Source organism: Diadema antillarum, unplaced genomic scaffold, assembly GCF_040938485.1.
Source record: "Diadema antillarum isolate AM-2024a unplaced genomic scaffold, OU_Dant_1.0 scf00000071, whole genome shotgun sequence".
In the NCBI taxonomy this organism is placed as follows: Eukaryota; Metazoa; Echinodermata; class Echinoidea; order Diadematoida; family Diadematidae; genus Diadema; species Diadema antillarum.
In genome coordinates this window covers 521,168-593,256 of record NW_027270960.1, presented here as the reverse complement: position 1 = coordinate 593,256, position 72,089 = coordinate 521,168, and the positions used below count along the sequence as shown (strand labels likewise).

The 72,089-nt window shown below is 37.2% G+C and overlaps 1 protein-coding gene across 1 annotated transcript; it reads left to right on the top strand.

Annotated features, from left to right (window-relative positions):
- Positions 1–13,500: 13,500 nt before the first annotated feature.
- On the top strand, positions 13,501–70,256 carry LOC139716960 (alsin-like). Its single transcript, XM_071628485.1, has 27 exons — positions 13,501–14,443; positions 18,337–18,913; positions 30,591–30,759; positions 33,069–33,181; positions 33,655–33,823; positions 34,128–34,299; positions 35,930–36,185; positions 36,445–36,604; positions 37,950–38,081; positions 40,354–40,482; positions 41,950–42,003; positions 48,271–48,341; positions 49,327–49,498; positions 50,204–50,310; positions 51,482–51,547; positions 53,059–53,157; positions 53,605–53,875; positions 55,010–55,087; positions 56,198–56,319; positions 57,128–57,298; positions 58,291–58,396; positions 59,288–59,445; positions 60,880–61,041; positions 61,869–62,048; positions 64,709–64,754; positions 65,380–65,588; positions 67,878–70,256. The coding sequence occupies exons 1-27, from the start codon at positions 13,501–13,503 to the stop codon at positions 68,017–68,019; spliced, it is 5,034 nt and encodes a 1,677-aa protein (XP_071484586.1). The 3' UTR covers positions 68,020–70,256.
- The last annotated feature ends 1,833 nt before the right edge of the window (positions 70,257–72,089 follow it).

Genomic DNA, 72,089 nt, shown 5'->3' with positions numbered 1-72,089 from the left:
TCATTAAAAAAAAGGTCTACAAAGAGCTAGCTATGTATGTGCAACTAAAGAAAACATCCTGCATCTTAAATGATCTTGACGGATCTGAAGTCGCCGCATGCATGACAAGCTAGTGTGATAGTGGTAGGAGTCCTAGGTACTTCAGTAGTACTCGTACGTACAGTACGAGGACATAGCCTGTGAAACCAAGCCAGGCTCGTGCATATTTTTAAACATACGCAGATATGGCCATTTTTACAATCAGTGGTGTAAAACACAGTGTTGGCACTAATTGGTGTATAACTTTCTTATACACTGACAGATATGCATTATTTTTTCTCATAAACTTACCACCCACAGTGTCTACCTTGGGTACCTTAATGAACTTTCCTCTCTTTTTCTTTCAGATGTGGCAGGCACTTACATGCTTGAAATCCAACACTTTTGGTGTACTCACTCTGACATAGTATTTTTGTCAGAGCTAGCATATTAAATTGTTTATTCCTTTTCATTATTTTTGTTGCTGTTGTGATAGACAGGTATCCAACATTAAGAACTATTATGTTTACCAGGTTCTGCTTTGTCTTCTTTAAATACTGAAATTGTCCAAACTTTATGTTTCGGAGGTGACATTTTCCGTTAACAATTAACCCCTCTTTTGAGTTAGCTCTTGTACACAATTATGAAATTCAACTTTGCTAATTTCCATCAAAACAGAATAGTAATCAATCTGACTTAACTTTGATCCAAAGATTATTTAATTCAAATAACTTACCATTTTTTGGTGAGCGCTTATAAATTTATGTAACTTTTCCGTTAACATTTCTGTCACCTCCGAGACAACAGATTTATGTATTTGATTTTTTTATTCTTGACATCAGTTATACATTACATTTGCAAAAATGTAACATATCCCCTCACATTATCTCTGAAGGAAGGTAGTAGAAATATAGCCTGTTGTTTTCATTTCGGAGCAATTTACAATTTTCCGTTAACACTTGTCACCTCCGAAACAATTGTCACCTCCGAAACAACAAGCATATTATATTTGATAATTTCTCGAAGACAAAGCAATTTTGTTTGATTCTGTCCAATTGACAGGAATCTCTTTTGGATGACAATAGTAATATGGCAACAGGAAGTGAGAATTTTGTAGAGATTAATAAAAGATCCAATAAAAACTAAAAATTACTGTTTCGGAGGTGACAAAACACTGTTAACAAGATTTTTTGTTCATTTCTGTTGAAGAGAAACCATATCATGTACACCAATGATTTTATTTATTTTAGTAACATAAGTCTCAAAGTGGAGAAATCAACTAACACACTCTCACTCTTTTTTTTATTACTAGACTGTACGTTTTAGGGCAAATTTACATTTTTTCACTTTTTTTTAACAATGAGAATGCACAAAATACACCCATCTGTTGTATATATAATATTGTAATCAAGATCAATTCTCCTGCTTTAGTTAAGTAAACATATAGATGCTTTCATCTTAGAAGCTTGATTTCCAACAAGCAATTTAGTTGTGAAGATTTACCAATCACAGCTTTCCATGTAGGTTGCTTTTTCTTGTGTTTCGGAGGTGACATTGTTTGTTAACACCATATTGTTATGTGATAGTGAAAGGCAAGACTTCAGTTCCTTTTCACTATCTATTAACATTTTCTAATACATTTAATATCTACAAAATCATCACAACAGAAGTGACTTTTGTATACATAGCTCACCAGAATTCCCTTGATACCAAAGTGATACATGTGGCAGTTCATGCATGCCCTAGTCCACAATCTTAAAAAAAAAAAATGTAAAAAAAAAAAAAATCATCAAATAATCAAACTCCACAAAAAGGCCACATGCCTATAGCTGGTGCACAACTTGTTCTTGAATTCTTAGTTGTTGTTTTTCCATGTACAATGTGGTAATCATAAACAAAGTTATGTGATTTTTTTTTAAATATGACAATAATTATTACATTTTCCAAGTTGAACCAACTGTTTATGACATTGTATTTTCTAAGATTATTGAAGTTATGTGACAACTAAAGTGAACAGAGGAACAAGTCCCCAGGACTGGAAAGGGAAAGATCCAAAAACAAGATTTGTAGTTCTATTTCAGTATAATTCTGATGAGGTGTTTACCTTGTTTTGTTATTATTTTTTATCTTACAATTTGGCTTTCAGTACTGGAATTTCAAGGAAAAGAAAATGGTTTCTTAAAGGACAAGTCCACTTTCATATACATGTGGATTGAGTGAATGCAACAACATTAGTAGAAAACATCATTGAAAGTTTGGGGGAAATTGGACAATCCATTCAAAAGTTATGGGTTTTTTAAGTATCTGCGCAATCACTGCTGGATGAGACGACTACGACAGTGTATGATGTCACATGCATACAACGATATAAGGAAAATATAAGTGAATTTCACAAAACTTTACTTTTTGAAAAAAGTGCACATTTCTTCAACTTGCTACTGATGTATTTTAGGGCAATATTATTCACCCTGCCTTCCAAAAGAGAGAAGTCATGTGTTCTTTTGTTATGCAAGAAAAGTGAAAATACAGTATGTTGAATTTTCTTGATACTTTCTCGATATCCTTGTACGGTTTAAGATTGTACACATGTGACATCACAAGCTATACCTGGAAGTCTTCTCATTCAGCTTTGACTGAGCAGAAACTTAAAAAATCCATAACTCTGGAACTGATTGCCTTACTTTCCTCAAACTCTCACTGATGTTTTTTACTAATATTGCTGTATTTACTCAACCCTCATGTCTATTGAGGTGAACTTGTCCTTTTCCAGTTTCGGTCCCTTATAGGTTTATTTGAGACCAGTTTGTGTCCGGGACCTTCTGTGAAGTTGATGGGGATAATTACTGAACAAAAACAAATTTTCCCCTCAAGTTCACAGAAAAGCATTATGCTGCTCTCTTCAGCTGGGAAACACAAACTATTCTCTTAACCCAATTGTAAAAACCTGTTAAAGATTAGTATGAATTACAATCTCAAACAAAATATGAGCTGGTATCCATTATCATGAAAGAGAATAACCAAACAAAATAACAAGAAAGAACTGAAAGAAAGAGCTTATATTTGAAAATTAAAGCCATGAGGAAAGACATGAATGTTCACTAAATAGTTAACACCTGAGAAGTTGGGTTGTCTCTGTGTTGTGTCACCTCAAAAACAATAAAATGGTTTTTCTCATCTCATACTTTTTACTCTCAAAAGTGACTGTTAAGTATGCATGATTTGCAGGTAATTTTCAATCAATTCAGAATGATACGTAAAATATATTTTAGTAATGTCAACAGTTTAAATGAATCTGGTGTATAGAAAATTTATCCCAGATGAACCAAACACCTTTCACCAGTATTATAACATTTGTATGGTGGCTATCAAGGATGATGAAGAATTTATGAACATCCTTGAATTAATTTGTATTTATAAAACTATGTGCAAACAAAAACGTACACAAGTCAAATAAGAATTTTTGCTTTTGGTATTCATACCATACGTCTGCCAAAAAATTACAGTGGTACCCTCCGCAACGATAACTTTAAAGATAGCGAATCAATCTAAAATACAATTTGAGGGATTGAAACTATAACTCATTGCCCACACCTTACAGAAAACCCCATTCAATTTGCATCAGAGGTCAAAGAGAATTGAGGATTTTTGTAGTAGAGCATGTGAGGAATCCCTTCCCTCCAAGTTCTGCATGTGTTTACACATTACCTAAATATGCAGTTCCAAAAGCATCCAAGTGCTGAACTTGGAAGAATAAGACTCCTGACATCCTTTATAACAATCCACATCTCTTTGAGATCACTTAACCAAATTGACTGGGGCTTTCTGCAAAATAGAGCTAAGATGTTATAATTTAAGACCCCAAAGTAGAATTTAGCTGATTTAATCATATTGGGTGCTATCAATGCAAAAGTCTAACTGTAATTTTTTTTTGGGGGGGACATACTATATGAATACGTGAACACAATGTTAACATTGAATGTCACCTCCGAAACAAAGTTATTCTTCCCTGGTGTTGTGGAATAAAATGTTCTGAGAGCAAAGAAACATGACTAAAATGATCTTACACCCTCATTTCAATTCAAGGTAGAAAATGGAATGCCATGTTTCTTCAGGTTACAATATCTAGCTTATGTCCGTCATATTCTTACTGTAAATGAATATTTTAACACAATGTTAACATTGAATGTCACCTCCGAAACGAAGTGATTCTTCCCTGGTATTGTGGAATAAAATGTTCTGAAAGCAAAGAAACATTACTAAAATGATCTCACACCCTCATCTCAAGTTAAGGTAGAAAATGGAATGCCATGTTTCTTCAGATTACAATATTTAGCTTACATCCTTCGTCCAAATGGAAGGCAAACTACCGGTACCCATGCTAATCAATGAAGTGTAAAAAAACACTTGTTCTGTGTGGTTTATCTGCTTGAAACAGGAGTTAATTTCTTGTTTTCGAGTTACAATTATTAAAAACATTGATAAAAAGAAGAAGTTTTTGTGTTATTGTCACTTATTCTCAAAAAAAGTGAGTGTTAATATTAATGTCACCTCCGAAACATTCTTATATGTTAACTGTCACCTCCGAAACATCCATGTGTGAAAAATTCAAGTTTTAAAGAAATGATCAGAATTTCATTTAACCTACATAGGAAGGTAGCCCTTCTTAAAGACTTGTTATAGTAAGAGTTTGACCTGGCCTGCCCTCCAATAAATAGTTAAAATCTTAAAAATTACATGTCAATTGGTATTTTTAGCAAAAATTTATAAATCTCATGTATTTTTTTTTTAATTCACTTCATATTCAACCCCCAAATAGTTTTGATTCACAAACTATATATTGTTGTTAACCATATAAACTTTGCATGGTGAAGTTTGACTACAGAGTTTTGTCAACATGGTGCAATTCATGAAAGCAAAATTTTGCTTAAATTTACTTCAGGTGCCAGGGTTTTCCTTAAATTACACCAATAACCCTTCAGCTTTAAGGTCTGAAATGTTATTTTTTCAAAAATTTGAATACTTTCCAACAGGAATCAAACAGAATAATGAAAAAATATTTTGTTTGAAATTTTGACCCTCCGAGTACAAAAGTTACACCACTGATCGTAAAAAAGGCCATATGCGAAGGCAACTTTTCCATTCATGACTTACATTGTAATGAGTATGTGCCGATGCTTTCCCAACAATGCCTTGTCTAGGCCCACAGGACAGTGGTTGGTTTGTTTTTAGATCATCTGTAACCCGCTTCAACAAAGGATCCGAAAGTTGGGGGAGGACGATTTCCTGAAAATGACATATGAAATTATTCCCTTACTATTCCACTTTAAAACATAATTGTAACATGACTCATAAAAGTACTCGGTTGCAGAGATATCAATGATTTTATTAGCACATGTCAAGTAGTTTAGGAAATCAGCGTTTCGAGAAAACCTCCTTCAAAGTTTTGCTTCTGACGCTATCATGATCAGGGGGAAGCAAGACAGTTTTCTCCTCGTGACAATGGAGGGTATGCTCCTAGCAACCTCCGCGATGTTCATTCAAGCTTAGCACCAGCGGTCTACGCACAACCATTCAGTATATGCCATGCACTGACCAATAAGATCACTCCCTCGTTGCTAGGGGCGGAGTCTATCTGCCGGTTAATTCCAAATCTTTGGACATGTTTCTGTTCCGTTGAAAGTCAGAAAATCATGGCCCAGAAAAATGCTAATTTCTTGCCTTTCCATAGATTATTTAGCTTCAAAATTTCAGCAGATGATAGACGATACCCTAGACTACAACATTATGCCAAAAACAATGATTGTTTTGACTGAGTTTTGATGATCTGACTTCAAACTTGGTTTTCTCAGCTCAGCTGTCAGCCACTTTAGGATCCTTTTGTTGTAGCGGGTCACATTTTAGCCTAGCACTATGATAGTACTTGCTCTAACACTACAGACTACACTATTAAGGAGAGGAGATCAAATGATAGGCATGGCGCAAGATTAAAGCAAAATGAGAAAGTAAGGAGAAAAGACAATGGGAATGGAGTAGAAGCTACAGTGTATTCTGAGAAAGTAAAGTATCTACATATAGAATGTACAGAAAATTAGCCTCTAGAGAGTATTTTCTTCAGGACTAATTGTGTGTGATGTGTAACACGATGTACATCATGTACATAATGTGTGTGCACATTGCATGTTGGACGGTTGATACAACCACCTGGTACATGCTGTATGCATGTGGCTGAATGGTAACAACAGAATGTGTGGCTGTATACGCCGAATATTTTGCGAGGTTTTTACTTTCGCGAATTTCGCGAGTCAGCTGCTATTTGCGAAATTAAAAACATGCGAAAATATTGACTCTAATGCCGATATGAAATGTAATATACATGTATGCATTTCTCAGTTCAGTACAGGACTCCATAATCACATATTTTACCACTCGTGAAATTGTTGGGAAGCCCTGATTCGCAAAAGTTTAGACTCGCGGAGAATGGCATATACAGTACTCTGCCAAAATGAAAATGTGCTAATGGGATTATTAATGGTGACCATATTTACCATTGAAGTGAAATTGGTGCTTATAAAATATCAATCTATTTTTTTTTTGTGACAATTTCTGAGTTACCATGAAATACAAGTAAGTGTGGCATTCACTAACTCTATTAAAGATGCACGTGTCTTTTATATTTGTATGTGTGTGTGTGTAGGACCACATGTGTATAATGACGTACCATATCAGTAATATGTTCATACATGTATTAGGATATTAATTAGGCCTACAGTGTACATACCATGTGTGGTTTGATACTGGCTGGTTAATTTCACACATATAGCAATTTGTGGCATAAATATAAATTGTGTGTTATAGGAAAATCAGTCCATCTTCAGTTATTTCATTTCCAGACCTGTCTATATTGTACATGTACATGGTTTTGCGAGACATGATGAGTCATAATGCCTACCGTATATGTTGTCCATGTTTAAGTTTAACATGTACAAATGTACACAGACATTTGTTTGTGGCATCATGCATCAGATGCCGTATGCCAGTCCTTGAGATTCACATAATTATGTTGATATGACAGTGAATTAGTATACAAATAGTGAATGGTCACGAGTGCGATGGTACAAGATTTCGCATGAGATGAAAGATAGAGGTGCTCTATTCAACGAGGCGAAGCCGAGTTGAATAGTGTGCCTCATCTTTCACCGAGTGCGAAATCTGGTTCCATTGCATGAGTAAAGACAATACACTATTTGTTTTATACAACACCTCAAACGTCAACAGATTTGGTACTCACAGATTCTTGACTTTAGCACAGAAATGGCAACCATTTTCTGTGAAAGACGAACGAGTAGCCCCACAGTCGCAGTCACCGTGTATAGTATGCGAAACTAAGTTGTTTACAAAAATGAGTGACAAAAGTACGTGCTTGTAAGCGCGCTTGTAATTATTGAGTGTGCGCAGCACATGTTTGTTAATTGTGACATCAGAGCCGTGCAATGGAACATTTTGCTCAAACAAAATTGCACAGCTGACAGCCAGAGCATGCAATGGAACTTTTCACTAAATGTCATGTGATGGGCAGTTGACCAATCGGATAGCTACATTTTAAATAGGTGTTGTATAAAATGAAATGTATAACACAGGTGTTAGTAGGAAAGAAGCATTGCCAAGAGAAAATTGTTTGTGTACATACGATGGAAAACATTGGAGTATATTTCTCTCTTGAAAAGGCTAATGCATGAAATTTGTTGATGAAAAAAAGAAGAAGAAGAAGAAAACAGACAAATTCATGCTTGGTGCAAGGATAGCCCTTCAGTCCTTTTGTGTACAATCATGCATTTTTCTAACATTTGGTGGATGGCAGGATGAAGTAGCTCTTCTCTTTTTCTTTTTTTCTTTCTTGAGGGATGGCCAATTTAGTGTACTGTTAGTTTTGTTACTATTTTAAAACTGCCTTCTTTTTTAGCTTTAAAAAGCACTCACTCATCTCAGTTGTGACGTTGAATGAGTCATGCCCAAAGGGCAGCAAATCCAACTCCCCATTTCAGCTGTAATTGAACAACGGTCTGACAGATTATTAAAGACTTCCTGAAGCCAGGCTGAGTTCATGCTTTCTAATTCTGTCACCTTATTCAAGCAGTTAATGACTGTAGCAAGTGACAGTAGTGTGCATGACATCAATACACCCAGTCAATGACATGGAGAACACCCACATTAATTATCTGTCAACTTCATAACATTCCTTTGTTCAAAAATTTGTTTTACTACCAGTATGTCATGTTGAGTTACAAAATGAAGTTTTCTGCAATGTACAGTGTACATTGTACAGTACATGGGGGTGTATTGAATAGCATGTATGTGGTCGAGGAAAAATATAATATACCTGGTACCGGTACTGTAAAAGTGGATATTTTCGCGCAAGTAATTTTTTGTGCTTGGCCGAGTAAGAAGAGTTTCGCGTGTTTTACATTCTTAGGAATCAAGACATCCCACACAGGAACATATGGCAAGCAGAAATATTTGCGTGCTTTTATTTTCACGCTAGTTTCTGGTTGTGTGAAATGCACAAAAATTTCGCCACTGTGAAAATTTCCATTTTTACAGTACACTATATTGAAGAAATTATGTATTCTTTTCAGAGGAGCTACAGTATATACAGCAGACACAGAAGTATAGTAAACAATCTATTAAATTACTATTAAAAAAAATTTTTTAAAGCTATTTCACATTTTGCACTAAACATCGATCTGATAAATTAAATGCTGAAGGCAGTCCATACTTTAAATCTTTTGTTTTAGAAGGCAATGGACGTAATATTTTGGGTATTCAATTCATTAAACATTTTTTAAGTTGAATTATCTATAGCATATTTGTACATGTATGTGTTGATATCAAGAGATTGTTAAAGCAAAGGGGTGACCATGGTGCTGCCTTGTAGTACTCTGAACTGTGGCCATGAGAGACATCACCACTGATGTACTATACAATCATGTACAGTGTACGTCTCATGCACGTGGAGTGATACAAATTGTATCCCTTCACATGGTCTCTTTTGTGTACTGTACTTGGTCACCTCAGAGCCAGGTATGTTGTGAGTTGACACAATTTTGTCACAACAATGTCAGCTTGAAAGAATTGTAGGCTCTATGGAATTTTTGATACATACAATTGTATTAAAAGTTCAACTCCCTTCTACCCACTTGCTATCTGCTGAAACATAACATGTAGTTCGCCTCATGGTAAAATTCCTTTTTATTTCAAGTCAAAGGGACTTTATTTTCTCATTGACTATATGAGTTTTGATTCTGCATTTAGAACATTAAATACCATCATGTACATGTGTACATGAATGCACTTGGGGGAAAATTGAATTTTTTTTTTTTTTTTTTTTGGGGGGGGGGGGGGGGGGGCATTGAGTGAGGTAATTTCTGGCTCATGGAACTTTGAGAGTTTGCTGTATTTGCTTTGATACATAAGTGTCAGGTTCCCCCTATTGCATATTGCACAACACATATGAATTCCTAAAACTACTGATTCCTGTGGAACATTATTACCAACAACTAATGAATTAGAGTGTCCTGGTGCAGAGCTGTAAAAAGGCAGTGGATAACTATCTAATGTACCAGTATTCCTGTACATTGACTCATCTTCATCTTGTAAGATCATCTCTGCTGAGAGCATCCAGTCCTTTTCATCTGAACCCCTGCCTCCCAAGAAGGAGATAAACTCAATTCAGGGCAATGCTGATATCTTTACCATTTTGCCCATGGAGTTATCCTGTTGACAACGCATCACATCATTATACAATGTTTAGCTGAAATGAACTGTTGTGCATCATTGTGTGGTGTGTGTATGGGGGGGGGGATATAAAATTTGCAACCTTTTTATTTATGTTGACAATGTATACAATGAAATATCAATAGCCTTTAATTTGCAGTGTCAGCATTTCGTACATTTTATGATATTTCACAGAATGGAGGCATAAAGCACTACTGGTACCGTGTATCTACAGTATGCTATCATACATGTACATTATGCGCTAGCAGAGTGATTATTGTTCACTTAGCCCTGAAGATCAATTATTTAGCCATAAACCATCCTACATTTACATTCATATTCTGAAAAAGAACAGACACTGTAATGCTTGTTTTACACAATACAAGTGACTTTTAATAGCAATGAGAAGATTATTTTTCCTAAGAAATGGGCCAGATGCAGATTCTTCAGGCACATGTGTGGGTATGTTTGTGTATTATTGTGTATGTTTCTATCTGTCTGTCTGTCTGCATGTCTATATGTCATTTTGTGAATCATGTATCAAAAGTAGTGTAAAATCAAAACATGACATTTTCAGAGCTTGTAACCATCAACCTGTTCACAAACTGAGCTTCAAGGAGTACTGAGAAACCTGAAGTCACGCAATATAATCTCAGCGTCAGTGTCCGAACAAGAAATATGGTGGAGCTCCCAATCTGTTCAGAGAAGATGCGAGACTCGTTATGTTTACGTCATAACTCATCTAGGCTAGATGTCGACACCCTGCTCTCACAGTACAATAGCCTGGTAGCTCTCTAGGCGTGTCTCACACATCTGGCTTCAATGCCATTCACACATTGCCCCCAACACACACACAGTGTATGGGGTATTTTCTACAAGGATCATACTGTATGCAGTTGTTGCACACAAGTGTATAGGTACACTGCATGTGAGACACCTTGTTGGTGTCTGTCTCACATGTATTGTACCTCAGAATTACAGTTTGTTTCTTTTTCTTTTTCGTGTGTAAGGTGTACAAGTGTTTTGATGTAGAACTACACTCTTGTAGTGTAATTATTCGTGTCAGGCATTTTAGCCAGACCATACAAAATGCATCATGCATCATCTTGTCTGCTTCCCACATGTACAAGCGTGTCTCATGGGTCATATCATTATGATAATGATACAATGGTACTGTCCGCTATAAGCTAATGTAGTGTCCAGTGTTTGAACAGGTATTGTCTGTTTTTAGGCTTCATGACAGTCACTTACAGCTGTCACTCCTGATTTGTTTGATTATGCAGGAAATTTCATAGAGTTTTGTGTAAAGGACTACTGTATCTGAATGGCTTTAGTAAACACCTCTACCCTGTACAACGTATAATTCAGTTTTCTGGACTGTGTATACAAAACTTTATTTTGTATTCAATGTGGCAATATGAGAAGTAAGTTGTCTAACCATGAACAATTATTCATAATGTATGACCTTTTAATAATGTGATTCCAGAATACTCTCCTTGTTTCTGTGATTCCTGCAATATTTTCCCAATTTCTCGTGACAATCCTACTCAGTGCCATCCATTTAAATGATACAGTCCAATAATGATTCCTTTACTAGATGACGTACAGATGTATCATATATATATGCCTGTTGAGTTTGCCTGAAACAATAATAAGCAACACAAAGATGTCGAGGGACTTATACTGTATCGTTTAACCCTTCAAGGACGTCCACCTCAAGATCCGATGAACACTGTGCAGATTGAAGTTGTGAAGGGTCCTGTGCTGTACTGTAAAAGTGGAAATTTTCGAGGATGGAAATTTACACACATTTCACATGACATGAAACTAGAGCAAAAATGTGAAGGAATACTTTTTGCTTGAAATATGTAATATTATATCTTTTTGATTCTGCAAAATTATTAAAAGCATACAAAATTCATTTTACGTGACTGAGCACGAAAATATTTCTGTAATGCAAGCAGCCACTTTTACACTACAGCATACTTGCCAACTCTACCGCTTTGGGCGGTAGACTACCGCTTTTTAGAGGTTTTAACCGGCTACTGATTTTCTCTTCTGATCTACCGATTTTGTAGCAAACCTATATTTTCCCTTCATTGTGCGTCGATTCCCTAAAATAACCTAGTAATTAGAATACTAATAACAATTTCAAGGAACTCATTCCTCAAAAACGCCGTAATCAGCCTTCTAATATGCACACATGACATGCACACTGCAGTGGCGCACTCGTCTCTATCAGATCTACATGCGTGCAAGACTTACTGTACACGTGTACGTGTAGCTAGAACCACACATAATAGTAATGTTTTGGTAGCTCACGTGTGTGTGGTGCGGCCGATGCGGCATATGGCGTGGCATGATCCCATGTATTTTCATATAAACTTGTGATAACAATATGTTTGATTACTTTTTCACATATGCTTAGCCTACAAAAATTATTTACCAATATGTCTGATTTTATTTTTATATGCATAGTCTACAAAATAGTTCATAGATTTACATGGATTATATGTTTTTTTTCATCAATACCAAGAACCCTTTAAAAAGGTTAAAAAGCATGCACCAAATCTCATATTTTGATATTGAAAAACAAAAAAAGTCCACATTGCGGGAGGGGGGACACCACCCTCCCACACCCTCCCCTCCCCCCCTTGCGCCCAAGCGCACTCGGGGTTGGTTGCTTCGCTCCCTCGCAAAATCTACCTCTTCAGGATTTCAAAATGTTGGCAAGTATGCTACAGTGTACAACTGTATATCATGATAAACACACTGATGACATGTGTATCAAAACACAGTTTAATTTTGCAAAATTGAAATTTCTGGACTTCAATTGTACCTTTTTGTTTTATATTCAAAACTTGACAGACACAATTCACACCATTTTGTCAAGTACAAGGCCTAGTCACGTTGTAAAAACTAAAATTCTGTACTTACTTCACTGAGTGAAAAAAAAAAGTGTGCTGTGAAACGTACAGAACCTGAGTTTACTTCCTTTCTCTCAGTCATGATTAATAAGGTCTTAATAGAATATTGCCCTCAGTGAACTCATAAAAAGTGTGGTTGGAAACCATTTTTGAGTCACTATGATAAAAAGCCCACAAAGCCATCAGCCATAATTGCAGCCTTCAAGGCACAGTTACAGTCTATGTCGTCATACGATGTCATCACGTTGGCACACCCCTACAATCCCATTTGTCAAGTTAAGTGCCCGTGTTGAGATGAGCAATACAGCATGATGACTGCCCACAGTACCCTCTGTCTGCTTAACTCTCTTTCAAACAGCATTGCATTCACTGATCAACCATTCTGCAGGGTGCATGAATTCAAGTTTGTGAAGGATGGTACTTCATAGCCCGTATTCATTGCTACCACAGGATAGCAAGTAAAATATTGAACTATTCATTTACACATTGTTTCAGCCAGACTAACTACAACTGCACAATTTCAGACTTCCTTTGTGTTGAAACCTGACCTACAGTTAGGTCTCCAAGAGGGTGGTGTACATGTACAGATCTTCAGTATTGTGCATGATTATGAATTCCATGTCTTTTTAATATTTGCAGGATTTTGCACCATGTACAATGTATGCATGTAGATTGTTCAGGGTACAGTTCATATCAAAGATTGAGCAAAATATCTTTTTGATTCTTTAGAGTTCCAATGTAATCAAGTCTCCTCAACATGTATCACTTTGTTTGATTTTACAGAATGAGTGACGAGAATGGGAAGCAAGAAAAGGAGCTGCATGGCCTGCCCTACATGTGGAAAGGCTTCCTTAGCAACACCATTCCCATTTGCCATGATGTGTTCAAGACCAAAAATGTTATCAAAATATCACTGGGCAGCAAACACTGTGCCTTCCTTACAGACCAAAGGTCTGTTTACACATTTGGCAGTGGAGAATATGGACAACTTGGACACAAGAAATTCACAGATGTGACGAAGCAACCTATCCTGGTGCAAGAACTTAAGAGTGAAAATGTTGCAGATGTCGTCTGCGGAAACAACCATACAGCAGTAGTATGCGAGGATGGGATAGTCTTTTGCTGGGGAGACTCCACGAACGGCCAGTGTGGGAATGGCTCTTCTGACAAGGTGAACGTGCCAACACAAGTCCACATCAGTGATGCTGACTGTGACCCAGTGATCACACAAGTGGCTTGCGGGGAGTCCCACACTCTAGCCCTGTCAGCTCAGGGAGAGGTCTGGGCATGGGGCACAGGGCCACAGCTTGGACTATCTACAGGAACTACACCAGTACTGTCACCAAAGAAGGTGGATGCCCTCATGGGACGTAAGGTGCTTCAGGTAGCGTGTGGTGGTACGATGAGTCTTGTCCTCATCCAAAGACTAAGATCAATGCGGTCACCAGGCAATAAGTCCAATGAGCCTGAAGAGGAAGGGTCCGGGTCCAGTCTGGCATGCCATGAGACAGTGTACACCATGCATGATGAGGGGGATACAGTCATTATCTCAGACACCAGCATGCTCCATCCTGATTCTGCTGACACCACATCTAGGAGTATCTCACCTGACAGCATTGACGTTGCTGCCATCCAAGCTCAGCAGGCAGAGTGGACAGCGGCTGCGGAAATTGCAGAAAAGAAGCGCCTTGAGAGAGGGTCAACATCATCACAAGGTAGTAGTGAAGGTATGCATGATCTACTAACCTACTAACCTTTCCCCTTAATACACCCTACCAACAGTTCCCAGAAATGTAAGAGTTTGCAGTGCAGTGAATAGCTTATCCATCTGAGGTAAAAATTGATGACAATTTTCGTGGTGAAATATTTAAGAAAAAAGAGTGTGTTTTTTATAGTAAAGCTCTACAGGGGATAATACCAAGACCATTTCACCAGCCATCTTGCTGCCCAGTGTGTGCACAGTTTGGCCTTGTTCTAGATCAGACATCATATTGAAAAATGCTTTCATATTGGGATTGTAAAGTGAGGCAAGGCTGGTGATTTGTTTTACTAATTTAAGCACTTGGTTTTATAGAATGGGCTTTGTTGTCTTGTTGCATAAGCATGATATGTCGTGACCACATTGCAATCATTGGCAGATTGGTTTGGTAGCCTATTAGAAAAATTATGTAATATGTTCAGAACCTCACTTACTGAAGATAACTTAGTGTAATATACAAATTTACTTTGTGGAATGGAACTTCACTATCCCAACACAGACAATGCATGGGTTCAGCTACATTCTTTGTTATACATTTCATTGCAACTGTAAATGTTCTGGTTACTTAAAAGGGCATTCCAGATGATTTTCATAATTTCACATCATGTAGTACATAAATTGACAGCTCCATATATGAATTTATGGAATTTGTTTTGGTCCTAGAGCAGAGAAACCAGTACTCTAAAAAATATTAAAGAAATTACACTGAACAATGTTGATGACATCGTAGCCTCACTTATTTCATAAATGTAGCAGTGTAAGTACTTTCCTTTGCAATACCGCTTGCTTAACCCGTTGAGGACGAGTCGCGAGTATACTCGGGCAGGTGTCTATGGGAAATGCGTGTTGTAGCAAAATCTGTCTGTCCTCAACGGGTTAACAAGTTCACCTGTGTAGAATCTATGCATGCCTTACTGTTTTGTTCTGCTTCCCTGCGCCCCTACTCATGGATTCTTATGGTGAGGCTGTCATGTCATCATCCTTGTTCCATTTTTTTGTAAATTCTAAAAACATTCTTACTCCTCATCCCAATCACTATAAATTCTGAAACTCTGTACTCAGTATAAAGTAATTCATACAGTAGTTGTTCAAATGTGAAAGTCTGAAAATCATCTGGAGTCTCCTATGATATTCCCCCCCCCCACATACACACACACACACATACATACACACACACACACACACACACACACACACACACACACACACACACCCAAAAAAAAAAGAAAGAAATGCTCATCAAATAGACATACAGTTTATTTGGGTATTGCAAGGTAGCTTTCAGGAATTGCAGACTCAAATAATGCCGCATAATTGACCTGCAGTAACATTGAGGGAGCTCATATTGTAGATCACCAACAACCACCTGTCTGGCTTAGATTGCGAGCACTTGACACATTTGTACATGTAGCCAAACCTTACCTAACCATGAACTGTAGTATACTGTATAACAAAAATCTACAGTGTAGCAGTTGTATCTATAGGAATGGTTTCAGTTTGATCAGATCAGGATATGCCAGTGATAGAACTATATACTATACATACGCATAATCAGTGGCTATTTCATGTACATCCATCTGAGAGCATGTTATTCTGTTTAATATCATTTTTTTTTTAAACCATCGGTACAGTATAATGGACAGATTGTGGGAGTTGCCATACTATTGATAGGATACTAGTACATGACTGTACATCTTTCAAATGTCTTTACAGCAATGCAAGAAGTAATGGCCCATGACTACAGACAACAATCAAAATCAGCATTTTTATGCCTCTTCCCCAAAGAATGTCTGAACCATCATATTTTTGGGTTGTCCATCTGTCATTTTCATCCATACCATATCACATTATCATAATTTTAGAAAAAAACACCAATAACAGTAGATTTTTGTGGTACACTGTACCTGGCTGAGATGTTTAGCAGCTGCAGAATAATCTTTTCGCTGTCAAAATGCAAAATCCAACTCATTCTGCTATTTTGTTGGCAAGCCAAATTTATGGTGGCCACAATACGAGAAAGTATACACTATAAACATGTGTGTGACATTGTCACTGTATCTCAATTTCATTCTGGGTTTTATATGTGGTAAAATAATAAATGGATCAGTTCATACAACTCATTGAAATGTCTCAGAATAAAGTGTAATAAGTATCAATATCTGAAGAACACTCCTGTGACAATATAATCTTCCTTTTCTCATGTTTTTATGCACACCTTTTGAATAGTTTTCAAGTTTTGTTGTTGTTTTTTTAATCTCAGTCAGAACTTAGAAAAAGTAAAACAGATTCAATTCAGATGATTGGAAATGGTTTGCAAGACAGTTTCTCTCTTAATATATGAGACAGACCCCATTACATGTCTGGTAATGTGCATGGGATCTTTGTCCTATTTCTTACCTGCTTGCATGCTCTATAGCATCATGACAGATTTCATTTGTTTTGTTTTTTGAGAATGCTGTGAGGTCATGAATGAACACATACAAGCTTATCTATGACTGAGATCTTTGGTCATGGATAAAGTATTCAGAGTAGGTCATTCATAGCAATGAAATCCTTTGTGAGATAAGGGTTCTCACAACAGCATCTTTTTTTATTTCTATTTCTCTTATGCATTCTGTATAAAGTTGAGTGTCTAAATAAATTGATGTCTTGATGTCTATCAGACTGTTTTTTGCCATACTTGCATGTTCATCACTTTAATACACATGTAGTGTGCGCATCGTTGACACATTTCCTTGGTCACACAACATTTGCTCGTGCGACAATTGCTCCAGTCTTATTTTCTCCAAGGACTTAGGTTAGGGTTAGGGTTGTGATAAGGTTTTAGGCTTACAGTAGTTTGATGTCAAGATAAAGGATTAGGATTAGGGTTATGTTTATTAGTAGAATTCATGTTTGTTTTCTTTGTCATTCTCTCTCTCTGTTGCTATCATCCCTGCTCTCTTTCTCTCTTAGTCTTTGGAATTAAATATAGGAACCATGTTCACACAGATTTTACTTGAGAGACATGCATCATAAGAGGTCCTTTCAAACTCTCTTTCATATCTTTCCCCGAGGAAGCATGTATTATGGCATATGATTTGATTTATAATGAATGGATCTTGCATGTTCTTTTTTTTTTTTACTTTGTGCAGTCAAGTGCAATACAATGCATATTGTATAGCCAGGGCTAGCAGGTCAGCACAATGCAACTTTAGTTTAGACTGTTGTCATGCCCTTGTAGCCTTCATACCCAGTCTCCTATTAAAAACACAAAGACTCTGTGGGGTAGCAAATGAACATGAATGGTATACAATTAGTCTCTAAGTTGTATGTTTATCAAAACAACGATTGTACGTGTACATCATCGATGTGTCTTCTCTTTATCAAAGCACATAGAATGTGATGTGGATGTAAGAATGTACAGTGTAAGGTGTGTAATTTGTTCCAATCGTTCTTAGATTTGGTATGAAATATTTTGACAGAAGACATTGCTGAATACAAAATCTAATTTATCATGTTTTACTTCAGGGGCAATGATATTTTGAAAGTTAATTGTCAATATAGCAAGAATATCAAAAAGAGAACAGAGTCTGTCTCACTGTCCAGAATATACTGTACATACTATTAAACACATTCTGCTATCTTTCATTAGTATTAAAAAACACCTGCTATTACACAATGTTATAGATAACAAATTTAACTGTCATGCGTAGTGATTAATTTGGTGTGAAAACTGGGTAGTATTCTCTGCTTCCAAAACAAATGTGTTCAGTGTACATCAAATATTGTGGTCAAATTTTGTGGCAGGAAGGGGATTTCCATAGTAATTTTATAACAGATTTTCTTTTATTCATTGATTTCATTTGTTGGTTTACTAAGGCACCTACACTTTAGATGATTCTGGCAACCACCTGAGAAAAATCAAGGAGGAACCGGCGGCATTCACAGAACAGAATGGTAGCCATGACAACAGCACTTCCATGGATGGTATGCCAAATGGCAAGCAGGAGAATGGCAGGCTAGCTGGAGTAGAAGAGGATGATGTCTTTACCCCTCTCAAGGGGACCAAGGAGTATCTCACTGAGCAACTGAAGCCACTCAACCTGAGAGGGAGCCCCAGCCACGCGACTGCCACACAAAGACCAGGACCCAGTGCTCGGATCTTGGCCTCTCTTCCTCAGTCGGTAGCAATCCGACTTGAGAAAATCATGATGCCTCGAACCAGTCTCACAGAAACCATCTCAAGAGCCAGCAGCAACAATTCTATCTGTGAGACAGAATTGATTAGCCGAGAAAATGCCCCTGTGTTGGATTCCAGCTGCAACATTGCAGACAGGAAGTTACGGACTTCGTCACCTCTCATTGGGGGCTTGGATGACCTTGTCTATCAGACGGAGGTATGGAGTTTTGGGAAAGGCACCATGGGACAGCTAGGCCAAGGAGACACCCTTGACAGGTAAGAGGTTTCATTGCTGTTTGACTTCCTGTAGTACACTTAGTCATTTCATGGTCATTATCAGCCATCATTTCCAGAGGCTTTCTGAAAATTAAGGCTTCCCAAAAGGCATATTTCCATATTGTAATTCAACAAATGTATCCATCAAAAAAGCAGGAATTTGATATGGTCCCTTATTATACATTCAGGTGAATGTAAAGTCTAACATCCATGTGATTCCAGATGTTCAAACTTTGCCTTTCCCGTTGTAAATTAAGGTGAACTTGTCCTCTGTATAATATTCAGAGGACAAGTTCACCTTAATTTACACGTATATGGATTGAGTAATTGCAGCAATGTCAGTAGAACACATCAGTGAAAGTTTGTGGAAAATCAGACAATCCATTCAAAAGTTATGAAGGTTCTACCGTAGTTCTACTGTAGTGAATGTTTACACTACGTTCCACTAATATTGCTTCATTCTCTCAATGTATGTTATTAAAGGTGAACTTGTCCTTTAAAGGCATGTACGATGCTCTGCTTGAGGAATCCAAGGTAACATGACTGAAGAAAAGAGAAGGAATGATAGAAGCTACGGTGTAGTTGTAGTTTTTTTATAAGATCAAGATGCGGTTTAATCATCAAATCAGCATGTCCCTCTTCTCCAACTTACTTTGTACAGTATATACTACAATGTCGTTGGCTACCAGATGGCTGCAAGTTGTATTTTCACTGCCATTTTGGGAAACTTGTAGATTCAGATTTTTTTTTCTAATGGACTTATTTTCCATTTTAAATAGATGACACGCCCAGAGATGGCATCATTAGGTGATCCGAGTATCCTCTCGGATCACCTTCTGTATCTGTACTGATTCTTTATTCTTCTTTCTTTATTTCTTTATTTCTCCCCGAAAGTTGTGCAGAGGTTAGCTCAGAAAGTCCTACACTGTAGGCCTATCAATTTCAAAATTATACCATATTATCATGTCCCAAAGACGACAGATCTAATAAAATCATAGTGATCAGTCGACCATGACGTCACTATGACGTCATTGTATGAAAACACATTCTCATTCATATTTCATATGGAATGGAATTTTTCAATAAAATTTACATCACATATATTCCAAGTCAAGCGCATTCAACTCATATTCTCAAAATTCATATCTACTCTTAAACGCGCGCGTATGCGCGCGTTGAAATATTTACATGCTCTTATCGAGCTCAAAATTTTTTTGCACACGTTTCAGACTATTGGAGCTTTTTTTTGAAAAATTGAAAAATTTGGACGGACGCGTACGCGCGCGCACATATACGCACGCACAGCTCATATGCAATAGAAATTTCCCTTTTTTTTACACGGATCGGATGTCTGAAATGTCAAGGAATATTTCCACCAAGTTTCAAGTCAATCCGACTTAATATGACGTCATACGGGCCCGTCAAACTTGAAATTCCGCGCACGCGTCAATGGCGATATACAGTGCAACTATGCCAAAAAACCACCAATTTTAAATCCGATTTTACTCGTCAGGATGGACGGTGACCCCCCATTTTCTTTACATATTCTGAAAGCTGATGAGTATTACATGTCATTTCGTGGGTTGGCGATGCTGGAAAAATGATTAAAAGATACCAAATTTCTTAATAAAATAAAAAGAGGAAATTTTCAAAATGACGTCATCAAATTTCAAGTTCACTCGAGCATATCTCACTTGAATATCCTTTGCCGATTTTCACCTAGATTTCAGTATGTTGTAGCTTATTTAATGCTCTTTCATAATTATAATTACAAAATTTTGATTGGATGACGGCATCACCTCATAAAAATGGATTGAAAGTAATCTTGTCAAATTTGACCAGTTTACGTGTTATCTCTATAGGAGTGCAGTTTTTCTGCAAATGAAAATTGACATGAATATCTTTATCGAGCACTAGCTCAGTTATCCTTCGGTGAATTTCTCCCAGATTTTAATATGTTTTAGCTGAGACTTTGGGCTATCGTAATTATGCCCTCCGTTTTTTCATACGACGGCGGCATCACGTCGAAAAACTTGGTTGAAATAAAGGTTATGTTCAATTTATTAAGATATTTCTTTCTTTCTGCAACTTTCTTTGCAATAATTCAAGAAAAACAGGCCCTATCACCCCCATATTTTGCACATGTTTAGTTCATATCACGTACATTATTTCATAAAATAACAACTACTTGATCGGACACCATCTTGGGTATGTAAATTAGGGTCAAGGTCATAAATGTTTCATCCTGTATCTTGGTGAATACCTGTCCTATCTTTCCCATATTTTGCAAACGCAAAGACCATGTTACAAGAATCATTTCATAAAATAACCACTTTTTGCTCAGATGCCATCTTGTCTGTGCAAAGTGGGGTCAAAGGTCATATGTACTTCTTTCTGTATCTTCCTTATGACGTGTTATCTCTATGGGAGGGAATTTTTCTAGATGTGAAAATTAACATGATTGTCTTTATCGAGCACTAGCTCACTTATTCTTCGGTGAATTTCTCCCAGATTTTGATATGTTGTAGCTGAGACTTTGCGCTATCGTTAATATGCCCTCCGTTTTTTCATACGACGTCGAAATCACGTCGACAAACTTGGCTAAAATTAAAGCTTAGCTTCCTTTTATTTTCATATTTCTTTCTTTTTGCAACTTTCATTGCAATAACTCAAGAAAAACATGCCCTATCAGCCCAATATTTTGCACATGTTTAGTTCATGTCACGTACATTATTTCATAAAATAACAACTACTTGATCGGAGACCATCTTGGGTATATGAATTAGGGTCAAAGTTCATGAATGTTTCATCCTGTATCTTGGTGAATACATGTCCTATCTTTCCCATATTTTGCACACGCAAAGAACATGTTACAAGGATCTTTTCACAAAATAAACACTTTTTGCTTAAATGCCATCTTGGCTGTGTAAAGTGGGGTCAAAGGTCAAATATACTTCATTCTGTATCTTCGTTAGTGTATATACGGAATTCAGTACCAAAGATGACAGGTCTGACTCCCTTTTCTAAATGAGAATCCAAACATCACACGGCCAGTGTCCCCTAAACACAGATGAAACCTGTATGGTCATGCCTATTGGGATCAGGACTCAAATCATTGATTTCCAAATAGATCGGATCACCTAATTTGTCAGTGTTGACAAATATTAAGTCTAGTTCAGAAATATTCTTCTGACAGAAATCAACATTTTGTGTGCGAGTAGGTTTGTCTACATGTAAGGCTGTGGATATATGAAAAAGCATTATACAAACGTCTTTATACCTTACTGTAACTCATTTCACTTGGCTGAGTTTGAGAACAGGGCAAATTCTCCTGTCCATGACAGCAAATATACCTTTAGCATTTGTTCCAAGTGTCAGCTTGCAATACATTGTATGTAGCTATTCAGCTGCAGTCATTTTGAGCATTCGTACAAGTATTGGTTCAGGTACCTGTAGCAGACTATACTATAATGTTTAACATGACTGTAAAGACTTGCTGGTGATAAAAATCTAGTTAAAGATTACAGAATGCATAGTGAGCAGAAAATCCAACACTTTACTTTATAAACACATATTGAAAATGTAAACCTTATCAATTTTTTTTTCTTGTAAATTGTTAAATTTATGTACATGTACATATGTGACCCTGCACCTCAAAACAAACAAAAAGTCGCCAGACATGAATTTTTAATTAAGACCATATTCTGAAAGAGCAGACTTTAAGCTTTAAAATGATGTATAACTCAAATCAAATGGACTCTCCTAACCTATCTAAATATTGGAAAGAAAGCACAAACTCAGGAAAAGTGTGAACTGAGAAAAGAGGCTCTGAAGTACAGTGTCTATTCAAGTGCTTAATCTTTACCAAACCGTGCTGGCTGTGCGATGAATGGGACAACAAACAGGAAGTAAACCACCAGAGTAACAACAATGAAGGGATTATCAGATTAAACTGAAATTAAACATGCCTCATTAACACATTCTGTCCATAATCAATGCCAACTTTCAAAGCAGTAGCACTATCCTTTCAAAAGTTATTAGAGTTGAAAGTGAAGAGTGTGGACAAGGTTTTTCAGAACTGAAAAAGGGATTCTAAAGACACACCTAATCACACTATTCAACCAAAAATGTTCGAGATAAACTGCTAAAAAAACACACTTTCCTGCCCATTTTATGATACCAAATTTTAGCATAATGTAAAAGAAGACCCACTCTTTCAGAAAATATGAAAAAGTCAAGTTCGGCTAGGTTGACCCATTTCACTTATTTTCAGTCCTCACACAAAATCAGTGTGTGCGACTTTATGTTCGTTTTGAGGTGCATGGTCACATGTACAATTTTTTGCCATACATGCATATATGATACTCCATGTTTGGCATTCTGGTTGCAAGTTGTAGGTCACTGCAGGAGCTGGTAAAGGTATAATCATAGCATCTGGACTTCATACTGTTTTAAATTCCTAGGACAGTTTCATGTCCAATTCTGGATATCCTGGCTTCATCAGCTTGTTGGCTGATTTGGTGGTGGAAAAACATTGTGGCTGATTTGCGGAGATGCACTGACATTTTCCTGCCACCAAATCAAACGAGCTGATGAAGCATTGAGGATCGGACATGAAACCGTCCTTTGAATTTAAAACAGTGTGTCCAGATGCAATGATTCAATTTTGTACCTTTGTTGAACGTTACCAGTTATGAATCAGAATTTGTAACACATCAATTGTCTGTAGGCTGGTATCAAACAGTTTTACAGTGTTTGAGATGGTATACAATGTATATCGCCGGCACTCATCTTAACTATCGTACATTGTATATTCCGATTTTTGGTCAAATTTTTTATCTTGAAATTTTCAGTCATTTCGATAGTGGACATTCCATTATACATACATGGTGAAATTTTTAGTTTCTAATTTGAAGTAATTTTTGTATAATTATCACTTTTACTATAGTCATGTCATTTTATTTTGTTCATTTCCCCATAAGCACGCATGTTAAAACATAGCGATACACTGCCCTCTCCTGTATACGACGGTTCAGATAACTGCAAACACAGTGTGCACGGTCAACAAGCCATTGTACGTGTATATCAGGCGCATTAACTTAGTGCGTAATATTAGTGATATACGACGGTTCAGTGACCGCAAGTACTTTGTTATGGTCAACAGAACTGTCGTACACACAGTCTTTGCAAACCAAAAAAAAAACAACATAAAAAACGTACGTGTAGCTCTCTTGTGATTTCTCGCATAATTCCTAACATTAGCAATACAATTCGATGAACACATCACACGTTAGAGTAAGAATTACAGTCTTAAGTATTACAAAAGTAATTGCAAATGCCAGACATAATAATGTAGCAATCATGATCGAAAAATAGGTAAACTTGAAACGCGATTATCTCGAAATGTCATTCTTGCGCGAAAAATGCAGGTTTGGATGACTGCTGACAATTTGTGCCCAAAAGATCAGGTGGTTAGAACACGCCACAAATGGATCAGTTCTTGAGCAATAATAATGATAATGATGATATAACAAGGTCTTATTTATCCAGGGTAGCCTCTTTAGTTTTGCCACTGCTCTACAAGAGGGCCCTGCCAGTAAAATGGGATGAGTACAAATTGACAGTTAGTGCAGACCTTTATGTAATCAGAAAATCAAAACTTTGGTCAAGCCATCAGAAGCCAGTATGTGCACTCAAATCAAAGTAAGGAAAATAAATCGACAATAGAACAAGGGTTCAGCAGAGGGAAAGAAGGGCAGATGACATCAGGTAATGGACTGGCAAAACAGTAACAGAGAGCACTAATAATAATGTACAGAGAAAATTCAAGGTGCATAGCGTCCATAACCCTTGACCTTTTGAGGAACAGGGCTGTCCAGTCCTGGTGATACTAACATGCTCCCAGTCCCATTTGATTAATAGCCATACATTACAGTATGTGCTATTGTGGTTTATCATCATCAGCTTTTTCAGCTTATCTTCCTCCTATCTCTTCCTTGCTCAAAACACAGGGAGGTCACTCTCAGACAAATGTGACACCATCCCCCATTCAAACACCTCACAGGAATGGACCCCAAATGGCTTTATTTCATACAGCACATCAAATTTGCACCCCTGAATGGTGTCACACAATATCCTAAACGGCATCACCAGGAACATCACATACATCACATAGATCCCAAATGGCACATTTCATTATTGTACCAAGTAAAGGGACATTTTGAATATATATATAAAATGTAAATGCTTTCTATACTACTGAAAAATGGCAATATAACATTTTCCTGAAATACATAATGTACTCTGTACAATGAAAAATTCAGTAAAAACAGATGTCAGATTTCATTGCAAATAATGAACAACACTGCAAATAACAGTGAAATAAAATACCTATTTTTTAAAAGGACGATAACGATATAAAAAAATACATTGTAATTCCAGGTACAATAGGGAAATCATCAGTGACATGACAGGCCTTTTTTAGCACTTTTTGGACACGGATGTGTAGCAAATCAGATGGAGAGAGACCCATTTTCAGTCCTTTCTGACTCACATGAACATGTGAAATATTCAACGTACAGTAGTACTTGTATATCAAGGCCATCATTTCTTGAACTCTACAGCTTCTGAATAGAAGAACCAGTTGAAATTCATAATCCGGAACTGTGCATCCAATGACATGGCATGATATAATCTTTTTTTTTCTACATGACTGAGCTGTTTTTATGTTTGAGTATCATCAGGTATCGGTAGGAATAAAGATCATGGTGTCCAATATCTTAAGCGTTTATTTGATAGATACACCATGTAATATATTTTTTGACAATACTGTTCGTTGTGTCTGGGAGTGATATTGACCTCTCTACGTGAGAAATCAGCATCCAAGTTCATAACATACATGTAGTGAACATCTGGAAGGAAATGGGTTAATCTGTCTCCTTTTTCTACAGCACACCAATTTATGCTCATTGCATGGCATGCCACGGGCTATCTCATTTGATTCAGGTTGTTATGTCTGGTGATGTGGCTGAGTGGCAAAAAGGCAGATGTGTTTTAATCAAGATCTCAGCCAAGCATGGAACCACTCCCTACCAGTGCCTCTAGTCTAGACAAAATAGACCCCACATCTATATTCATACATAAACTGTAAAGGCAGGGCAGTGTCAGTGAAAGCATAGGGAATTCCCCCAGGGACCTTCTGTCCGATCATTCTATGTTTACAAGCATTGTTTATATAACACATAAGTGTATTGGGAGACACAGCTACAGTCAAAGCTGCAGCCTGTCTTTGCAAGCCCTTGCAAGCCCTCTGTGATTGCCTGAAGTCTGGAAGTGGTATTCAGCATATGATCATAAAAACATTAATAGAGATTGAACTGCCAAGGCAACCATTTGAGATGCTGGAATGCTTGAATATCTTTGTTCATTGGTATCCCCCAGTCACTGTAGATGACTGAGTCAATGCTATTACTTTATGTTTGGTATTTCAATACTGGGTTCATGTACAATTGTACCTTGAAAATATAACATCATCGTGTAATCCAGGTGCACCTCATTAAAGGACAAGTTCACCTTCATAAACATAAGGATTGAGAGAATGTAACAATATTAGTGGAACACATCATTGAAAGTTTGAGGAAAATCAGACAATCCGTTCAAAAGTTATGAATTTTTAAAGTTTTTGTGCAGTAACCGCTGGATGAGAAGACTACTGCAGTCTATGAATAACTTAAATGTCACATGTGTACAACAGTATAAGGAAAATATAAGGAGAATTTCACAAAATTCCATCTTTTGAAAAAAGTATGCATTCCCCTGACTCGTTACCGACAAATGTTATGGATAATATTATTCCCCCTGCCTGTAGAAAGAGGCAAGTCAAGAGCTCTCTTATTATGCGAAAAAAGTGAAAATATGTTGAATTTTCTTTTACATTTTCTCTATACTGTTGTACGCATATGATGTTGTTGTTGTTGTTGTTGTTTTTGTATTTGAGGCGCGTCATTCAAATATGAATATTTACATTGTACGCCTTTATCTTTATAATATAATTATTTTACATATAATAAATCAATAAAAATTATAACTTTTTACTATCATTTTTATGCGCGCTATGTGTCTGCTGTTATACCGAATACGATATATAAACATCAAAATTATAATATTATTTCATATATACTTTCCATGAAATAAACATATAATTTACAATAATTCATTTTTTTTCATTATGTAATAAGCAAACATCCGGTTGTGCAGTGTGCAAATCTGAATTAAATAAAACTCAAAAGATAATTATCTGTATAACTCTAGAAGACTTATATAAGTCTTTTAGAAAAACCTTCTTGTTCTCTTCACATATGAGATTAATGCCCTCAAATGATCAACATTTTTTGTGGATAATACTTTTCTGATATCCCGTTGATCTTTGCCTCCAATGTCTGCGATCAACATGGCTCTCTCTATCAAATATTTCGGACAATCATATAAAAAATGGCTTAAATTTTCCTTTTCGGGGCAATAGGGGCAGTTGCCTGTTTCATGCAAATTTACTTTCCACTTATCATAATTCAGTCCAATATTACCCATACGGACTTGATGAATAAGTATTTGTTCTTTCCTGTTTTTTAATCTGCATTCATATTTTCCACTTACATACTTCTGTACTTCTTTTAAAGGGGACTGTGTTTCTTCCCATCTTTTTTCTTCCCATCTTTTTTCTTCCCATCTTTTTTTGCATATGACTCACAAGCTGTAGTAGTCTCCTCATCCAGCGGTTCCAACACAAAAATTTTAAAAATTCATAACTTTTGCATCGATTGTCCAATTTTCCTCAAACTTTCACTGATGTGTTCTACTAATATTGTTGCATTCTCTCAATCCTTATGTTTATGAAGGTGAACTTATCCTTTAAACACAGGGAGAGAGAGAGACAGAGAGAGAACCAAAATATTTGAGGAAAACAAATTATATACATGTAGATCCTACATCTTCTGGTGCTTCCGACAAAACAAGATTGGTAATTTGTATCATACTTACAGTGTAGGCCCTATGTGTAATTTTATGATTCGTTTTGGCAACCAAGTATTGAAATTAAAAAAAAAATACTGAAGTCTGCATGATGAATACATTTTGATTGTACACATTATTGAATTACCATTATCATAATGTTGTTCCGTCCACTGAAATATTGGTGTGTTTTTGTTTTTTGTTTTTATCAGGATGTCAGAACACTTGTACCGTATTGTATCTTTATGCCATTATCATGTCTAATGTACAATGTATGTTAGACTCATGGCTTTACCATGATTACAAAATAATATAAATTGCAATCACAGTCATATGTAAAGGCTACATGTCTGTACAAGCTGGGCTCGTCAATGTCTTGCTTGCAAGTGGTGATTCTCTTGTGCCATAGATAGATGCTGTCCTGAACTGTGACTTGAACCTGTATTTACAGCTGTGTTTAATAGAAGACCCTGTAATATATCAGAAGTGCTGTCATTAAGGTGGTATTATGCACTTGAGGCAAATCATCACTTAATGCATCTTTATACCACTACTGTATACAAGTAGTGTGAGAATTGATTTCATGAAGTATTTTGTACTTGTACATATATTTTAAAAATTGATGTGATGTTGAATTTTCAGTTTATCATGTCATTGTAATTGATTAAAATGAATTTGAATTTATCAGGCAAATTAGACCTCATGTTAACTAAACTACACAATACCTTCTGTTTTCTTCCTTTCTTTATTTTTCTTCTAAAAAAAAGAAAGAGAGAAAAGGGATTGCAGAGCAATACCAAGAAGCAGACACACTTGATTCATAGATCTTATACACCAAAAACAAAGTAACATTAACATATTAAGTTTATGATGTCTGCTACCTGTCTTTAACAAGCTTGTGGTCAATCTCCCTAATCTTTACAACCGGAATATGAGGTATGGACGTTCAGTCGTATGCATCAATTTGATGAATGAAATGGTGTGTGCTCGCTGTATTGCAGATATGTAGCCAGATGGCCAAATTTATTCTGTGATGACTCATAATCAGGACACGTGTACAAGACCACGCATACTGAGGTAGTAACCTGGAAGTACAATGATGCGTGCAATGAGATGCTTGGTGATGTGGCCATAGGTGTAGTTTGGCGGGGATGCAGTGTGAACAGAATCCCTGTATCACATCTCAAGTCATGACTGGTCTTGAGACTGAGGGCTTAACATTTTGAAAATATGGCACTTTGAGAGTCTGTTATGCAGTGTACATGATCCATGTCATCTATCTCTTTCCAGGAGCAGTAGAAAAGCAATGATAATGATTTGTCCAAGTGATGGTCAAATGGCAATGTCAAAAGATTGCTGTCCAGGAGGTGTGGTATTGTATGCCTACATGTAGCAATACTATAGAGTTAGAATGATCCTCATTATTAAAAAGTGAGTATTACAAGGGCATTTGCTCTCCAAAATTAGGTTGGCAGCGAGTCATGTAGTTTATCACTGATCCTTTTCAATTTGATGCCCTTCATTGTACAAGTACAAGTAAATGCCTATATTAGGACAGATTCTTTGCTCCTTTAACTACAAGAGCTGTGGTGCAGAGACCAATAGAGAACATGGAACAGCATTGTCACCATTCATTGTATATAATGCAGACTTTCCTTCATTGCTTATTGATAGATTGCTGACTTGCAGGAACAACTATTATACATATACATACTACATTGTATATTATATGCCAATGAGGGGTATGTCTACAATGTACCAGTACCTATTATCAGTATAGTAGACATTCTTAACAGAAGAATTCGGGTAAGGGTCTTGAAAATTGTATTCACTGTACTTATATTATATGTGATGGTGCATATGGTGGAAATACACTGTATTTTGGGAAGCAATTTAAGTGCAGAAAGTGAAAGGAAATTAATGGATAAATAATTGATAAAGTACAAACTATATGTAACTTTAGAGAGCAGGCAGGGAAAGGGGCTACAGGGTGTACATGGACATCTTTTGTCAAACGGAGAAACCCTCTTCGGCAGCCTTCTCAATTTCATCAAATTTTCATACTATAGTGCAGTCAGAGGCAGGGTACAGTGTGTAGCCTCTGTCAATATTGTCTCAGGAGGTGTCATGGCTTGAGCAGTGGTGTTGAACACTGACAAATATGAAATTGATTAGTACTGTACATTTGGTAATATGTAATTTTCATATCTTGTAACATATAACATGCTACAGTGTAACTTCCACTAACAGAAAGAAGCTCATAAATGTGAATGCCCTAATGTAAATATTGCAGCACATTCATATGAATTCAAGGCTATTTTCTGATCAATACCTCTATGCAAATGATACTTTTCCCATGCAAAGGCATCAAAGATTATCGGTATGTCATGCATCACATTAAAATAGGATGGAGAAGATGACCAAGATACAGCATGTTATTGTTAAAGTTAGTTTGGAATTCTTAATGTCAGTTGAATTGATTACTATAATTATGCAATAATGTCTTTTTCCACTCTTTGGTTAGCTTTAAATATGGGTTTGATGTATAGGGTGTATTCATTGCAGATCTATGTGCTTTAACCTATAATGTAGATCAGAATTTTCCCAAAAACTTTCAAATGTATCTAGACTACATTGATGTGTCATTTCTTGTCATTTTCATATTTTACAGGCATCAGCCCTGTCCCATCAAGCAGCTGAGCAGTAAGAACATCATCCGCTTGGTTGCAGGGGCCTCTCACTGTGTGGCCATAGCCAGCAATGGTCAAGTGTACACATGGGGCTGTAACTCAGATGGTCAGCTTGGGCATACTGGACAACTTGTGCCAAAGAAAATTAGAGTAAGACCTGGGCTCTGTTGCTAGAAACTTGACTTTTGCTTATACTCAACTTGAGATGAAATACGAGTATTGTCCACAAGTTACTTGTTATCGTAGTTTGCATTTATTTTTGTTCACTATTCAGAAATGTTATAAATTGTTGTGAATGAGCCTAATTCTGAAATTAGTCAAAAAACAATTCTCAGTAAACTGCTGTATCATCTGTACATCGCAGCAGATGACAACAGCAAGCATTGTAAAGTATAATGTACAAATGTACTGTTAAAACCTGCTAGCCTTATCAAGTGTATGAGGAAAGATGAATTTTTACAGAACTCTGACTGTGTGCTCAAGGGAGGTATCATTGTCCAACTGCTGCAGAATATGCATAGCTAGTATTGTATGTATGTACTGTAAGTACAAAATACTAAGCTAATGACCATATCAGCTATGCATCCTTTAAATGACTATAACCTAGATTTGAAAGGCAATCTTCTGAAAAGAATCAGCTCATACGTTGCACGACTGTAATACAAATATACAGTGTTGCCCTTGCAGTGTTTCTTAAACCGAAACTTTCAGTGAGATCTGACATACTTATCGCATTGCCATCAACAAGGAAGTGGGGAATGTCGCTGTTTGTGTTAGTATCCAAGGGCATTGTCATGGTAACACTTTAATAAGAGGAGAACAAGGGTGCATGGTTTGCTGTATAGTGAGTCTTGGTAAATTGAAAGTGAGTCAGTTGAAACAAATATGCATTGCAACATCTTGCCATCCGAGGCAAATGATCTACAACTGTATTACCCTGTGCGTGCAAGAACAGAGTTACAAGAATTATCTCAAGAGAGTAAAGCTGTTCCATGTTCCAGGTGAATTTAAAACTTTTCATTCATTAATATTCAGTGTACAGATAATTTAAAGAATTATTTAAAAGTAAAATCAAGGAGAAAGTTTAGGAATTTCATGTTTTCCCAAAACAGTAAATTTCATGAAGTCATGATGTTGGCACTGCACTTTAAATGGTTCGCATATAGATGAACAACAAAATTTGTGTTTCTAGATGATGATACAACCGTACATGAAAACTGTGTACAACTCCCTCTACAACTCTCTCTACAACTCCTTCTGCAAGTCTTAATTTGTGATGTCTTGTCTAAATTCAATGAAATTTCTACATTCTGTTTATTATCTTGCCTCATTTATGCAAGTCAACTTAAACATGCAGTGACATCTCCCAGAAAGAAAAAGCAAGGAAATATTGTCTTTGCAAAGGCAATGTATCCTAGCTGTAATCTTATATTGTATGTATCATAACAATTGTAATGTGTACTGTAACTTATACTGTCCAGGTGTGCAGGGAATTAAATCTTTGTATCCAAGAAACTTGTAAAGTCAACAATAGTAAAGTTTTAATTCTAAGGCCACATGGTATAGATTTGAATTCTGTTCTGCATCAAAATAGAGCATATTATGACTTATCACTTTAACTTTAACCTCAAAAGAAAACATCAAACAACAGCACCGCTGGTCATTAATCCCATCGATAAGCACATGTGATACTGTCACATGACAATGGAGGAAGCACATGATGTTTCCCTGTTCTTCATTAGTGTTGTGTATTGCTGGAGAATATTGAAGCTCCAAATTCTTAAACTGTTTACCCAGGAGATATGAAATAAATTGGTTCAGTTATTGAGAGTATACTACACAGTATGGTTAAAAGTGACTGGTATCACTCTTAAAGCTAATTAATGTACATTTTTACACCAGAGTAAAATACCTCATCACATACAATATGATTTATGTATGATAAGTGATCACTCAGTACAGAGAGGATTGATATCAATTTACTCAGGACCAGCCACATACAAGACTAGTACAGACATGGTGTGTACAGACTTGAGAGTTGACATTGCCTTAGCTCAGGCTAGGGAAGAGGAGGGAGGCAACTCTTCCTGTTCAAGAACCTGAGACCCCCTTTGTATTTCCGTGCCCTGTTTCTGAAGGGCTTGTGCATGATTTGTCAAATTGACTGTTGACATTACCATCCAAGTCATAGGGTGTATATGCAAGACATTTTCCAGCTTTATTGAGGGGGACATTATTAGTCTACAGTATGTTGTGATTATTTCACTCTTACCATAAATTGAATGATATGATAAGATGTGGGATTATGTCAGATACAAGTAGCCATCATTTCCATGGGCAGACATTGTGCATGATTGTAGTTCAGATATTTTAGTATAATGCTTTGAAAGTGTTGCTGCTTTACAGTTAGTGTTCCAACTTACTTTTTTACCAATTTATTTTTCCAACTGAATGCTCAGATACCAAACAACACCTTAGTATGGGATGCAGCACTGGGAGGAACTCACACCCTCCTCCTAGCAGATGGAACCAATTACATGCCAGATGTGTACTACCTGGGCAAACAACCAAGGTAAGGTCTTCTACATACAACTGTAGAAATACGCTTGTAGTGATGTTATCATTAGGCAATGCATTATTATCAAACTATACAGACTTGTGCTCGCGGAGAGCAGTTAACTTTAATGATTACAATTTTTTTAAATGAGATAAACTTTATTGCTCTGACCCAAGGTTTGAATCAGATTGTAGTTGATTCTTGTTGGTCACAGAGCATATATTTTTTCCCCCCATGACCAGCAAATGATTTCACCTGAAGCTGTTAATTAATCTCTCAACTGTCTTTGCATTGATAAGTATGTATGAAAGATGCAAATCAAAAACTCAAAATATCTAAAATGTTTCACCATATTCTTGATTTCAATGTATTCAAGATTCAGAATGAAGGAAGTGTAGAGTAATTCATGTGCACAATGCAAGTTAAATTGAGGAAATAATGGCATCTTTGGTAGCATAAGAATGTGCATGATTTCTTTCCATGAACAGTCTTCAAGAGCTGAAGAATTCCAACAGTACTCCCAACCCAGAGAGTCCTCTCAGAGATAGTGCTGACAAATCGAAGAAGAGACCAATGTCATCAACCATCTCAAAGTCGCCGACAGTGAAGTATGCTGCCCGTGCCAAGCAGCCAGAGAAGCTCTCATTTCTCAAAAAGGTATTTTTCTCTTTTTATTTATTGATAATCAGAGTGAAGAAATCAACTGGCTATTATTCCTTACTTTAATACCCTACCTTACTACCTTACTCTTAGAGCCATGCAGGATTGTAGTAGGGTTAAATTGATTCAATAAAGGGATGGTCCCACATCTAGTGTCACGCTATTCTTGCAATGTTTGTGGCAACATATGTACTATGTGTAGCACTCTGTTCTTTTACTAAACTGAAATGTAGGGACAGAGGAAATGTGGTATCATGTTTTTAGTTATGCGATATCTTGTTTCTGACTTATTTGTGTGCAGAATGGCTGGTTACAGTCCGTGGCTGCTTCAGGGGATCAGTGTGCCTGCATTGCCGACAAAAGCGGTTATGGTTTCATTGCCATCACTCACGAGTTCTCAGCCACTGAGAGGTTACTCCATAGTCAGCTATTGTCCGTCAAGTCCACTATTGTCAAGACACTGCAGACTTCAGGTGAGATGATGGGGATAGAGATCTCCATCTCAGGTATAGGACCACTGCTGAGATAGTACAGCCTTCTGGTTTACCTTTCAGTAACATCACTTTTATTAAATAAGTACCATTTATTAACACTGTGATCCAGATTTCTCTGACAGAGTAATATGATACAAATGGAATAGTTGCTGTTTCATCAAGATTGCACCTAGAACAAGAAAGTTGCGGAATTTTTATAATGTGTGTTTTCATGACACAGTGATATTATGGCAATGACACATGCAAATTAGATAATATCACTGTCACAGGTAGTTCCTTTTCCTGACTGCAAAATCTTGAAAATGAGGTGAAGTCACCTTACCAAAAGTCTCCATCTAATTTCCTTTCCCTGACTTTAAATCAAGGAGGAAACCTCGTGTACTGTAAAAGAAGGAATGTTCATGTGCATTGTAATTTCGTGAATTTTGCGAGAGCCAAGATTCGCGAAATTAAAATGCACATGAAAGTTCTTGTCTACACTATATGCATTGAATGTTAGAGGCAACGCGCAAAAATTTCATGCCGCGAAAAAGGCTGTGGGCTCCAATTCACAAAAATTCCATGCCGAGAAAATATCATGTTTTACAGTACTTCAAATCCATTTGTGTGCATTTGTGAAACCTACATGTAGCAGTGATGACTTCATGGGAGTAAAGTCGTGTACAGCAGTTACTGAATTGTTACCTAAAAGTATGATTTCTTTGTTTTGTTTCATGGTGATCGTACCTGTGCATTGAAAGTTTGCCTTCCGTGCCCTCAAGGAGTACAGCACAAATATATATTTTTGTTAATGGTTTCTAGAGATTAACCTGTACATTCTATGCACAAAGCACAATTTAACAAGTTTTTATATAAAGAAAAAAAAGTCTTGATTGCAGGAAGACCATCAATATTGTCATTGGAAATCAAGTGGAATGAACTTACCTGTAAACTGACCTTGCATGTAGTTGCATGGCCGTCATTGACAAGATTTGACACCACAATTTATATTTCCATGTGTTGAAAAGTCATCCATTTTGTCCCATATTAGCTTGCCTTAGCCAGGCTGTCTCCACGTGTCGAACGCTAGCATCATGCATTGGTAGTTGCATTTTCACTGTCTTACAGCTGGATATACAAGTTGTCTGTTGCATTTACCTGAACTGGGAGAGAATAGGCAATTCATGATGACCAGCTTGCAAAAATCAACTTTTTGTGTATATTTACAATTGTATTTATGACTTTAATTATTCAGGTCACAAAAGTTTCTGGAAACATAGATATGAATATAAATGTACAAGCTATATGACATGAGTCCTGTGGCATGCTTTTACAAGTAAATGCTCTTCGTGTGAAGGCAATCCCCTGCATTTTCATATATTTATTTTCAATACTTTATTTGAATTGTTCCCTCTGTTATCAAATAGTGTACTTTCAATTTGACATGTAGAATGTTATAGTGTATCTTCAATTTGATTGTACTACATAATGTGCACTGATGAATACAAATGATTTATATAGTTATTGCTGATACTTTGTTCCATTTTTTTTATATTTAATGGAAAATGGAATGCAGAAATTAAAATCAACTGAATTAAACTGTTAAAACTCTCTTCAAATTTCTATGCAGATGTGCAGAAGTTATTGGAGGGGACTATCTACATCGCCCCACTTCGTCATGTCCTTGACACCTTCACTGCAGCTTGTGGTCTGGTGGCTCAGAACAGCCTACAGCTGACTGGCCTGGTCCAGCGCAGCAAGGAATTGTGGGACATCATGCTGCTGAAGGAGGCAGGTCGCTATGTTCAGATCTTCCAGGAGTATGCCAATGCAGTGTGTGACTTTGTCACCATCACTGGTTTCACCCATCTGGGAAAAGTAGCAAAGTAAGTCAAGACGAAACATTCTTATCCTGTTTATGATATTCATTGTGATGTGGCAGGTATTCTGCATGATGAGAGATTACTTTTGTGCTTTGTGTAACATCTTTCTTCAGGTTAGCAATAACGGGTAACAACAATGATCAAAAAGTGCAATGATATGAGTTGTTGTATTCATAATGAGCATTAAGATGCATGTGATACTGACATGCGCGTCTGCTATCAGAGTTTTATTTGTATACCACCTTGTGTGTTTATCTTGTAGTGATGTCTTGGCAAAGCATGACACAGTCTTTGCTGAGATTTTGAATGAAGACAAGCCGACTGTGTTTGGTGCTCCACTGAGATCTGCCATGAAGCTTCCTCTAGACAGGATAAAAACTTACTCATACCTCCTGACAAAACTTAAAGGGTACTATGCAGAGGTAAGTTGAGTATGTACACACACATACTGTATGTGGTATCTTCACTCATATTCTCTGCTAGAACTTTGCAAATCTCTCCACAATGGCTGTATGTGATTGGACAATTATGTTGGTGAAAGACAAGAACATACAAATATAATCTGACCACTCTTCTGTCTGTAGACATGATTTGAATTGACAAACTTGCAATTGTTTGAGACAACTGGAAGATTACTGTAAAAGTGGAAATTTCCGCTGTGTTTCGTGCAACCTGAAACTAGCGCAAAAATAAAAGCACGCGAATATTTTTGTGTGCCATATGTTCCAGCAGTTGATGACTTGATTCCATGGAATTAAAAACATGTGAAACTCTTCTTGCCCCGCCGAGCGCAAAAAATTAGTCATGCGAAAATATCCACTTTTACAGTACTTAATGTTGAAGATGTTAATGTTGTAGAGATATTATCAGTTTCAAGGGAAATTACCCCAATCTATATGAGGATTCAGTGAATGCAAAATATTGGTGGAGTAAATTAGTGAAGTTTGAGGAAGATCAGAAAATCCATCCAAAAGTAATGGAGTTGAAAGTTTTATGTGCAGTCATGGCTGGATAAAAATACTACAACAATTTGTAACAGTGGCGGATCCAGAGGGGGGCGCAACCGGCGCACGCCCCCCCCCCTTTATTTTTCGTTAAAAACAAAAGAAAGAAAAAGAAAAAAATGAAATGAAATGAAATGGCACCAGAAATATTAGTCATGCCCCCCTTTACAGAATTCCTGGATCCGCCCCTGTGTAGTGTCACAGTAGGGGAACAATACAAAGGAAATATCATAGCGATTTCAACATATTGATTGCTGGATTGTACGATTGACCTACCTCTTTCAGAAGGCTGGGGCAATAGCATTACCCCCACCATATATTCATGTCAGGAACAAGTCAGAAGAAATTGAACTTTTTGTCTAAAAATAGCTTTTTGTGGAATTCTCTCTATATTTCTTTATATTTTTTGCCTTACTGTTATATCACGAATTGTTGTAGTCTTCTTTTTTCAGCAACGATGGCACATGGATTCAGCCAATGCTTTAAAAATTGATAACTTTCAAACAGATTGCCTAATTTTTCATCAATCTTCACTAATGTATACTCAAGTGCTAATATTTCTGCATCCGTTGAATGCACATGTATATTTCAGGTTAATTCCCCATTAAACCCCCTCCCTCCCCTGAAAAAGAATTAAAAAAAAGAGAATCATCAGATGTCTCATATCATGAGACATAGTGTAGATAGTGATGGTGATGGTGACGGACCGTCAGAACCAGATTGATATGTTATGTACAATACCGGGTATATATTTGTTTTGCAGGATTCTAATGAGTACAAGCTCCTCACTGACAGCAGTGCATCATGGGAAGAGCTGAGGAAGATGGTGGACAGGAAACAGTCAGATGCTGATGACACTCGTGTCTTCTGGGAGTCATGTCCAGCAAAGCTTGCTGTTAGTTCACCTTTTCAAGTCCTAAGTCCTCAAAGCTGGAAACATTTCCATTTTAATGCTGTATCAAATTGAGAACACATAGTCACATAAATATCATATTGAGTCTTGAGGGCCAGAAATGATAGCCAAAAACTCCATGGATAAGATTGATGTGAAGGGATCTGTCAACTAGGTCATGACCAAAGGTGTTTGTAAAGTGATAATTTATGAGAAAAATCCTCAGATCAGCAGGTATGAGCACAATCAGTCAGATGACAGCATTATCATCAGATTACAGAGGAAATTGAGTACTAATGTGGACAACGGCGTAGCCAGGATTTCATCTTAGGGGGGGCGGTTAGTCTGCGAGGGAGCGAAGCGACCGAGCCCGAGCGAGCGGAGCGAGCGAGGGGGGGAGGGTGTGGGAGGGGGGTTTTCCCCCATCCCACGGTAGGAACTTTTTGCATTTTGATGTTGTAAATGGTGCAGTTTGATGCATGTTTTTGCGCGTTTTATCGACGTGAAACAGTCCCACTTGTTTAAGGTAGCAGTTTATTTTGATGTAGATTATTATTGAACAATTTGCCTATAAAATGGTATAATTTAGATAAACATCTTGTATTAATTCTTTTCACTAATATCAGGAACGCGACTGAACCCGAGCGAACGGAGCGAGCGAGGGGGGAGGAGAGGGGGTGGGAGGGGGTGTCCCCCCTCCCACGGTAGGAACTTTTTGCATTTTGATGTTGTAAATGGTGCAATTTGATGCATGTTTTTGCACGTTTTATCGACGTGAAACAGTCCCACTTGTTAAAGGTAGCAGTTTATTTTGATACAGATTATTATTGAACAATTTGCCTATAAAATGGTATAATTTAGATAAACATCTTGTATTAATCCTTTTCACTGAATATCATGAACGTGACTGAACCCGAGCGAGCTCAGCTAGCGAGGGGAGAGGGGAGGGGGTGTCCCCCTCCCACGGTAGGAACTTTTTGCATTTTCATTTTGCAAATGGTGCAATTTGATGCATGTTTTTGCACATTTTATCGACGTGAAACAGTTCTACTTGTTTAAGGTAGCAGTATATTTTAGTGTAGATTATTATTGAACAATTTGCCTTTAAAATGGCATAATTTAAATACATTTCTAGTATTAATTCTTTTCACTGAATATAATGAACGCGACTGAACCCGAGCGAGCGGAGCGAGCGAAGGGGGAGGGGAGGGTGTGGGAGGGGGGCGTCCCCCCTCCCATGGTAAGAACTTTTTGCATTTTGATGTTTTAAATGGTGCAATTTGATGCATGTTTTTGAGTGTTTTAACGAGTTGAGGGGGGAGGGGCGGGCGAGCAGGGAGAAGGCGTGGGCGAGTGTTATCTCCACCCTTCCCTTCCGATGGAGCTTTTGCCTTTTTAAGGTTGAAGTTGAGATATCTCGTATACGCATGAATCAACATTTGGGAAATCACAAAAAACTGATGGGGGGGGGGACTGAGGGAGGAAAGGGTCGATCAAAAGGGGAAATTCCCCTTATACATGAGGAAACCTTGAGTTTTCGGAATATAAGTGATAAGTCTTGTGCACTCAGAATTATTCATGATTTTTTGTAAATCTAAAAAGTGTACTTAGTATAGGGAAAGAGGCACAGAGGGGGAGGGTTTGGGAGGGGGATACCCCCTCCCAAGCTCGAGAGATTTTGCATATTTTGAATTGAAATTCAACGATCTGGTGCACACTTTGAGTGAAATATTCAAAAAAATATCTTATTTCATGAAAGGTTGCAAAGGAGACCCGCCTCATGTGCATGCATACAGTATACACGCATTTTTTTTTCCGCCTCCCAAATCCCCGGTCCAAATCTTAGGGGGGGCGACCGCCCCCATCGCCCCCCCCCCTGGCTACGCCAGTGAATGTGGATATACAGATACATATATGTGAAATATCATTCAGATACTTTTCTGTCATACAATGGTAGTCATTTTTACACGTACATTTCTTTTTTCATCACATTGTTAACTCATTTTATCAATGCATGCCATACAACTTAAACATGGTGGATGCTTCTTCTCGTGAATATTAAAGAGATATTTATAATGTGATTCATTTAATGTTTGATTATACCAGCATTCAGAAATGTTTCATTATATGCCTTTGCTTTCATTTAAGTTCATGATCTCAAGTTTGCCAGCCAAGAAAAACAGAACTTAAAAAAAGAGGGGGAAACATAATTCCAGCTTCACATAGAAAGGACACCTTCAATACTCACAGTGTATTTCTACCTCATTCTTTGTAGGAGTCAATCAAGAGTCCAGACAGGCGGCTGATCAGAGACAGTCGTAACAGACCTCTCCAGCTTGCCAGTGGCAAACGCCTCTCTACTCACTGGTTCCTCCTCTTCAATGACATCTTTGTACATGCAACAGTAAGTATGCAATCAATAAATGCTGTCATGAAAATACATTATAACAAATATGCAAACAATAAGAAGAAATCAGAAGCATGTATAGTACAGTGTAAGGAATGGTACAGGGAGGGAAAAAAAATTATGTTAAAATCTTACCCAGGCAAAACATCACTGAGTGTTAAGCAAATATCAAATGTAGTATGATGATGTAATTATGGTCTGTTGGTATCTTCTTTCATCTTGGCACTGATCTTTCAGGGGAACTGCTGCAGTTACCCTAGCATTGCAAGTTACCCATTTTCCACCTGGGCCAAAAGGGATACCCTGTGTATCAGAACATGTCTATTGGAGGGAGATCAAAGCAGTCAGGGTTTGAGTCCCTTGCCCTATCCACTATACATTCTGTACCACTCTTCCTCTGCCAGTCAGAGTCAGTAGGAGAGGCCATAACGTGCCCCTAACCAGGAATAGTGATACAGACTCCCCACCCCTCCATCCCATAGTAATTCATTTCTCTCTCACACTCCACTGTAATCATTCTGACAAAAGATATGGTATGATTTTACATTCATGACTCAGTGTACACCACATACTATTGGAAAATTGTCATTTCTTGGAATTTTCAAAATTGTTCATACTTACAGCTTTGCAGCTCCACCTCATAGCATTTGTGGTGTGTGTGTTGTTTGGGTTTCTTGTGTGCTTTGAATTTCATTTGGGACTGTCTCACTGCATAGCCTTATAAATTATGTCTCTGGAATCCTGTGGGAGCCTTAGTCACCCGTGTTCTGGACTTTGAAACCTAGATGTTGAATGTTGCATGTGTGTATGTGATAATTTTTGAATCATTATTTTGAGTTGAGAGGCGATTAGGGAGGGAAATATACAAGTTCTACCTGAAAATGATGTTCTGCCCTTGCTCAGTACTGTGTGTGTGCATGTGTGGACAATCATTGCAAGTGTGCTCTGATAGCAAGCAATAATACATTAATGCAATGAAACAATTTTGTTTGTGGATCAATTATGACAGGCACTGATTCCATTTATAAGAAACATCCCATTGTTTTGGCTGCTGCACATTACACATTCTTTCTGGTAAAAGATATAGAAATATCTTTCATTTACCCTGCATCCCTGCATCTCCTTTTTTCAAAGGTTGATGAATTTCTTGTACATCGTGTTGGAGTTTTGTGTTGTTTGGTGTGATGTTTGGAGTGTGAAGAGGAGCTATCATTTTTAGTGATCAGATTGTTCATAAACTCGCTGTATTTGCTGAATGTTACAATTATTGTTGCATCCTAATGAAATAAAAATGAAGGTGTTTTGAGTCACATGCATTATGTCGATTGATGGAGAGGTGAACATTTTCTCGTAATTGTTCACTTATAGTTTTACAATCTTGTACTAGTAGCTATTATTACAGAGATTTTACTGAAGTTTCTTTGTCATTTCCTCTGAAATTGCAACTTTCCACAAACAAATAAGGAGGACACAAAAGTTCCCCTTCCTTCTGTACAAAAGCCACCAGAACCAGACAAGGTACACAAGTTAGTTGAATCCTGTGGTAGACATCATTATATACTGTATGTGTCATGTGTATTTGCAGTGAATTCTTTCAGTAGTTGTAAGATGCAATCCCATGTTTATGTTGTGCTCATGTTTCGCTTACAATGTACTCCTACAAAACTTCTCTCTTTGTATCAGTATAGTGCTGTTGCATTTTTCATTTGAATTCCCTGTATACATACAGTGTATAGAGGCCGAGGGCAGTTTCTTTATTTTTTTTTCCAGTCTCAAAGTTGCAATGTAGAATCACACCCTCCTAAAAAGTGTAGTTGCTTTCAAGTTGAGCTCATTTCCATGTTCATTGTCAATAATTAAGTTTAAATCAAGCAAAGAAAACAGTGGTGGGTTCAAGACAATCAGTAAGAGATGTTTTATGGGGAGAATAGATGCTAATTGTGTTTGTGTTTGTTTTTGTTTTTTGTACAAAATTTCTTCAATGATGGAACCAACAATTAAGATAGTAGGTGATGGCATTATCAACTCACTTCATGACCATTTAATTTTAACCAGCATCACTGTTTTGTAAAAAGTGCAAACCTTTACAAAAATTCCTCAAACTCTTATGTTTTCCTATACAGTCAACCTCAGATACCTTGACATCAGATTGGCTATCACTTTAATATCTTGAGGCAAAAGAAAAGTTCCAATTTTGCCTTATATATTTCTTCTTCTTAGAAGTACATACAAATATAAGTTTAGATACATGTATATTGCTCACAGTTTGTTCTCATCTGTATTTAACTTTAATAGTACTTTTCCCCCACACGACTTGAAGCAAAATTCCAACATTGCTCATCTATTCCAGGACAGACAAATACCAAGATAAAGCGTGTTTGGATTGTGATCATAATACAATCTTGTATCCAAGGCCTTAAACTATAAGCAAGAAAAATACCCTACACCTACATAGATGGACACAGTATGCACACAACACTCTTTGCCTATGAGGTGCTTATTGCAGCACAATTATGCAATCCACGAGGGCCATGCAAAGCAGTGGAAGAGCAAGTGTTCCCTTTTTTCTCTAATCGACATGTACATACATGAGCAAGTATACAACTAGTATACTACAGACATGCTACGTGCACATGAAGACACAGACACAGTTCAGCACGCATATCCTGCACCTCTTGTATTCATCTTCTTCTGTTTTCTTTTTCAACAAATTCAGTTCTTTTACCCCAAAATAGAATGTTGCATTAAAAGTATTCCGGTAGTCCAACCCCTTTCCATTCATTCACATTCTTATATTGAAATTGCCATACAACAATGACAAACATACAGTCAAACAATTGACATTCTACTCACCTTATTGAATATCAGTTTAAAAAAAAAAGTCCAACATTGATTAAGTTAAGGCAATGCGGTGTATGCAGAAGGCAGCATTCTTCATTAAGTCAACCATTTTCTTTAGCTCTGACTGATTCGAAGTATGCGAGGTTGACTGTACTATGTGATGAAACCACTGTTTTCTTTCATCTTACTCGAACTGAGGATAGTCATATTGAAGGCAAAGTCAAGTTTCACTTTGAATTGAAAAATGTTGGAGTCATATGTTATGTTTGTTATTCTCAAAACTGATATGTAATGTTTTGGTAGCAGAAATAATCACTTTATGTTGCACAGTTGCTGGAGCCTATCATGTTTGTGAATCCCTGCAATGTTGTAAAAGTAAGTGTTAGTCTACTTTCTGTCATGGCCATTGGAGCAGTCTGGATTTCAAGTCCATCACTTGCTAATATTTATCATTTAACTTATACTCTGTAGGATTTGACAAGAGTGGGCTTTGGAAAGGTAATAATACATGATTGAGACATTTCCTGTACTCCACATTATTATTAATATTGATAAAGACCACACGCTGTCCTTGTGCAGTTATGGCAAGCCATAGTGCATACATGTATTTGTACATACACATATAACATGTACATGAGTATGAAAGCATGTACAGTGTACAGTACAACATCAAACCATTTCATGCTAATTACATTTCCCATCTCTTCCATACTTGGTAGAAGTAACAGTGCACTTTGGCTCTATGTGAGAGCTGCAGCTTGCCACATGAAATAACAAGTGGTCATTTGCACTGTACTCTGCACAATGTAGTCAGTGCATTCTGCTCAATGTACAGTAGTCAGTATACGTTTTCTGCTCTGGTGGATGTGGGCTAAGAAGATGCCATTTTAATACACCTGCAAAGTAGTGATATCACACAATTCAATTTTGAAAGTACATATCAATCATAGATATCTCAGGCATACAGGATAATTCAGCATAAGCTATCTTATGAAAAGCTAACATCATTAAACCTGCATGGATTTTTGCACAGTTGGGACCTGCCAAATAGATGGGATACTTTGTGATACCACTTGTAACACACACAAAAAAAAATCATCACTTTTCGTCCATCTCACTATCCACTGGAATACAGCAAATTTATCATATAGATAACACACCACCTCCGTAGAATTCTCAGCTATGCATTCATTTTTTTTTCATGCTGATATTAGGTGCCATTTTCTGCTTACATCTCACACTGATTAAACTTTTTTTGTGACTGCCAGTGAGCAGGTGTATGTTCATAAATTCTTCTGTGAAACTTAAAGAAATAATCATGAATGATTACAATAATCAGTGTGCTGATCCTGGTGAGCTGATCTAAGGGTTTCATTGCTGTAATCATTAAATTATAGTGAGTGAGTGTTTGAAACAAACAATACACGCACACACACACACACACACACACACACACACACACACACACACACACACACATTGTTTTCTTAAGAAGGACAGCATTTAGGATTTTCTCTATTTTGCTGGTCTGTTTTCATTCTCAGCTGTTGATATTGTGTGCTTGCTGCTTCCTCTGTTAAAGTGCTGAGTTTTCCTTTGCCGTTGTTGTTTCCCATCACAACAGAAATTGCAGGCAAGATGTCACTGACTCACCCTCATACTACATTGCCTACAGTGTGTACTTGGCAGAAGGACCCTTGCATGAAATTCGACCCCAAAATCAAATTTTGAGTGTGACATGATTTGACAGTGTTTTTAGAGCCCTTTCATATGATGTAACCATCATTTTTTTGTGTGTGATTTTTCGGGAGCACAAGCCTAAGGGCCCTTGTGCTGGGCAGGCAATGACTACATGTGTCCCCTGAAAATAAAGATGTATCAACTGATTCATAACTTGCAAGTGTTGTTGTTTTGGGCAAGAGCCTGATGCTCCTGTCTTCTCCACATAATTGTTTATCAACACCCTGCTATTTCTGTATATTTGTTGTACTGTGTCATGCACTCTGCATTCAGTTGTCTGCAGTTGCTTGTAATCTAGCTGGAAATTTATATCCATTATTTTTCCTTTATCTATTTCCACATGTTGTTTGTCTTTTTCATTTAGTACATTGACCATATGTGCAAGTACTTGATCATACAAAATTTGTAACCATATCTGTACATACATTTGATGAAGTGAACAGCAAATTTTTCCATTTTGATCTTTATTGACTTTTTCTGTATTGGTTGTTTATCACATGCGCACCTGTACATGTAGTGTACTAGGTTCTAGAGCTCCCCTCATTGGATTGGTTGCCAATGACCCTTCAGAATTTACAGTGTGTTCTTCCATTGTACTTTTCAATAATTAACCTGAATGAACATGAATTTTACTATTTTCAATAATCTCATTACCTGGATTAGACGGTTTATGTAGAAAACTCTCCTCTAATAAACTAAAGGCATGATTGAATGTATTTTTCTTACATCTAACTTGTGTTTGTGGACGTGCTCAGTCTACTTCGTTTGTTTTTTTCCTCAGATATTCAAACATGGATATATTGTTAATTTGTGCCAGTGATATTGTTGTTGCTTTTGATATGGTGATGGATCCATCTACTGTAGATCCAACTGTACTCTTTGCCTTTAATATGTTACCGAGGTTCAGCATTTTTTTTTCGTGCGTCGTGCGTCGTGCGTCGTCCGTCGTCCGTCGTCCGTCGTCCGTCGTCCGTCGTCCGTCGTCCGTCGTCCGTCGTCCGTCGTGCGTCGTGCGTAAACTTTTTACATTTTCATCTTCTTCTTGAAAACCCCAGGACCGATTTTCATCAAACTTGGCAGGTAGCATCCCTAGGGGGTTAGGAACTCAATTTGTTAAAATGGGCACCATGCCCCACCCAGGGGGCCCCCAGGGGGGCCCAAACCCCCCAAAATTAAGGAATCTGTAAAAATCTTCTTCTCTAGAACCAGAAGTGATAGAGCTAAGTTAATACTATGAGTTAGTACATTGATGACTTTAGTTTCAAGTTTGTTCATGGCAGAATCAGGGGTGCCCCCCTTTGGGACCCAGGGGAGGGGGGTGGGGAAGGGTTCTAATGGGGCCTAAATTGTACATTTTCATCTTCTTCTTGAGAACCCCATGACCCATTTTCACAAAACTTGGCAGGTAGCATCCCTAGGGGGTTAAGAACTCAATTTGTTAAAATGGGCACCATGCCCCACCCAGGGGGCCCCAGGGGGCCCAAACCCCCCAAAATGAAGGAATCTGCAAAAATCTTCTTCTCTAGAACCAGAAGTGATAGAGCTAAGTTAATACTATGAGTTAGTACATTGATGACTGTAGTTTCAAGTTTGTTCATGGCAGAATCAGGGGTGCCCCCTTGGGACCCAGGGGAGGGGGTGAGGAGGGGTCCTAATGGGGCCTAAATTGTACATTTTTATCTTCTTCTTGAGAACCCCATGACCCATTTTCACCAAACTTGGCAGGTAGCATCCCTAGGGGGTTAGGATCTCAATTTGTTAAAATGGGCACCATGCCACACCCAGGGGGCCCCCAGGGGTCCCAAACCCCCCAAATGAAGGAATCTTTATAAATCTTCTCTAGAATCAAAAGTTATAGAGCTGAGATAATACTACAAGTTTGTTCATAGGAGATCCAGGGGTGCCCCTCTTGGGTAGTTTTTTGTAAGTAAGAGATACCGTACTCAAAAAGCATATTCATTTGCCTGAAGTATTTTTTTTTTTAAAGTTTAAAAGAAGAATTAGTGCAGACTCCATAATATTTCATCTGATGCAGTGTAGGGAAGGGCAGATAAAGAGAGAGGACATATTGTACTTACGTTCTGTGACACAGTGCACTGCATGTTGATGTGAGCCTCTGCATCGCTTTAAAGTTTGTCATCAATTTATGCTGTCTGTATTAAGACTCAATGTCAGTGATGTTTTTGTGATTCACATTTATGTCTTGTGGACACGTTATACCCATAAAGATGCATGAATAAATAATGATAGCAATCTTGAAGGATTGCCAAACAATGCTATAGTTTTTGCACTCTGAAGAATAGGAAGATAGATAAAAAGGAGCATGTCAATCCATGATATTACTATCAGTTAGAATAAGGACACATCACTTTTAATAACAATTACCGGACCTGACATCTCAGGAACACACATGCATATATATATGTCGTACGCACAGTTCTTACAAATTCATATATGCCACCTCATATGCATCAGGTAATCTTCCCAATAGATACTACTACTAGTACTAATAATAATAATAAATAACACTTACATTGTACATAGTGCTTAATTCTGACATTTCTATGTGCATTAATACGGGAAAAAAAATCATAAATCAAACTACACCACTATGTGCATTGAAAAAAAAAAGAAGATTAGGATTAAGTAAATAGATGACTTATGAATCAAGAGTTTGGGCTATCAGTAACCTTCTCCAAGCTTGGTAATGGCTGTGTGAAGAGTAACCTCCTGGTAAATCTTGTTTTTCAGAAAGTCTAATAGTGTTTTAAACCTCATACAGCATTTGTTGTAGAGTGATGATGTGGCTATAAGACAGTTAGATATGGAGAATGTTGAAATGGTATTTTATTGCAACGTTAGTTTCCTATAGGTTTATAGGTAAACACTGAGCGCAAATCTGCCCTTAGTATTATGTGGCATGGATGATCAAAAAACGTATCTGAACATCCACAAGTATATGAAAGCTCCTATTGATGTTTATATGTGTAGATTCAAATCCGTAGCTGGTCACAAGGTGTATACCGGAAAATACCAATATCAACTTTGTTTTGAATTGTTGAAAATGCTGATAATCTACATTTACAGATTCCACAGTCAAATTTCACTTATAAGAAAATTATATGACAAATGGCAGAAAACTTTAAATATAAATACAATGTATATCACCTTTTGTACATTGTGTCTTATTGTATTAAAATTCAGTTCTCCAGTCACCAGATTTTCAGCCTGGCTCTCGTTTGGGCTGAACCAGTTCCAGACTCGGACCAAGTGACGTAAGTTTTTGCTTCCAAGTTTTATATCTGTTGATAGTATCTTCATTTTGTAATCAGTGAAATATGGATTTTATAGATTGTTGCAATGATATTACTTCTTATAGGATTGTTGCAAAATTGGAATATGAGCAGGAGACCTTCATTGTAAATCGAATGATACAAAAAGAAGACTTCAAAGCCAAAGATACGTTGTTGTAGAACATAATAGTTATGTGACTTTGCATCAACAAACACCCACCACACATTGCATAGGTTCATATCCTAGTTGGCATGAAAACAAGTGTTTCTGACAACAATGTTATATGTTTTGTTTCATTTTTTTTTTTTTTTGGGGGGGGGGGGGTAAAGGAGGAAATGCATGTTTTGTAAATCATGTGAAATTTGGAAGCTAAAAAGTGAAAGTAGAGTTCCATAGTTTTTGTAGACCTCTGTTTGATGTTGTACATTAAAAAAGTACAAAAAGTTTGGAAAACAGCTGTAAGTCTGATACCATACTTTGAAATGAAGATGAATGAATGATATTTATAATTATGATAACAGTTACAATAATTATGATTAGGTATTAACAGTTTTATATGTTACATACCCATATATGTGGAGTTTTGTGGTTATGTTTATTGCGAAGCTATTTCAGTAGCACATGGTTGTTACATACCAAACTATTACCAGCATATTGGCATACATTGTATGTCCCTCCCATCCCCAGTGTTACAGTAAATGGGATAACCTGGTCAGCTAAAAACAAGTTGACATTCCTCCCAGAAAGCTGTGATGGTTTGATAGGGATGAGAAGGGTTACGTACATGGTATTTTCATTCATGAGGTTCGGAATACATGTACGTGCTCCGGCCAAGAGAAGAAAGCAAGCCAGTGGCTTATTTGCAAGTAACTCACAGTAAAAATGAATAAGGTATCACTTCAGATATAAAGAATCATGCTGCTATTTTCATGGTCTTCTCTTTTTGTGCCAATGGTAAATCTCTAGAAATGCTCTTCAATTGAACATGCCTGAGGAGACACTGTTGCTACAGGCTCCCAGTGCAATGGAGAAAGCTGAATGGCTTTGGTCCATCAATCAAGCAATTGATGCCATTTTGACAGCCAGTCAGAAACCTTCATCGGGTGATGTCACACAGAAGGACAGTCCATTCCAGAAGGTAAGATGTCTCCTCTTTTTCATACAAGGGCCTTATTAAGCAAGCAAAACCATTCATTGCAAAAGACTTCTGAAAATATTGTTCTGAAACAGATAATGTCAAAGTGCAAGTCAAAATATTTGATATTTCTAATCAGGAAAGGATCAAGCCCTGAACTTTCCCAGGAGTACCAGTAGACATCTACCCAATTAGTTATCCATTTCATCTACTGCTATCTCTGTCAATCAATATTTTACAACTTTGTGGTTACGCTATGGTATTTGCGCATATTAGAATGTGATACAGCTGTACTGAGATGTATTCTTGGCCTTGTGTGGTGTCAAGAAGAAAAGAATAATTATACACTTTGTATGATATCCTTTGCATGTATTACATTTCCCCAATCATAGACACAGGAAACCACTCTCCTTTGTCTCATCTCTTGAAGGCTTGGGTGCATATTCCCAGCCATTTTGGAGATGATAACAACATTGTCTTCAAGGACAAGCATTACAACTGCAAACAGCAAACATATGTTGTACAATTAAGGTGCTGTACACAAGTGCAAATCACTGTATTGGCTTCACCTGCTTTTGTTGGATACTTTTTGCATGTAGACAACTGGTAACTTTATGATGGAATGGATCATGGTTTCACAAGTGTTGACTGGTGCTTTTTGTATTTCCTGTAATCCATGCTACATCCTCTACATCTTCTGTCTCCTAGGTTCCACCAAAGTTAACCAGACAGGGACGCCATGTATTTGGCAATGCAGGGGTGCACAAAGATGCTGTATATGAGGGAACATGGCTGAATGGAAAACCCAATGGAAAGTGAGTTGTAGGAGTATTTGTTTTTAACTTTCTTTTGTTCTCCATCTCTGTAGTGTCATCTGCTTTGAAGCTATGAATATTTAAAACTAAATGAATGTATTAAATCTGGCCAATTGGACTTTTGTGGAAGGTTTAACAACTCATCCAAATTCCTTCTTTAGGCTTGACAGACTGACAATCACTATCCTTGTGTGAGAAGTGGATGTTAATAATGCTCAAGACATCAAGGATTTCTCAGATGACAGACTTTATTTTTACCAATTTTAATCCAAAACACTTTTAATGGACATTCAATTACTCTTACATCAGGCTGAAGGCAACAGGTGATTGCTATACTATTAACATCAGAGCCATGTGACCAAGATCAGTTATGTGCCATTACCTTTAAATCATTCCCAACTGGATTTTGCCAAGTATCAAAACTGTGCACTTGCATTTCAACAATGCATGGTTCCCTCCTTATAAGGAATTTTCCATTTTTTGCCCTTTAATTTTAAGTCACTGACCTCATTCACTAATTCACTGCTTTATGTTTCAGTAAATATGACACCTGGTATGCTGTAAATGGGCTAGGAACAAGCGTTTATACTTAATACCCTGTTTTCTATGAAAGATGTTGGTCTTTCATGCAATATGGACATCTTTTTATACTACCTGTATTCTGTCGATCTCTATTGCTGTCATGAAAATTCCTGTCTATATATTCCAGCACTCTAATGATTTGCCCAATTGAATCTTTGTAGTAAAATATGCAGATACCTTTTTGATGGTTATATTGATACAATATGCTGTAAAACATCTAGGTATGGCAGTTGTTGAATAGTAAAGGTAGGGTCTCAAGTCAGTTTTCTACATAGTGTGAGTTGCAAGGTTTTAGATTGTTCAAAAACTGTGGAATGTACTGCAATGTGTTTCTGTGTCTTTATGATTTTTGCATAACTTACTCATTATGGAGCATGGTCCAAACTATTTTGTAAAGGTTTCATACCAGTTTTGATGAAATAAATCATTGATGTTAGCCTCACATGACTTTGAAAACATAACAGCTCTGTTTATATGTAATAAGAGCATCTTAGTGCTCTAGATGAATGGATTTGCATTGTAGCTGAGCTCATTTCATTACAACTTTTTTGCTCATATTTTGCTTGTTTGCTGTGTTGTCTTCTGACAGGGGCATTCTAAGATGGCCAGATGGTAAGAAGTATACTGGCAACTTTCTGCAAGGTCTGCAACAAGGGTGAGGATGCACTTGTTTGAACGACATTGATCTTATCATATTGTAATGTGGTCAAAGCCTCAAATCAGGATTTCAGATATCTCTCTAACAAATTACAACATTCCAAGTGTATTTGAGGCTTTCAATTTTGAGTTATCTGTCTCAACCACTGTTTTATTAATCAGAGCCCTTTTGTCCATAAGCCTCTGAAACATGTAGTTGTAAGGTTTTCTGTCAAACAATTTGGATGTTACAAATTTGATTAAAGGAAACCAAGGCCTAAATATGAATATGAATTGAGTGAAAACAGCAATATTTGTAGAACACATCAGTGAAAGTTTGAGGAAAATCAGACAATTGATTCAAGAGTTATGAATTTGTAAAGATTCTGTGCTGTCATTGCTGGATAAGAAGATTACTACAGTTCAATTTGAATTTTTTTTTTTGAAGAAAATATATGAAGAGTTCCACAAAATTTCACTTTTCACGGAAGTGCACATTCCCTCGACCTCTTATGTTAAGCAGGGCTCGACACTAACGGTGGCCCGGTGGCCCAGGGCCACCAAAAACGCATGTTGGGCCACCAAAATTTCAGAAATGAAGAATTTGGTAGCCTGATCGGGCCACCAAAAAAGGTCGGATGTTTGCCTTTGGGCCACCAAAAATAAAAGTTAGTGTGGAGCCCTGTGTTAAGGGTAATATTCCCCCAGCTTTCTGAAAGAGGTAAGTCAAGTGCTCTTTCATTACACTGGTAAAGTACAAATATGTTGAATTTTCTCTCCTAATCCATGATGAGGTCATGAAGCATAGTAGTCTCATTATCCAGTGGTGCAGGCTCCAAAACTTTAAAAATTCATAACATTTTAATCAATTGTCTGATTTTCCTCAAACTTTCACTGATGCGTTCTCATAATATTGCTGCTTTCACTCAATTCACATTTAAATTTAGGCTTTGGATTCCTTTAATCAAATTGTAATTTCCATATAAATATTCTTTTGATTGTTTTTGAAAGTAAGACCATGAAAATTTGAATTTTAGTTTGAATCATTTCTACTGACTTGTCTTTCAAAAATTTGCCTCTGTGACAGGGCTTCAGGTTTGACCAATTAGATCGATATTCAATACCTAAACATCCAGCAATTATGATTCGAGATATCTTAACTTATGACCAATGCATTCAGTATTTTGATTTAAGGTATGCCACTACTGTCAGTGAAATCTCAAATGTTTTGTGCTTATTCCTTCAATTGAAAAAGTGAGGAAAAAGATGAAATATGTTTGTTGTGCCTTTCAGGAAAAATAAATGTCTGTGATATTCTAAAATAGACAAAGAACTACATGTTTAAACATACTAGTCAATTGTCACCCCACTCCACACACCACTCACACTATAACACATACAGATAGAAATAAGATTACAGCTAGTTTCTCATTGTTTGTGTTTTACCCCACAATTAGTCATTCACAATTTTGTCCAATATACCCAGTAAAATTCATGTGACACAATGTTTATCACCATTTTTGTTTCCAGTCATGGTGTTCTCACCATACCAGGTCCAGATCCATCACAGCAGGAAGTCTATGAAGGCCAGTGGCATGATGGGAGAATGCATGGTGTTGGTGTTCTAAGGTATAGTATACAATCAGGTTTATCTTGATAAGAATATGAGTGAAATGGGTCTAAGTTTGTTACATATATTATAATTAGTAGTGTCAAGCACATTGTAAAATTTGATGACACAGAATTGCTTGATTTGAACTTTGTTTAGCACACTTTGCGTGTTCCGTGAGTTAGAATCACACTGAGAGTACATGCCTGTATTAAGATGTCTAACCAAATAGAATAGAAGTTTGATTATACTGCATACTATAAATATCAAGTGACTGTGCAGGTATTTTGTGGAACAAGACTATGCATAGACAAACTATTATTTATGTGAAAATGAAAATTGAATAGGTGGGATTGTTAGGCACATAATCCTGCTCTGTCATGAACTCTGTTACCAATCCCCTCCAAACTTGTGAATGCAGCTGTAAGTTTTCTCTGTGATAAAAGCCAGTCTCTGCTCTCTGTCAGATACCACAATGGATCAGTATATCAAGGGGAATTCCAAGATGGTGTACTGCATGGGCATGGCACTCTTCAAATTGGCAATACTGCTGTGCAAGACATCTACATTGGTGAGTGGCGAAATGGCAAGCGTCACGGCTATGGTGTCATCGATGACAACTCACGTGGAGAGAAGTACATGGGAATGTGGCACGATGACCATCGTCATGGCAACGGGCTTGTCATCACCCTAAGTGGGATCTACTATGAGGCAGTGTTTTCTCACAACAAAATGAGCGTAAGTTGTCATTTTGTCTTCCTGGTGTTTGACATGTGGAAACAATCATTACTTTTCCTCATGATTTTCAATAGATTCTACTTCTTGGTAAGGCTATTTTACATAAGTCAGGATTCCACTTTTATAAAAGCATCTTTTAAATGTCCTTTGTTTTCGTAGTGAGAAATGTGAAATGCCTGTTGGATGTTTTGAGCATTCATTGTTAAGTTCCTTGTAGGAGTCCATGGATAGCTTAAGTGTAAATGATTGTATGATGTGTCTTGTGTCCCCATGCATCATGCATTTTTCGTCGTATTGTGAGCATGTAAAGTAGTGCTAATTTGTTATGTCTTTGTACCTTGTGTGTGTATTCTATTTTGCAAATAGGATTATGGCTATTACAGTAGTCTCTGCATGTATAGTACTGTAGTGTTGGGCAGAGCACCTGATTTTACGGGAGAGCATGTCTCATTCACATCACAGATATCACACACTAAATTGCTGTATAGACATGTGTAGTGATTAGCGTGTTTCTTTGTGTAGTTTGGGTAGTGTGTGTGTGGTACCGGTGCTGGTGCAAAAGTTTACACTTGGCATGCATAGATACATGTATGTCAACTTGTAGTGATACAGTGAATCTCTTCTACATTGTACATTTAAGTCATGTTTAAACATACATTGTATACCTATCACCTCTCAGCACCTGACAGTTTTTTCAGAATCTATATTTACCATCCATTGTAAAGACTTTCCAAAGGAAACCGTGCAAATAGATTAGGTTTGTCTGGACAATTTCTATCCTTTCTTTACCCTTTCTTAACATTGATGTAGGGCATTTTGTCAATTAGTTTCCACCCATTACAAGGAAATGTCTACAAGATTATCAGGTAAATGTCACATGCATCAGAACTATTTGTTCACCCTGCATGTCAATTAAGCATGGTACTGAATGAAACGGTACCAAAATATGCTAAAACTGTGTACCTACTATAATGTATTAGAGCCTCCTGCTGCTGGCGATTGAGTTTTGATACTGACAATATTGAATGATTGTCATAATCTGTTTGCTGCTGTTCTATAAGACCATAATTTTCCTGTGATTCAAGAAATTACTCAGTAAATTGTCTGCATGGTGTGTGTACTCTCTCTTACCAGGGGTCAGGTGTCCTTGTGACGGAGGATGGCACGTGTTACGAGGGGGAACTTGCTACAGGACCAACACTAAATGGAAAGGTGTGATAACTGGCAGGGAAAATAAAATGCTAGGGTGTTTAATATTGCATTGGTGAATAAAAGGCCCATTGTACATAAATGGTACAATATGATTAGTCTCTCATGTTTTGAGTGCAGCATTTAGTTAGGTTGAGTTTAATGCCAACTATTAACTGCCATACCTATAGTGCTGATAACCAGATGATAATCAAAATAGTTTTATTCTTGCGGTAGTTTTTTGTTACTCATACATGTCATTGTCATGCACAGACACACACTATGTTCAACTATCCAGCATTGCATATGATGCTAGTTTGTATGTGTGATAACGTTACCATTCAAAATTGAATTCCCCATGTGTTATCATAAATGTATTTAGTGCTGATGATTGGGAATATTCAGACAAAGTAAATTATAGAAATTGTATTGTCAAACTGAAATGATAATCGATATGATCAAAGTGTTTGTAGTGTGGGTGGTTAGTAGTCGATGTTGCTAACCTTTTTAATTTGTTTTACATCTTATTTCATAATACCATGCATTCAAAGAGCTCACATCAGTGAACAAGATAAAGATTGAAAAGATAATGTGTGATAGAGAGTGACCATATGAACACTGTAAATGAGGATGTCGTCATAATCCTTTTCCAATGTGTACTGTAAAAGTGGATATTTTCGCGCGAGTAATTTTTCATGTTTGGCCGGGTAAGATGAATTTTGCATGTTCTTAATCCCACAGAATCAGGACGTTGACTACTGGAACATATGGCATGCAAAAATATTTGTGTGCTTTTATTTTCGCGCTAGCTTCTGGTTGCGCGAAATGCGCGAAAATTTCCGCACCGCGAAAATTTACACTTTTACAGTGTACTGTATTATGAACATGACCATGGAAGGAATATTTAACTTATGTCCAGATGGGAACAGATAGGTTAGTTGCATATTTATTGTCATACTTGGAGGGTAAAAATGCATTGTTGTTTCTTAATCATCAATATTACTCTCAAGATTCTACACAACAGTAACAGTAACTGAAGGAGTATGCAGTCTTGTTCTCAGTGGTGATAAATTTCATGCATGTTACGACAGGTGTTTAAAAATGTTGAAGTGAATGTTTATGTTTCTACCTCAGGGGACCCTTACACTCCCTAATGGTGATGTGCTTGAGGGAACTTTCAACGGCCTGTGGGGGGATGGTGTGAAGATCAATGGCACGTTTAATAAAGGCATGCAGGAGGTATCAAAGAGGCTGTGGTGAGTGCCATGAGTTGTGGCTATCCCAACATGAAGGATTACTCTCTGTACAAAATTTGTTTTAGCTATTCCTTCCTAGATTCCATCCAAATATCAAAATGACATTGAATCATTCTCATGTTCTAGATAAGGTCTCTGTATGTGCAAACTTCTAAGGGCACCATACTTGAAATAATTCTTGAAAAAAAAAAATGGCTTCTATTTCTTTATGAGTATACAAAATTACACAGTTTAGATCTTCATGTATGTGTTGTAAATTCGGAAGGGGAAAATAGTTGCTTTGTGCAAAGTCTATTGAGGTGAGATGTATTTCATGGTTGGGTAGAAAACAAAATCTCTCATATTATTTCACAGTGTGGGAATTTTCATGATATTTATTCAAAAAGCAACATATAAAAATGAACACATTATATAAAGTAAAATTTCAAGGAGAATCACATCGTCAATGACCTATGCCGAGAAAGAAATGAGTAACTGAAGGAAAATCAAGATTGTAATCTATTTTTACATGAGAGACACTATACATCTTCCTTATAGGGAATAATACAGTCTGGTTGAATAACAGCTTTGTTTGGTTGTTTGTTCAGTTTACCATGTAGATATATCAAAATCATCAGAGTCTTACACTGTATGATTCCACTTTGCTCTAAAGAATCACAATGCAGCCATATTGTCACCATTCTATCCAAGGCAGGCTAGCGGATGAACTGAACCAAACTCATAATGAATGCAATAGAATAAGAACATCTGTGATGTGAAGTATTTTGGTCTAATGTGACTTTATTTCTGTGTCCTTTGGTAATGGCAGTGCTATTGGCAGACATACAGTGCCCCCAGACCAGAAGTGGGAGGACATATTCCGGCAATGCAGGAGTCTGCTTGGCTTTGTTGACAGTGTCCAACCAGACTCACACAAGGCATGGGAAGCTATAGCAGTAGCACTCTCCACTGGACAAAGACATCAGGATACATGTGACCAGTAAGAGAGAGTGGTCATACAGAACACAGTCCTATGCATCCTATTTTCTGAGTATAGAGAAACAGACAGCATTTGGTGTCATTTAGTAAGGATCAAATTTACTTTTGAACGAACATTTATACCACATGGATCTGTAAACGTAGAGTGAATAATCACAACCACTCATTAAACTTACTTTAATTATCTAAAATTGCATGTTTCTTTGTTGCATTGGAAATGTGTTGAGCATAAAAGAACATATGAGGATTTTTAAAAAATTTTACATCCCATTATACATGTTATGCCATCTCTGGAATAGATCAGTTGAGAATAAGTGAGGCTTACAAGATGGGGTTCAACCTTTACACTTCTTGTGAAGAAAATGAATCAACACTCATACATGTAGCTCATCCTACCCCAGTCTAACATACTAAGTACTCCCGTTCCTTGTAAGAATAAGGGAATAATTGTGAACCAGAGCTCCATTTAATACACCAATTCAACTGGAAGAGTCTCTCCCTCTCTCTCATATCCTCAAGATGTTTGTCATGCTCTTTAGATAATTTGACACAAATGAAGAGATGACTGTGACTTGTACTGTGGGAGAAAAGGGAATTTTTGATAGTCTCATCCAGCCAGAGCTTCCGAAATTACCAGGAGCCTTTTTGAAGAATGTGCATTTGAACTAATACTGAACTTTGTGTAGTAGTATTTCTCAGAGCATATTAAAGGGATGCAAGCCTACAAACTTATTCGATGCATTGTTTGTTTGATTAACCATAGAAAAGTTTACAGATTGTTACGACAATGATAGTATTTCACAAGAAGTTAACAAAACTACAGTGTAAGTGTGATTGTGCAGCATAATTTCTTGGAATATAAAAAGGACCCTTAATGCCTTGGCCTGGCTTTGTCTCTAGAAATATGAAGACATGAAGGGTATTATTTCAGTAAGATTAGTTAAAGGATGAAGTGTATCAATATGAATGTTTCATATTCCATCTCCTCGGTAGCATGGGACGTCGTGTGTCAATTGAAGGCCTGGAGAGGATACCAGTGCACAACAGAGGAAAGATCACCCCAAGTGACTACAAAGCTATACAGGATTACCTCACTAAGGTGACAGAAAAAAAAAATAATTAAAAAAACACTCTAGTTGCGTGCTATGATGGCAAGCTTGATCAATAGATAGGGTATGCCTACAGAAAAAAAAAAAAGTTCTGCAGTTTGAGGTCTAGACCTGTCGAGCCAGTGATGTGTATAATCATGTCCACACATCCACAGTAGATTAATGCCAACATCATGGGATGTTCCTCAGATAACTAGGAATGTTAGTTTAATCACATCAGTGGGGTATATCATGCCAAATAAAAGCAAACTCAATTTGTGCTTGATTAAATGGCTGGTCAGCAAAAGAAGAATGTAAGATTCAAAGCAGTTCAAAATATGTGACTTTGGCAAACTGCTTTTTCAAGTGCAAACATTCTCTTGTTTTAGGTTTATAGGAAATAATGCTAGCCCCATGTATACATACACCTCTTTCATGAAGTAGTGAGTTTTAGAAAATGCCTCTTCTGCAAGTGTAATGTTATGTCTTATTTAAATGTCCCATGTGGTGTCTGTCATGTGAGATAGACAATATATGTTGTGGATACACTGATGTCATTGATGCACTCATCCAGTATCACATTTAACCTTTTTATGTAATGAAGAATCTATAATGTCCATCTTATGCAGATTAGCAAGGTTGGGTCAGGGAGATCTAAAGTGTTATACATGCTCTACTAACGTTACTTTATGTTTGGAGATAACCTGTTGCTTGGAGAGAAGAAGGCTTTTCGTTAAAGTGGTACCTTACTGTACATCACTTTTATTGGTAGTTCATTATCATTCATGGCTATCCATCATGCAACATATTTCCTTTTATTGTCGTATCAGTCCTGTCATGTTTTGTATGTGTGCTGAAGGTAAGAGTGAATGTGAAACTAGAAATGTTTATGTTTCTGTTAGGCCTTTGATCACCCACTGCATCCATTGGGGAGACTGGTGGACAACCTGGTCAATGTCTACCGAGCCACGTATATTGGTGTGGGGGCTCATCACTGGCTGCTTCCGTTTGCTGTGGCTGAGATACACTCTTATGTCAATAGACTCTACAGCCTCCTCAGGTGAGAGTCTCTATGTGGTTGGATGTTTCGTAGACAAGGTCATTGCACTTTGTTTGTAATGCCTGTATCCACAACTCTCACTCACATTAGATTAGATGTAACATTACCCCAATTCACTTTGCAGGCATCAGCAGGTGAAGTACATTCAACAATGATCTTAGAGAAGGTGTGAAATTCTTGTCTGAATGTTGGATGGTACAGCAGTCTAGATTTCCCCTAATATGGTGCTTTATGAATCATATATGCCATCTGATCTGCACACAGCCTGCAACTTATATGGGTGTGTTTATCTTTTTCTACTGTGTATGATGTATATCAGAGACATGTTCCAGTTTCATTTTAATGTGTTTGAGGTACAGTAGTCCTTAAGATTCACTGGGTGATTTCAAGTTCGGTGCTAGTGCTAGTGCTAGTGCTAGCCCCCGAATAACAGCGTTAAATCGAGCTCCAACACCGACGGTCAGATTAACGAGGCGATACCGATCAAAATTATCGATCACCAGCACTAGGTGTTGGAATCACAGCACCGCGAGCTCCGCGGGAATTGCGCGACGAAAAAAGTGATTGCGCGTGATTACAGTCAAATATTCAAAGATGTAGCCATAATTGCTTAGTTTTAGGGACATAGTGGGGAAGAAATATTAAAATGCCACAAATTTCATCCACTCCCCAAAATACAACTATCTTAATTTTGCTCCCAGGCTCAGATTTATGAAGCCATGTCGAGAGTGTTCGTGTACGTTACGTGGGCGACCACTGCATTAGCATAGACTTTGCACGTAAAACGTGCATCTATTATGGACGTGAATATGAGTCTCGCACGGCAACGCTAACACCAGCACCGAACTTGAAATGACGAAAATGTTAATCCCTAGGGGCTAGTGTTAGTCAATGGCGAAAAAGCACGTAAATCGCTAACACAATCGGCGGAGCTCGGTTCAGCAGACGACATTCAACACCGAGCCCAGCACCAGCAATCGGAAATACGTCATAATTTTGAGGTCAACTCCCAACACTGACGTGATTTCAAGTTCGGTTTTATCGCCGGTGCTAAGTGCTGAGATAGCACTAGCACTAGCACTAGCACCGAACTTGAAATCACCCACTGTCAGATGTTATAAGTTTACACAGTGACTGACAGCTATAAGCCTGATAAGGTGAACTCGTCTTGTGTAAGTGAACAGCTAGAGATTGCAAGCAAGCTCATGAGCTGCTGCAGCAAATGTTACTAATTGGAATATTCTATGTAAAGGAAACATTACTTGGATTAATGACATCATGTTTTTGGTGCTTTTAGCATCACAGCATGATTGAATGGAAAATATGACAATCAGCCATCATAAGTAGGCCTATTGGGCTTGAGTCTTTCTTGTCTGACAAGCTGTACCGCTGATGTTGTTACAACCTTTTATGTCTGTGTCAATGATTTGTCAGAGTGCTGTTCCCTGAGCTCCCTGGAGAGGAACCACGAGTCATATCTCCCATGCAGGAGCAGGCTCCTACCTTCCACTACTACTATGACTATGGAGATTCACAGCCAGGTGGGAACCAGACCACACCCCACACCATACCTAAAGAGAAAGAACCAGATGACATGTAAGTGGTGATATTCAACCATTCAAAAAATTGTTATTTTTAGTGTTATTGAATTCTAACTCAGTACAAGAACTGTAACTTTCACCCTTGTTTTTTTTTTTCTTGTTTTGTTTTGTTTTGTTTTGTTTTCTTGTTTTCTTGTTGTTGTTTTTTTAGGGGAGAGGTTTCATCTAAAATTTACTTATCCTCATGCAGTTAAGATGCTGCATTATACAACTTATATGTTGTGTCATATTATTTGAAACATGTCATTTGAAACTCACAGCTAGCTATAAATTTCTTAATACCTAGATACTCTTCAATGGTCATGCCAAGTGCAAATTTATTCAAATTATACTGTTTGTCTTTATGTAGTGCCAAGAAAGATTTGACTTGCTTGATATAGCAGAGATCTTATCGTGATTTGTTTTTTCTGTTGAAAGTGTCAAATTTCTTTCCTTTCATTAAACATGAAAAATGATGCCACTATCAAGTGATAGCTTTCCTGTATTTGAAATGATTTTTGCTGCCATTTTATACTTTCACAGGCCAGGCTCTAGCAATGAACTCTCTTGCATCATTCATTTCATAATAGCGGTAGAAATGACGGTGATTTTTTTTTTCATTAATCTTTTGCAATGTTCATATGCAAGGAATTCAAGATGTTCTTACAGATAATTATTGATAATGCAAAATATCTTTACTTGCAGAGATGAACATCATAAACATAAATGGCATTAAGGATGGTGTAAAGTGACAGATAATTCTATCACGTAAAAATCATGGACTTGCTTGTTTCCACATACCAGGTACTAAATTACTTCACTTTATTTTTGTGTATTTACTAGTTCTCACCAAATCACCAGTGAGGGCCTCCTTCATCCCTCACTGCTGCCACGCCTCTACCCTGTTATCTTCACTCTGTATGCACTGCGTAATGAGAAGGAGGATGAGCACTACAGGGATCGGCTTGTGAGACTGAACAAGCAGTCTGACCTGGGCCTCATGGCCTACCTTGGAGTGGACCAGTGAGTGTAGTCAGTCTCTTGATGTGAATTGATGAACTTCTCTCTGAGGAGCTCAGGAGTCATGTTTCATGTTTACAGGACAGTTAATATCACATCAAAACTCCTCAGACATGATACAAGCCTTTAAACATATCAGAGTGGCAAGAATTTGAATCTATTTTGGGGCTTAAAATGATCCATACACAGATCATGTAGGTAGAATATTAGCTCATTGGTACACATTCACAACCCACATCCATTACCACTAACTCTTACATGTACATACATCTTGGCATCTTGGACTTGCAATATTGATGCGATGAAAAAATGCATACATTGAATATTAATGTCACATATGTGACTGCCCGGCTCATGACCCACAAAAAGTCACAGATTAGGATTCTCTGTAATGGACCAAAACAGTCATTTGTGTTGATCGACTCCAATATTTTAAGTTTGTCTTAACTGGGAGAGTAAAAACAAAAACAAAAACAGAATCGAAATTGATATATTAGTAGTTTTTCTGCACCATTTTTTTCTTCAGACAGGCGCTGCTTTCACTGTGATTCATTGATAGTTCTGCACAGCATGCCTTTTAATAGTGACCCTAATCTTTAACCCTAAAAAGACTGGGCTATTCTGGTAGCTTGAAAGACTGGGGGGGGGGGGGGGGGGGGGGGGGAACTTTGCACATTGGTAGTGTGCAATGTAATCTACAAGATCGTGTTTTTAAATTTTAGAAAATAGTCTTCTTTTTTTTTTATTTTGATTAATTATGATAATTTATGCGAGAAATCAGAATCTTTCATCTAAATCAGTAAATAAAGCTCCAAAAGTGCTCATTTTTGGTATGATTATTCTTTATGGCATTCTTAGCAAATGTACTTGAAAAAAAATTCGGTATCAAAATTAATTTCTTATTTATTTTATTGTTTCATGAATTTCTTATGTATTTCTTTGTTTTTTCGACCTTTTGTTTTTGTTGTTTTTTGTAACAAAATTTGTCACAGACAGTTTTTGAAGCATAATACTCCTAAAACAAACTAATTTTAGCCATTGAGAGTAAAAATAAGCATATTTATATGAACCATGTGAAAAAACTCAATTTGCATTGACTTTGTACACAAAATCACATTTTTTAGCCATTTTTGGCCTCACATGCATGTACAAAAAGTCATGTAACTTCAGAACCGTACCCCCGGGTGTCACAAATTTGGTGTCAAAATGTGCGGGAAACTCAAAAGAAAAAAGTCATGGAGCATCGTGCCGAGAGCATTGCGCGTTGCAGAGTAATCGTGCGAAATGTCGAGGGGGGGGGGGCCTCCAAGGCCCCCCCCCCCCCCCCCCCAGTGCAGTTAGGGTTAAATCCTCTTTTCTCCCTTTTCTATGAAACTGCACCTCCTAACTCTCTTGTATGGCAATCACTTTGTGAATGGGTTAGGATGGTCCAATTTTAACAAGTTATATATCATTTTAAAGCTTAGAGCTTCTCTTTTAAAATGTGTAGAAAAGTGACAATTTATTTTGGTGGGTTCTAAGCCAGGCAGAGTCATATGTGACCGTGCATCTCAAAACGAACAAAAGGTCGCACACACTGATTTTGTGTGAGGACTGAAAATAGGTGAAGTGGGTCAACCTAGCCGATCTTGACTTTTTCATATTATCTGAAAGGGCAAGTCTTCTTCTACATTATGCTAAAATTTGGGATCATAAAACGGGCAGGAAGGTGTGTTTTTAAGCAGTTTATCTCGAATATTTTTCGGTAGAATAGTGTGTTTAGGTGTGTTTTTAGAGTCCCCTTTTTATTTCTTAAAGACCTTGCACACACTCTTCACTTTCAACTCTCATAACTTTTGACAAGATAATGCTACTGCTTTGAAAGTTGGCATTAAGTATGGACAGAATGTGCTAATGAGGCATGCTAAATTTCAATTTAATTTGATAATCCCTTCATTGTTGTTAATCCGGTGGTTAACATCTAGTTTTTTGTCTCATTCATCGTAAATCCAGCACGGCTTGGTAAAGATTAAGTGCTTGAATAGACACTGTACTTCCGAGCCCCTTTTCTCAGTTCACACTTTTCCTTAGTGTATGCTTTTTTTCTGAAATTTAGATAGGATAGGAAAGTCCATTGCATTTGAGTTATACATCATTTTAAAGCTTAAAGTCTGCTCTTTCAGAATATGCTCTTAACTAAAATTTCATGTCTGGCGACTTTTTGTTTGTTTTGTGATGCAGGGTGACATATATTGACGATGTTTGTTTGTTTGGTAAATAAATTTCATTTCATTCTGTACTCCTACGTTGTGTGCTTGAGTAATGATGACTATGATAATAAATCATCTAATCATCTACTACATTCTTGTGTTTGCACATCTCCCTCCATGCATGTAGGATGAGCTCAAGATAGGCTTGAGTCTAAATGTAGGTGCACATCCTCATGATTTATGTGATTTTATGTTTTACTGCATTGTTATGTCACCACCCTATTAACACTGTTGCAGAGAATGTGGTACTCTAATTGGCAGAGTCAGTTGAGTGCATAAACCTCACAGAAAGTGTCATTTTCTAATTATCATTATCTGCAATGAATGCTTCTGCAAAAATTCATGCCAAAAGTATGCAGCTGTGTATGAGTTTGATTAAAAATATGATGTTACAATTTGTCTCTTTTGTCATAGAAAATTCTGGAGACTGGATGAAAGTACTCTCTCCAATCCAGGCAAGGTAAGTATCACCTTGATAGATTCAGAATTATCATTTTCTTATATGCATCGTGTGAAGTTGATATACCCCTGACTTCCATCTTTCACATTAATAGTGATGTGTGCTCACATACTCAGATTTTACATGCCATGAAATTATACACCAGGTAGTCCTGTCCCTTCAAAACCTAAGGAAGGAAGAAAAATGCAAAGAAGGCAAACAGCAGTGGCCTGAAATTAGGCACACTAGTAGCAAAATCACACTTTAGTCATGTACAAACTGAAATACTACTGGTATTCTGATATTTGCTGGTTTAAGATCTTTTATAAGAAAATTTCATCCAGGATGCATTTATGTCAATACTTCCTACTCTCCGTGTGCTCACTCAGTCTTAGTCATAACCAGATAGCACATTGGAGAGTGAATTACTTGCACCTTTTTGATTGCAGCATAGTACAGGGTGTATGTACAGTGTACATGTGTATATATTCAGTTTTCATAGGAAAGCAGTGAACATAACTTGTGCAGTATCCACAAGAAGATATCATGACAGGACAAATGAGATCAATAATGATTATTTTGCAGCTGACATTTGCATTATACATTTGTACTTGTAAAATTCTTGTTTGATGTTGTTCATAAACAGTTGACAGAGATGAAGGATGCTTCATTCCTGGAGGCTATTGAAAGTCTGCAGAACCTGAGCACCACCTTTTGTCCCATAGACAAGCTACATGTCATTGAAGCTTCCTTTGAGGGCATCAACAATGTCGTCAATGCACAGCAGAGTGAGGGTCACATATGGTCCATGGACGACTTGTTCCCAGTGTTCCAGTATGTCGTCGTCAGAGCCAGGTACAAAGTTCTTTCTTTGAGAGATACAATATCAGGGGATGAAAGCTGAGAAGGATTAATTACATTTGCAGCTTTCTTTAATACCAAACTCTAAATGTTCCCTGATAGTGACTCATGACATCTCTGAGCGGTCATGAAGTCAAAATGGCAGCATTTAAAATGAATGATCTTATGACCTTTGATGGAGTATTTTGGATAGGAGGTTAAGAATGAACAGTGATATGAAACATTGATTGCATTCTGGGGACGAACAGGGGATCACATTTTCAAATTTCACATTACCATGATTTTTGTCTCGCCCACTGGAGGTGAAGGCGAGACTAAGGGATCCAAATGGCGTCCGTCCGTCGTCCGTCCGTCGTCCGTCTGTCGTCCGTCACAAATGTTAAAGTTTACCTGCAAGACTCTCTTATGATGCATAACTTGGCAACTGTTACAGCAATGGCAGCCGCACTTGGGTGATAGAAGCACTAGGGGTATCTTCATGTTATGGTGTTGTCAGAGGTCATGTGATGTCAAAGGTCATTTGAGGTCATATATTAAAGAGTGTGCAAGACTCTTTTCTATGTTAAAGTTTACCTGCAAGATTCTCTTTTGACAAATAACTTCACATAAGTTGCTTTGATTACAACCTAACTTGGGTCATAGATGCACTGGGGGTACCTTCATGTTATGGTGCCGTTGGAGGTCACAGGATAAGGTCAAAGGTCATTTGAGGTCATACGTTAAAGTTTACTTGCAAGACTCTCTTATCACATGTAACTCGACACATGTTGCTACAATGGCAATCAAACTTGGGTGATGGATGCACTGGGGGTACCTTCATGTTATGGTGCCGTAAGAGGTCACATGATAAGGTCAAATGTCATTTGAGGTCATACGTTAAAGTTTACTTGCAAGACTCTTATCACACGTAACTCAGCACATGTTGCTACAATGGCAATCAAACTTCGGTGATGGTAGATGTCTCTTGGGAAGTTGAAGGTAACCACAAGGTCAAAGGTTACAGACAGGGGTCAACGAACTTTTAGGGCCCAATGTTAAGTTTTTAGGGCGCATTTCGTTTATGGCTCATAACTTTTGATCCCTTTGTCCGTTTGTGACCAAACTTGGATGGAAGATGTCCCTTGGGGAGGTGAAGGTCGTCACAAGGTCAAAGGTCACAGACAGGGTCAACAAACTTTTAGGGCCCAATGTTATGTTTTTAGGGCGCGTTTTGATTGTGGCTCATAACTTTTGATCCCTATGTCCGTTGGTAGATGTCCCTTGGGGAGTTAAAGGTCATCACAAGGTCAAAGGTCACAGAAAGGGGTCAACAAATTTTTAGGGCCCAATGTTAAGTTTTTATGGCGCGTTTCGATTATGGCTCATTACTTTTGATCCCTTTGTCTGTTTGTGACCAAACTTGGATGATAAATGTCCCTTAGGGTGTTGAAGGTCACCACAAGGTCAAAGGTCATAAGCAGGTCAATTAACTTCTTGGAGTTATAAAAAATATTAATTCCTTGTACGCGAATGGGCGAGACACAATTTGGCAATTGCATTTTTTTTTCTTCTATCTCTCGGGGAAACTATTCAAGTGAATATAGTAGATTTCAATTTCTTTCTCACTGCCTTATAAAATGTTAAATCTTATTCTATCGTAGTGCAATATTTCATACACTGCCTACACCCGTACTAATAGATGTACTCTACTGTCCCCTGTTAAATGTGTATGAGAGTCTTGTTGTGATGGTATTATTAAAATGAGCACAAGGGAGAGTGGAGTAATCAGCATGTAATGAGGGGAAGTAGTGTTCAGCCTTTTGATTAACAGTCAACCATTCTGGTTAACAGAAATTTTCATATCTCTTCAGGGTTGATTTGATAATATGATATTAGTACTTGTGTTCATAACCACTCTGCAGCAATTGCTATAAACTGTTCCTAAATCTGGGACTAAGATGTTAAGAAATTGATATGATGATGTTACATATCCAGTTGTTTCTTCTCTTAAATACCAGGATTGCCTAGTGTGAAGGGGATTTCACATCAGGGGGGCATTTCATGAAACGATTTGTCTGATATTTTTCCCGAAAACTGTTATAAGCTACTGAAATCCTTGCATCTGATTGGCTGAGAGCAAATTTGTCCGACAAGTTCGTCGGACAAAACGCTTCATGAAATGCCCCCCCACCCCCCGAAAAGCAATGGAGATGTGTGTCCGAACATTGCATAAAATTAATCCAGATCAAAAAAATCAGGCATTGTACATATTGTATGCTGAATGTCTTATTTCCTCTTGTTTAGGATACCCCACCTAGGATCTGAAATCCAGTTCATTGATGACATGATGGACCCAAACCTCATCCATGGGAAGCTTGGTATCATGTTCACCACCCTCAAAGCCTGCTACATGCACACCAAGAACGACAACCTCAAAATGCTGTGACACCAGAAACAAGTGACATCAAGTATATTGTGAGATGGAGTTGATGTGTGAATGGTTAAGTTTGTTGCTTTCGATTCTCTCTTCTTTTTGCCCCAGCCACTAAAATCCACAGTGAAACCTATATATTATAACATGATAATTCACAACCGCGAAACATGGCACAATTATTTGAGCAATGGGGACTGCTGCAGCTGAGATGCCATTTTAATATAATGGACATGATTGACTAATTGTAATGGCTGCAACCAATATTGCAATACCTAGGCAGGAAAAAAGAGGAGTGTGATTGTAATAACATTCTTTCGTTATGTATTACCCAATCACATATTTGTCACTATAGGCTTCAGGACTATGCTGTAATCTTTATCACACTAGTTTGCAACTACACATAGTTCATTTGGAACATGCTGCTATGTATGAATGATGTTGTCACAGAAGTAATTGTGACAATATCGAATCCCACATTTATTGAGAGGCTTCTGATTACAGTTGAATTCCTTGACTGTAATACACAGAGAATGCAGACATCCTGCCATACAGATGGAGCATAGAATCTGTGTGGTACATGTACACATATTCTGTCATTATTCTATGTACTTACTTACACTGTAAATGGACAAAGGTCCTGCAATGGAAAACAAATGGTTAAAAATCAAACAAAGCTAAAATGTGGGTTGTAATGTTGGGTGTGGTAGGTTGTCATGAAGTTGCATTTCTTTCGTTAAATGCTACTTTCTATGCAAGAGGCCTCTTGAGAATAAGGCAAACTATGAAAATTTCCCTAAATTCTGTGTTTTTGGAACCACTTGCTCAAATGATGCCAAAGTGGGAAGACGGGTAGACCTTTGCCATACAATGTGCCATAATGTAGTGGTATACTGTCTTTAAAAAATCCATTTTGCCTAGCCATGACATCACATATTGTAGGATCTTCCTTTGATGATTCCCCTCATTTTTGTCTTTGGATTTTAAATCCAATCAAATTCCTTTAATATTTGATTTGTCAGAAATGCAAATGTCAAAGTTTAGGTCAGTTCAAACAATTTGCTGGTTAGGCACTCTAAGCACATATATAAAAGAAATACAATTCAATTGGTCTTATTTTGATGCTCTTATTGAGTACCGAAATATGCAGTATCCTAGTGTTTACTGGAATGTGACGTCATAATCACAGTTGGAATGCCTGTGACACACCTGTGAGTCAGACTGCTAGTAAATGCCTTTTATGCTCAATGCTCAGTATGCTGTGTTTCATGTGCACATCACACAATATGATAGTGATGCCAGGGATGTCAGTTTATGATGTTATTCTGCCCGGACACAGGATAAATTGAGCTGATCTACTTATGGAGCAAAGACCATGTGTCTTTCTGTGTACTTAATATTTCCACAGAATAAGGAGTTCTTAATTAGAAAATTTGTTAGACATATATATTGTTCTTATTGCAGGATCTTTCACTGTCTGGTTTAATCAAATTATCATTAAATTAGCTCCTCAAATTCATGAAGATTGTCAAGAAAAGTAATACAGATTCAGCCGCAAAACTGTGTACTGTGTATCATTGCATAAAATAAAGAAGCATCGTATGTGTATATATGCATGTAACAAGATACCAAGTCTGCACCAAGTATCTATAATCGTATTATACCAAATCTATAATAAACTGAGACCTATGTTTAAATGAATCCTAAAGAGATGTAGTAGTACATGTATCTATATGGCATTCAGAACATAAGTACCAGTGTGTATGGTTGCATAGTGAATGATCATCATGGTATGCCAGCCTGTAGCAAACAACATGTAAACAGCATGTACATGTAGGTGAATATTACAGTTGTATCTGTGTCTATAAAATTGCAAGAAAGTTTGTGATTTGTCTGTATGTGTCTGTTGTTGTGTGTATATATGTAAGCATATGAGGTTGGTAATAAGGCCTTTGCAGTGACGATGTAGTTTGAGTGGTGTGCCAAACTTTTTAAATGGTTTCATGTCTCTATTTCATTAACCAGCTGCCTCCAAGATTTGTTATATCTCTATGAAGTTAATACATGACACACCCTCATTCTTGTATCATATGATGACTTTCATTGTTAAACAGGTTTGACAAAGTCCTGTAGTCTAGCCTGTCTTTATGTATATCAATATTTCGTTATCACCATGCAATCTGAAAAAATGAACTTTGTAAATGTGTTGAGTGCAATTTTTCTCAGTATCCATTCCTTCTTTTTTTTTTAAATTCATCCTTTTTCTTATGGTGTCATTTTTTTATAGTGGTTTCTCGTAGACTAATACTATTGATTTAATAATTTGATGATTTAGGAAACTATTGTACACAGTGTTTTATAAGTTAAGGTATATGATTTTCCCATTGGGTGTTTTTTAGTCCTGAGTGATTACTTATCCATAGAGCAATCCATTGTTGCAATCCATTGTGTTGATGTGTTCTGTAGACACACATGACACATTCATTTGTTGTGTTTAAATGTCTATTGAAAATTGTACATCTTGTTTGTGTAATATAATGCATGCAAAGATAACCTTCATGGTGTAGGGTATAGTTGTGAGATACGACTGGTAAGTGGTAAGCAGTAAACATGTAGAAAACCCCTCATAGGTTTCTAATACACATGATATTGTTGTGCCATCAATGGTTGTACACATACAGCTTGATCGATAGACTGTAGGAAGTGAATTATACCCTACACTATGAAGTGATGGCATCAATACTTTTTGTCTTGCATATTTTCATTACTTGTATACATTGTAGATAAGTTTTTGACTATTTCTTTAAGTGGAATGTACTTTTTTTATATATTTATTAGAATCAGAATGACAAAGGTTAACATCTCTGTAGATATTTACAAAGCATCAAACAATTATAATATTTTGTGTTATGGGTTTTAAGCATAGGTTAGAACATGATGTAAAGATCACTCTTGTACATCACGGGGCAGTCTGTATTGCCTGATGTGAATTTGTCAAGTGCAAGAGTTTCATTTCCATCTGATGTATCACAAGCGCTACAAAAGTTGTTTCCACATATGCCCCGTGGGACAGAAGGGAAATCACTTACCTGGACTGAGCATGTCTCACTTAAAGGTTTTCTGTATCACAGGTATTAGTAACTACTAAGTTGTTGCATTATTGATGGGGAATTCGTAGATGTCACTCTTTTTTTTTTTCACTGAAAAGAAGAAAAATCAAGAATGATATTGATTTGAAAAGAAAATACACCCAAAAATAGATTGGTTGATTACCGAAGTGACATGATGTCACTAGGGACATTTGCTCTAGCTGAGCAAGCTTGATAATAAGTGCTCAGCATTTTTGTTGCCATGAAGTTTTCACTAACTAAAGCAAATTTAAGAGGAATAAATTGGTGGACTAAAATATTAATACTATATTTTTTTGTGTGATACAGAAAACCATAGGTGTGAATGTAGCCATTTAGTTTTCCAGCAGAATTTGCTGCACAAATAGTGTGGTTGGTACATGTGTATGTATGTTTGCTTTGTGTTTATTTAACTTAATTAACAAAAATTAGCAAAACTATTGTAATAAAGATAATGGTTGCCCAATTGGAAATATCAGTTTTGCTGCCTAGGGAAAGCAGGCAAGTTGTAGCATGAAGTACAGTATGTACATGTAAATTTTGCTGTATGTAAATATGTGTAAGCATGTATTTATTGTAAAATATGTAATTCTGTATGATATTCAACTAATTAACTTATAGTGTTAGATATGTAAATGTAGAAATTAGCAGCATTACTAGTGAGCAAGTGCAGAAACGTCCTAAATTGTGCTGTGTGTAGTCACGTCCATGCTTCCGTCATGTATTCTCCATGTACTGTGCAATATTCACAATTTATTCCATGCTGAAAATCTTGTGCAGACATATCCATACTTTAAAAATGTGTTGTATTATTTATCATTCAAGTGAAACATGCATAAAAACATAATCCAAGTTACAGAAGATAACATCCATTCAAATCAGGGTGTCATTATCAAGGACACATGTTTAGATATCTATATTGGCAACTACATTTACATGGTGGAACAAAATTCCCTC

What these genes read in the sequence shown, in the direction of transcription:
- LOC139716960 (XM_071628485.1), top strand. Translation starts at nt 13,501, where the DNA reads ATGAGTGACGAGAATGGGAAGCAAGAAAAGGAGCTGCATGGCCTGCCC. An exon ending in AGCCACCAGAACCAGACAAG is followed by an intron (nt 42,004 to 48,270) that starts GTACACAAGTTA and finishes ATTAAAATTCAG; the next exon opens with TTCTCCAGTCACCAGATTTT. An exon ending in CCAGACTCGGACCAAGTGAC is followed by an intron (nt 48,342 to 49,326) that starts GTAAGTTTTTGC and finishes GTAAATCTCTAG; the next exon opens with AAATGCTCTTCAATTGAACA.